The sequence below is a fragment of the Trachemys scripta genome, chromosome 9 (genome assembly GCF_013100865.1).
Source record: "Trachemys scripta elegans isolate TJP31775 chromosome 9, CAS_Tse_1.0, whole genome shotgun sequence".
Lineage (NCBI taxonomy): Eukaryota > Metazoa > Chordata > Testudines > Emydidae > Trachemys > Trachemys scripta.
Window position 1 is genome coordinate 26,267,859 of NC_048306.1, and position 72,089 is coordinate 26,339,947.

The 72,089-nt window shown below is 44.5% G+C and overlaps 1 protein-coding gene across 2 annotated transcripts; it reads right to left on the reverse strand.

Moving 5' to 3' along the window:
* Nucleotides 1–6,954: 6,954 nt before the first annotated feature.
* CYSLTR1 (cysteinyl leukotriene receptor 1) lies at nt 6,955–19,436 on the reverse strand. 2 transcript variants are annotated; one of them, XM_034782353.1, is made up of 2 exons: nt 19,301–19,436; nt 6,955–9,332 (listed from the first exon to the last, which is right to left on the reverse strand). In XM_034782353.1, exon 2 carries the CDS (start codon nt 9,292–9,294, stop codon nt 8,269–8,271), a length of 1,026 nt encoding a protein of 341 aa, XP_034638244.1. In that variant the 5' UTR covers nt 9,295–9,332; nt 19,301–19,436; the 3' UTR covers nt 6,955–8,268. The 2 variants fall into 2 exon arrangements, with proteins under 2 accessions (XP_034638244.1, XP_034638242.1); XM_034782351.1 differs by having other exon boundaries at nt 18,901–19,374.
* Nucleotides 19,437–72,089: the final 52,653 nt, after the last annotated feature.

Genomic DNA, 72,089 nt, shown 5'->3' on the forward strand with positions numbered 1-72,089 from the left:
GGACTGTGGGCTGTAGTCCACGAAAGCTTATGCTCTAATAAATTTGTTAGTCTCTAAGGTGCCACAAGTACTCCTGTTCTTCTTTTTTTGATATTTCTTGTTTGTTTATATCTTAAAACAAACAAAAGTGATACAGTGTATTAAAGATTACTGCCAGTGTCTAATTTCCTCATTTAATCTTTTTCTGTGTTAACTCAAATAATAATATTACTATTAGTTGTAGCTGTGTTGGTCTGAGGATATTAGAGAGACAAGGTGATTGAGGTAATATCTTTTATCTTCTGTTGGTGAGAGGGGCTTTCCTGAAGAACAACTCTGTGTGGTTCGACAGCTTCTCTCTCTAACCAATAGCTGTTGGGCCAATAAGAGATATTACCTCACCCTCCTTGTTTCTTTAATATCCTGTGACTGACACGGCTACAACTACACTGCATACAGTATTACTACTTGTCATACTGGTGAATACAAAGGTCAAGACTCAAGTAAAATGCCAAAATAAGAAAGAGAATATGTATTTTGATGTTCCCTGAGCATCTGTAACAGCACAAAGAGCTCCCAGTTCAAAGCAACTATTTCTGGCTTGTGTGTGCACGCTTTTGAGTTCATCACTCAAGAGCTGATGGACCCTTTAGAGCAGTAATGGTATTTGTGGTAAGGTGCATGCCTCAGGAACATCAAAGAAACCATACACAATCTGAGAATGTCACCTTTCTCCTGGGAGGCCACACATTGGACCATTGAATTACTACCTGCTAAGGAGACTGCGTGAGGAGGTCTTGTGGCTACAAGTAAGTCTGGGTAGTAGGCGACCTGGATTCCATTTGCAGACCAGTAACAGACATCTTGTATGACCTTGGCAAAATCTCTTAGGCCAAAACAATCAAATGTCATCACCTCAAGTTAGATGCCAAAAGGCCTGATTTCAAAGTTGAGGAGTACCCTCAGCTCCCATTGACTTTCATTGGAGGAGTTGACTCAATACCTCTGAAAATCAGGCGACTGGATTTTGGTTTCTAAGTATAAACATTCAGGTCTAATTTTCACAGGTGCTGACTTATAGAGCTGTCAAGTAATGGGGAGCTCACTTACCTCATCTCACATGTCACTGAAGAGCAGCTCAACTTTAGCCACTCAGCTGGGGTATTTTTTCTTTCTTTTCCCAGCAGGCTATATTATAACCAGGATAGTTGGGCCTCACCATGGCCATAGAACAAGCTTCAGTGATTTTTTTTTTGGTTGATACAGCTCAGAGGACCTTGGAATTTAGGCTGCATCAAGCCCTGAGCATACAGGTGGCTCCATTTGTAATGATGTTGTTTATTTTATATTTACATAGCTCTTTTCGTCCATCACACAGCCCCACGTTCCCTATCAGACTCAGATTTCTCTTTTTCTGTGAAATGCACCCACCTCTGGGGGATGTAGAAACAGCAGCAGTTGACAAGAGTTTAGTGAAAAAATACTGTATGCACCTGCAATGACAGGGGCTTTTAGGTAGGCAGAATATAATTATCCACACTGGAATTTGCATAGGAGACCAAGGCTAGCACCCCTCTACTTGTAAAACGTGCCATGGGATCTTGAAAGGTCACAAGCAATCGGCACTTCAGTTTTATATCTCACCTTCGGCAGTGCAATCTTCCAAACACGGCTTGCTAACCATTCAAGGCAACAACGCCACGTAGTAAATCATCATCAGCACTACTTGCAGCGCAGCGCCACCTAGCTTCATGCAGAGGCATTAGTCTACTGTTAAGAGAGAGAGAAGCCACTTCGCAAGTCTCCATCATTACGCTGTGCAATAGCAGCACACTGGGGCATGGTTCCAGACTCACCCAAAGAGAACAGTGACATTTGCTGAATCCCACATCCACACCCGACTCTCCCTTTTAACCTTATTTAGAGGCTACAGATTCCTTCCTCCATATTAATCACATAGGAAATACAGGAAATATTGCATAATGGCAGGTTTCAGCGTAGCAGCCATGTTAGTCTGTACAGGTCTGTCTCATCTTACCCGGGAGTTCTGTTCCACAGTTAGCCCATAAAGCGAAAACCGCCAAATAGCCAAAACCCCATTGAGTTCAATGGTGGGCAAAATTGCCCGCACTACAGGTATAGTATTAAAACTGTTGTTTTTCTCTTTTTTGTTTTTGCCGACCGCGTAAAGTTGAAATCGCACATGTTAAATGCGTGTAAGATGCGACAGACCTGTATCTGCAAAAAGAACAGGAGAACTTATGGCACCTTAGAGATGCTCAAATAAATTTGTTAGTCTCTATGCTGAAATAAAAACCCATTCACAGCTGCCATCATCAGAAAAGGGATAAATGGAAATTACTTCTAGCCTGTTTCATCAGCATTTGAGAAAATTCTGAGGGTGAAATCTTGGTCTCATTGAAGTCAAATGGAAAACTCCCCTTGGCTTCAGTGGAACTAGGATTTCACCCTAAAAGACATGACATTATTACTTTACACTAATCCATTTGTCCAATAATCAGATTTCTATATATGGCCAAATTCTAATTAAATTATCAATAATGAGTGCAATACTGTAGCTACTGGAACTTTTATAGCTTAACAATGAATACACCTTGTACAGCCATTTAGATGCAGGTTATTAATTTTGCAGGTTTATGAGCAGAAAGCCTCTAGCTCACAGCTTTGTGTAGGCTCCTTTACACAGGACCACAGTGAGAGACCTGTGACCTTGGGACTCTTTGCAAATCATGCAAGTGGCTTCTAGATCATCTTTGCTAAACAGTTTTAATTTTATTCTCACATATATTCTGCTTGTTTTGCTGTTTTTATATTCAGCTGTTTGGCTGTTTCTGTGGGTCCCAGCTGTCTGCTTGTCCAGATGTTTCTCTTCATACTGGGACTGCAGATGTGGACAGAATACATTTGTCTTTAATTCCCCTCAGCACTGAACGATACATGCATAGCACAAGTTGTGTAGACATGGGGACCCAGTCTTGGGGTTTGACCAAGCTGCACTTAGCACTGGACCTAAGAGATGAGGCCAAAGGCAGCTGTCATCCACTGTACGTCTTCTTGACAATGTGCTAGTTCAGGCTGCTCTAAGCTGTGCCCAGTTACAACAGCCCCCAAAGGCACCATATCATCTTTTAGTATCACATCTTAATTAAGAAGAATCCTTATGCAGAGTTTTTAAAACTAGAAAATTAGAACACAGAGAACAAGTCTCAAATTATAACTTGCATCATTTTCTTTTAATTGTGTCTGGAATTGTTTTGTAAGTACAAAAACCTTCCCTCTTATATAAAAACAGGCTGATGTACCTTTTCCTTCTATTCGTATTGTGTCATCAAAGACAGAACAATGAAATAAGTAATGTTATACATAAATCTTTACGGTACAATACATTGCATGGAACATTTTTCATTAGATATAGCTATAGTATTTAATACATATTTTGAAACACACTCTTGAAATAGGTCAGTGCAAACACACTTACACAATGACACCACTGACAACACCATATAAATAGCCTGAGACACAGCTGTAACACTTTACATCACACCTAAAGAACACGTTCTTCAGAACACAACAATTTAGACCACTCTTAATTTACAATATTAAAGTAATTTCCTTTATACAGAAAGATGTCAGACTACATTAAGACCACAAAACTCAATGATTTAACTACTTGTTAAACAAGCTTTAACTACTTGTTTTCTAGATAAGATGCTCACTCTTACAAGAGTCTATATGTCTTTCCTAGTATGCCAAGGGCCCTTGGTCCAGTGTCTGCAGCATTCCAGAGAAAGACTGTTTTTTTGTTTCCATGCATCTGAAGAAGTGGGTTTTTTACCCATGAAAGCTTATGCCCAAATAAATCTGTTAGTCTTTAAGGTGCCACTGGACTCCTCGTTGTAACTGTTCAGAGCACTTGGCCTTCCTTCTTGGTTAAAAAACACAAAGGTGCTTTCTTAGATATAGGATGAATGATAAAAATCTGCCCCCAATTTATCTTTTAAGGTAACAATGTGCCTAGCCTTCATCTGTACTGTTCTCTAACAAGACGCCGTCATGTTTTACCTTAAGTATAGTAAACCTTCTTCTGTCTTTTTTCTTCTTTTTCTTTCTTGTGTAATTTTCCTTGAAGATCTTTCCAGAGGTCTTGGGTTTTATCTTTTCCACAGTATGTAAGCAAGATGTGCAGTCAGGAATCACCCCTTTTTGGGGAGCGGGGTGCCATTTTTTTCTTTTTTTAATTAAAAATCACTTTATAGCCTCATACACTGCCCAAAGATAGGTGCTGCTCCTTCAGTGAGCGCTGAGTGTCTGGATCTCTGCCTCAATGCAGAGATCATTGCAGGCTCAGGGCCACGGAGCATTATGTTACTGCAGTTATTTACAGGACTAGTCCCATTGAAATAAAGCCTATAGAGTGAGCCACATTTCAAAGCTTTTTATTATGTGAGCATTTATGACAGGTAGCGCTACCTTAAGTTACGCTTTAACTTCTATTTGCGCTGATACGATTTATAAATCGGTTTGTTTTATTTGGAAAGGTGTAACACTGTAAGTTTATATTCACAATGGCAGCACAAACAGAAGTTAGTATAATCGGAAACAAAAGTTTCCATGGTGAATTAAAAGCAAACAGATTTCTGTAGGCTGGGATATCTGTGTGTATCAGACCTATAAATCAAGCAGAAAACAGACCTGATGTCCTTTAGTTTGGTTCCTCTGGGACTTGTATCCTCTAGTCCTGGAGTGTATTGCCACTTTCCTTGACCCAGCAAAAAAGGAAGTTACACATAAAGCAAGAAAGTGAGGTGAGACTAGTCAGCTATGAAACAGAGAGCAGCTGGGTCCAGTTTTATAAGGGGCTAATTGGGGCGCAGTAACTGCAGTTCAGCTACTGGCTGTTCGGGCTCTCCTTGCTTACAAAGGCCTCCCCAGTGGGAGCACAAAGAGGAACAGCGGTTGTGTCTGGAGAGGCAGTCTCTCCTATAATCTTCTTTTCTGCCTAGTCGAGGAACTTCCTTATAGTACAATGTTTGTCATAGGTTCTCAAGGTACATTCAATGTACTTAATCTGGGATCCAATTCTTAGTCTGGAATAAACATTCCAGCACAGAATGCTTCTAGCTTTGGGACTGCCTAATTCACCAACCTGCAGGCATGCAATGTGCTGACAATATTTTAATAAGCAGCTTTCTCTGGGACTGTGGTAAATATTGTGTACTCGGCTAGTGAGCTTGGAGTGAAGGGTAGGAGGGACTGCAGAATCTATTCATTAGTTTTCCCTTTTAACCAAAAACATTTTCTCATCTCTATGATCCAGAAAGGTGGTAGTATCATTTGGCAAAACGTTTTCTTTTCACGGTTATTGGTGAAATCCTATCCAAGTCACTAGCAAATGTCCCGTTGACTGCAAATTTGCAATAAAACCAGGCTTACACTGTAGCTGTCTGCTGACCTACTTCCAATTCAAAGTAGAATAGATCAAAGCACACTGGGGAACTTTTAGGGCACGGTAGCAGAGTCCACATGGACAGTTAGGGGACTGTAGATTTATACCCCAGCTTACTGCACACTAACTGTTCATCTAGACAAGCCCCGAGGCTCAGGGATAAGTCATTTGTGGGTGGTGATGATTTAAGGTTATTCAGCGAGTGTGTGCATTGCCCCTGAGGCAAGGGAAACACTCCAAGCCTCTCTGGAGTTTGGTGGCAGAATTTTAACATGGCGCCCCTCCAGTGTGTATTTTACTGCTTAAGTCTCGGACAGCAGTAGTCTCTGCATTTCAACTCCTATTGATATTTCTGTTCTATTTTGATTGTGGGTTTTTTTTGGGTAGATTTTGGAAAGCTTCTGTAGCTGACAGGAACCCAAAGAAAGAAAGGAGAGACAGTCTCTCATGCTTCCATGCCTTGAGCAGGCAAAATTCAGCTTGAGACCAACATGTGCTGTGTGGTCAGAATAGAGTGCAGTGGCAGGAGAAAACAGTGCCAACCAAAAATACTACATTACTGGAAACTGCCCATGGTCAGAGGAAGCCAGAAAGTCCTCCTGCTAATCAGCATTCATTTGAAGGCTGGGAAATGTCGTGGATAAGGGAAGACATGGGAGCTGAAAGAGGAAATGTGGAGTTTGGTGCTCATCCTCCCAGCCTCTAATAACTGAGCAAAAATACAATGTGGAAAATGTACCTGATGACTCACTGCTGTTTAATATTACTTCCAGGAATGCTTCCAAAGCTACATAGGCAACTTAGAATAGCCCCGCTCTGTTCAGCCCTCTTTTACAACGCCACTCCACTTCAAAGAGGAGCTGGGGTGGGAAGGTGGGTGGGGTTCAACTCTGTATCTTGAATTTTAAATATACCTTTCCACCTCCCCACCCCCACCCCTACTGCCACCCCCACCCTCCATAAAGCCTGACTGATGCATGGCTTAATTTTCATAGAATCATAGGACTGGAAGGGACCTTGAGAGGTCATCTAGTCCAATCCCTTGCACTCATGACAGGACTAAGTATTATTTAAACACCTGACAGGTGTTTGTCTAATATGTTCTTAAAAATCTCCAGATGGAGATTCAACACCCTCCTTAGGCAATGTATTCCAGTGCTTAACTACTCTGACAGTTAGGAAGTTTTTTCTAATGTCCATCCTAAACCTCCCTTGCTGCAATTTAAGTTCATTGCTTCTTGTCCTATCCTCAGAGGTTAAGAACAATTTCTCTCCCTCCTCCTTGTAACAACCCAATTTTTTCAATCTTCCATCATAGCTCATGTTTTATAGACCTTTAGTCATTTTTATTGCTCTTGTCTGGATTTCCTCCAATTTGTCCACATCTCTCCTGAAATGTGGCACCCAGCACTGGAGACAATACTCCAGCTGAGGCCTAACTCAGCGTGGACTAGAGCGGAAGAATTACTTCTGCATCTTGCTTAGAACACTCCTGCAAATATATCCCAGAATGAGGTTTGCTATTTTTGCAACTACACTGTTGACCCATATTTAGCCTGTGATCCACTATGACCCCTAGATCCCTTTCTGCCATACTCCTTCTTAGGCAGTCTTTTCCCATTTTGTATGTAAGCAGCCACTGACGGCAAGGAGACTACTCATGTTTTTAGGGTTCAATTAGTGCAGGACTGGGGCCAAAGTGTTTGTTTGGGAGGCACATACCAGAACTATATCTCAGGATTTACTTGTAAAATTCAGACAGACAGAAAGCCCTTCAAAGATCTTGTAGCTGTGAACTGAACTAGTGTGTTGCAATATATTTGGAAATGGGAACTCAAATTACAGGAAATGTATGGGGGCGGAGGGAGGGACAAATACAGTTCCTATGTGGGAAGGTATAGGCTCAGATCCTCTAGTGTGGTGTGGCTCTTTGTGCTGCACTGCCAGTGTATAGTGGACATAAAGCTAGCTTTAATGGTCACATGAGGATTACTTCTGTGTACGGTGATCATCTGGTGATGCAGAGCCAGTGTAGTAGCTCCTATGCCATCCCCTTCATGGCTAGGGCTTCCCTAATCCCAGGCTGCAGGATCAGTTCCTTGGGGTGTTTAGTAGCTAGTACAAGTTAGAACAGTCCTTAGTCTGCTCTAAATTACACCAGAAGATGAAAGTTAAAAGCCCAGGCAATAAATAACTGGGAATAGGGAAGATATTTTCCTGTGAAATCAGTGTCTGTTTTGGGATTCAGTGTGTACTCTCCTCCTCTCTTCCCCCTCCCCCTTTGCATAAGCTCCATCAACTTCTATCATGGCAAATATTTACATTTCCCACTGGCTCAGTGACTAATGGCCTTTGTAGAGTTGCCTCATGACCTTATGTAGGATCTGAAGAGTTTGTCTGCATGAATTTACCAGCACGCAAATGTTTTCCTGCTGCTCTGCTGTAACTTCTTAAGTCGGGGGAAGGGGGGGCGGGGGCGGGAACTGTACATGCCTCTGAGCACGTTTTCAGAATAGCCATTCACATTTCAGTCCTTTTTGCTTTGAGTCTCTTGGAATTTAAAATTATCCTCAGAATGCTCCACAGCACGATCAAATAAACCCCTCAATGGCAGGCAGAGGGGTGTCTGGTCAGAAAGGTTTGAGTAGAAGCAGGTCCCTTTGGATTTTTGTCTCTATTTAACTTTGATGAAGATGCATTTGTTTTGTTCAGTTCTCCTGAAACAGTTCTGCAATCACTGGTGTCCCACTGTGAGCTTATTTCTACTGCAGTGCCACATAAAAAGCCTTACAAAGGAAGCGCAGCTACACTGCACATCCAGCTTATTTATGGCTTTCTTGAAATGGCTCGTCGTCTTTCTCCTTTAATGATAACTTTTTCCTGGGTCCCTGTATCACACTGGAGGAGGAAGCCTTTCTAAATGTGGAAAGTCTCCTCCGAAAGTTGCCCCCTGAAAAGAAATACAGGAGTGGGTCAAAGCAGCAGTTTGAAGCTGCCAAGGATAGGGTTATCACTACTAATTTCTGCATGAAAAGGATGTCTTCACAGCTGGAGTCTTTCCTCTTCAGGAAGTGAAGGTGGATTGTGCGCTGAATATGGTAAGGTGTGAAGCTGACCAGGAAGGCAGCTGTTACAATGATTATCATCCAGATGGCCTTCTTACGAGTAGACTGATTCTTCTTCAGTGAATTCTTCAGTAAGGTCTTTATGATCATGGCATAACAGATAGTTATGACACTAAAGGGGATAATGAAGCCTACAAACAGCGAAATATAATGTAGGACCAGCAGGCTGGTCATCTGACTGCTTTTTGGAGGTTCAAAGCACTTTGTCTTGTTACCTTCTTGGTAAGACCCACTCAGTAAAAATGGAGAACTTGTCAGTGTGACAAAAATCCAAATGCTCATACATGCCAGTTTGGACTTTTTCTCAGTTACCAAATTGAGATTCTGGACGGGGAAAACTATGGCTATGCAGCGAGAGAAGCTCATGGCTGTCATGAATAAAATGCTACAGTACAGGTTGACATAGAATGCATAGGAACTAACTCTGCATAAGAAGTCACCAAAGAACCAGTTGCCTCTGTGAACGTAATACACTACTCGAAGAGGCAGGGTGCATACACAGAGGAGGTCTGACACTGCAAGATTCAGCATGTAGATCTGGAAGGCTGTCTTCTGCTGGTACGTTTTTATGAGGACACACAGTACAAAGCCGTTTCCAACAAAGCCCAGAATCGCAATCATGGAGTACAATGTGGAGTACACTTTATTGCGGAAGTCGTCAATGGTCAAAAGGCATGTCAAGTTGCCGCCAGGCAATGCGGTCATATTTCCTGTGGTATCCATAGGCTCTGCCTGAGAGGTGTCACCTTGAAACCTACAATCTAAAGATGAAAAATAAAAGTGAGTTTTATAAAGCAGTACATCAAAATATAACTCAATTATTAAATGGGAAAGACAGAAAGGTAGGTTTTTGTTTGTTTTTTGGGGTGGGGCTAGAAGGGTTCATATTGAGCTAATATTTCAAATATCTGATGGCATAACTATCCTCACAAAAGGCAGGATCAATGTTCTTAAACCCAGATAATTCGTATTATGAACATCAAGGGTGAGATTTTCAAAATTCCTCAGCATTGGCTGGACTCTTCTCCCACTGAAGTCAATTGGAGTTTTGCCTTTGGCCCCCAAGGAAGAAGAATTAGCCCAACACTGAGAACTTCTGAAAATCCCATGCTAATTTCTCATAACCAGGGCCGGCTCCAGGCACCAGCACAGCAAGCAGGTGCCTGGGGCGGCCAACGAAGAGGGGTGGCACGTTCGGCTCTTTGGTGGCAATTCGGCGGTGGGTCCCTCAGTCCCTCTCGGACAGAAGGACCTGCCGCCGAATTGCCGCAGAAGTGCCGCCAATCGCAATTGCGGCTTTCTCCCTACCACCCCCGCCCGCTGTTTGGTGCGGCAAAAACCCTGGAGCTGGCCCTGCTCATAACTCATTCTAAAAGCAAATAAAAGAACAAAACAAAAATCCCCACTGGTGCTACCACTGGTTCCAAACTGGCAGTACAGTAGTACTGGTTGGAGGTGCAATGCAGACAACTTTATTGGCTTCCAAGTTCTAACTTCCATGTTAGTTAAAAGGGGGAGAAGGAAATATCTGACAGCAGTATAATCACTGGTCAGCAAATATAGAACTTTAAAATGTATTCAAAAGGGACACGTTTAGTTACTCGCTCCTGTTTTTAGTGTGCTCACTCTCTAAATGCCTGGCAAATTCCAGCTCCCTCCACACCATTCCGGAGGCCTTCTTGCATGGGGACAGACCTCAGCAGGAGAAAGCCCATATGGCAAGTTTTGTACAAAGAAGCCTTTTCTAGTACACAGAACGATTTAAAAAACTTTAAAAATAATCTTGAAGACAGCTCCAAGGTTGAGGCTGCTCACAGCTAGAATAGATGCTTGTTAGCTGCCAAAATTCTGCACAGGCCTCACTCCACTTAGGAATGATACAAATCTTAACTTGCCAAAATAATATAATGAAATCTCACTCATTTCATAAGAGCCCTACATGTTAGCCTACCAAAATCCAAATGTGGGAGGAGGGCTTACAATGGGAAGTTAACTCCAGAAATATCAAGACTTAGAACAACGCTTCCTTAGCTCTCGTCCCCTAATGCCCCTGCTCTACTTGCGCTACACTGATGACATCTTCATCATCTGGACCCCTGGAAAAGAAGCCCTTGAGGAATTCTACCATGATTTCAATAATTTCCATCCCACCATCAACCTCAGCCTAGATCAATCCACACAAGTGGTCCATTTCCTGGACACTACTGTGCTAATAAGTGATGGTCACATAAGTATCGCCCTATACCAGAAACCTACTGACCACTATACTTACCTACATGCCTCCAGCTTCCATCCAGGACGCACCACACGATCTATTGTCTACAGCCAAGCTCTAAGATAAATACGCATTTGCTCCAATCCCTCAGACAGAGACAAGCACCTACAAGATCTCTATCAAACATTCTTAAAACTACAATACCCACCTGCTGAAGTGAAAAAACAGATCGACAGAGCCAGACAAGTACCCAGAAGTCACCTCCTACAAGACAAGCCCAACAAAGAAAATAACAGAACACCACTAGCTGTCACCTTCAGCCCCCAACTAAAACCTCTCCAGCGCATCATCAAAGATCTACAACCTATCCTGAAAGATGATCCCTCACTCTCACAGATCTTGGGAGACAGACCTGTCCTCGCTTACAGACAACGCCCCAACCTGAAGCAAACACTCACCAGCAACCACACATCACTGAACAAAAACACTGACCCAGGAACCTATCCTTGCAACAAAGCCCGATGCCAATTCTGTCCACATATCTATTCAAGTGACATCATCGTAGGACCTAATCACATCAGCCATGCCATCAGGGGCTAGTTCACCTGCACATCTACCAATGTGATATATGCCATCATGTGCCAGCAATGCCCCTCTGCCATGTACATTGGCCAAACCGGACAGTCTCTGCGCAAAAGAATTAATGGACACAAATCTGACATCAGGAATCATAACATTCAAAAACCAGTAGGAGAACACTTTAACCTGTCTGGTCATTCAATGACAGACCTGCGGGTGGCAATTTTGCAACAGAAAAGCTTCAAAAACAGACTCCAATGAGAAACTGCTGAGCTGGAATTGATATGCAAACTAGATACAATCAATTTAGGCTTGAATAGAGACTGGGAATGGCTGAGCCATTACAAACATTGAATCTATCTCCCCATGTAAGTATTCTCACACTTCTTATCAAACTGTCTGTACTGGGCTAACTTGATTATCACTTCAAAAGTTTTTTTTCTCTTACTTAATTGGCCTCTCAGAGTTGGTAAGACAACTCCCACCTGTTTATGCTCTCTGTATGTGTATATATATCTCCTCAATATATGTTCCACTCTATATGCATCCGAAGAAGTGGGCTGTAGCCCACGAAAGCTTATGCTCAAATAAATCTGTTAGTCTCTAAGGTGCCGCAAGTACTCCTGTTCTTTTTGAGAAATATCAGTGTTTTCCATAATCTCCCTTTGGTGACTCAGCATTTCTTTTGTTGTAAGATGCTAGCCTTACTCACCAGGCTGGGGACTCATCCCATGCTCAAATCAGTTTTTAGCTCTGCCTCCAGTCTCCATTCATTGTGCAAACCTCCAACAAATTCACAAAAGAAAAACAGAACTTCCAGTTGGGACTTTCTATTCAGCCACAACACCTAGGGCTTCCCACCTGGAGTCTCTCTTCCCCAGGAACTACTGCAGGAGATAGGTTTCAGAGTGTTAGCTGTATCAGCAAAAACAAGGAAGAGTCCTTGTGGCACCTTAGAGATTAACAAATACTGATACTCACACCTTCTTGTCAACTGTTTGAAATGGGCCACCTTGATTACATTGGCCTCATTAGCACTACAAAAGGGATTTTCCCTCCCTTGGTATTCACCCCTTCTTGTCAACTGTTGAGAATAGGCCACTTCCACTTTAACTGAATTGGCTCCTTAGCACTGACCCCCCCTCTTGGTAAGGCAACTCCCATCTTTTCACGTGCTGTGTATTTATACCTGCCTACTGCATTTTCCACTCCAGGCAACTGATGAAGTGGGTTTTAGCCCATGAAAGCTTATGCCCAAATAAATTTTTTAGTCTCTAAGGTGCCACAAGGACTCCTCGTTGTTTTTACTGCAGGAGACTGTCCCTTCCTGCAGCATCTTCCTACAGCTCTTTATAGGGAAACACCATGCCCTTCTCAGCTGCATTTGATTAGTGATCAGGGCTGGCTGGTCCCAGATCTCTGGTCCTTAAGTGGGTGAGCCACCCTGTTACATATGCAAATAGTTCAGATGCTAAAAAGATGATTAGGATGAATTCCATCTGGGTCTGTGATGGGGACCATTGAAAGAGGTGCTAATGAAGATAAAGATTTACTCCCCAAATCAAAGAAAAAACACGTGTCTTATGCAGCACCATTTAGAAAGTGCACACTAGTCCGGTGCAAGGGGGCATTTCAGCCTTCTGAAATCATCAAGGGAAGTGCTGAGCTCAAGCATTTAATTACTTTTGGTTTCCTTTAATACTGGACAACTTCTGTATCAAATAAATATTTCTTGGGGGACATAATATTAGAAATGCTCAGCAGCAACCTCTGAAGGACATGCTAGCTATCGTGTGTGTGATTTATAAAGAACCCCTCTGTATGCCTGTAGAGGGGCAGGCGAGATTTAGAAGTGGACAAGCAAATCTGTTATATAATGATTTGTTCAGAGCCACTTCCCAGCAGTGGGTAAGATCACATCCTCTCTGAGTCAGAGCGGAGTAGGCAAATCCTCCATCCTTGCCTAGATTAGCTTCCTTACACAGACTCTGTTCCTCTTTGTGGGTTTCGTTCAGTTCCATTGCTTTACGTAGAGCAATTTAGAACATCAGGCTGCCTGATTTGTTCCATCTTAAATCTGTTAGCAGTAGCATTTTATAATGTTTGAAGCAGATGAATAAAAACAAAGAGATAAGTCCACCACTTAAAAAAGCCTAGTGTCTTCACTCTCAAGCAAGATGTTTGAGATTACGTATGTGAGAAAGAATTAATACATGATGGCATAGTAAGGATTTATCTGCATTAATTTACTTAGACTGTGAGCTCTTTGGGGGCAGGGACTGTCTCAGTTCTGTGTTTGTGCAGTGCCTTCCACAACGGGGTCCTGTTCCATGACCAGGGTTCATATGCACAACAGAAATACAAATACTAAATAATAATAAGAATGATAGGTTTGGGATGGTCAGATTACTCAGGAGTGGGAAGGCATCAGGGGTTATGCAGGTGTTCCCAAACAATATAACATTTATAGCATCCTACCCTAACAAGCCCTCTATATGTGCCAAATATTTTACAGCAAGTCTATTTTTATAAATATTCTGGGAAGTTTTAAAACTTCATTGGGACTATTTTTTGTTTTCCTTCATCTCTGAAACCAGATGCTCTAGTTACCATGAGTTCAACAAAAACTCTAAAAGTGACCTAAAATAGCTTTCCATACATAAAAATATCATGACCTTAAGGTCTGATATCTCAGGATAATCCATGGACAGAAGGAGATAGTCTCCCTACTTAGAGTAGTTCAGCGATGAGTCTGATGGACTTTGGGGAAGAGGTGTGGCTGCAGTGGTGGGAGAGGCTGTGGTTGGAAGGACATTACAACATGCAAACTTAAATAAGCAAGAGCCACGTGGTGATGTTCACAGTTGCATTTGGACGCCAAACCTGTCCTGATTTTGGTTAAATTCAGGATTCTATATGAACACTTTGCACAGCTATGCCCTCAACCTGGGACTAATTAAAACCAATTACCTACTGTAGGAAGGATTTCCCTCTCACTATTAGTTCCCTGAGGACCCAATCTCCCCCAGGGGTTGGTTATTATACATAAATTACTATTTCTCTTATTATCCTTAAGAAGACAAGCAACTAGTCAACAGCTGTTTCTGATCATGCTTTTCTTTTAAAACAGCTGAGCACTGACATTTGTCGGGTTTCTAAATATGATTAAAGATTTCCTTTAAAATCATGAGTAATTTGTAAGCGAAACTAAAAACCACTGATGAAAACGTGCTGCATTCAGACAAGTAGGCTGATTATAACAAATAAAATGTGTGACAATTCTTGTGTGTATCTGTTGAAATAATTTATTTGCTAACTGATGATGATTTAGATTAATTGTGCATCATATGAAATTAGGCACAGGGAAAGTCTAATTTACAAACGTGACCAAATGCCTCTACTGATGTAGTCATAATCAACAGGAATTTTTAACTAAATCAGTTTCTGTCTATACTCGATGGAGTCTTGAACCAAAACCTTGGATCCAAACAAACCTCAGTTGTGGAGGTGTTCCAAATGTCAGTCCAGATCCAGACATAAAATTTTCAAACAATCCCCCTTTTTAAAAAAAAATAGTGGCAGAACCAAAACCCTGGATCCAAACATCCAACCTTGGACAGAAATTGGACGGAATTTTGTGACTTAGACCTACTGCTTGGCCACATACTGAGGGTATAACAGATCCCTCTCTTTTTATGTTCTTTACATAATGACAGTGCATGGAACCATTTATCTACGTACAGCTGCAGCTAACATGGTAGGCATGTAAGCAACCAGAAGGGGGCAGCCATGATTAACCAGAACAAAGTATATGCCAAATTAAAATAACCACCAAACAATTTAGAGACAATTTAGTTTTGTTATTCTTAATAATTCTTCATATACTGTACCCAGGCTTCTAGTGGGTTTTAAATAAATTACACTGGAAAATTGCACTAAAGAATTACATAAACAAGAGACAAACCCAAGTATAAGATGCCACTATGGCTGTTTTTAAAATGAGAGTTAAAGCATAATCAACCCTAGATGTCAATTCTAGTGTTCTTAATGATGTGAGCCAGATTTAATTTTCTCTGAGGAGGAGTATGTGAGCTACCTGCAAACACTGAACTCAGACAGCTGATTTTAAAAATTCCTTATTGTTATATTTTAGCTCAAAGGATAGAGTGAGGGATAGCCAGAACAAACTGAAAACCTTGATGAGTTATATTGCATAGATTTGAGTCAGCTTGCAAGATCAGTGTGGTGACGTGTATATTTTTCTTTCAGTTAGAGCATACATTATATTCCTCTGTATTATGCCTCGTAACAGTTAGACATATACAGATCCCAATGCTGTAAACAAGCATATGCTTAACTTTGCTCGCACAAGTAGTCCCAGTCCCAATGAATCCGGAGAGACTGAGTGGATGTGTTTGCAGGATCGGGCCACAGTGTATCACATGTTTATTTTATAGTCTATTCTTTATAACACAGTCCTTGGATGGATTGTCTAGGTCAGCAGTTCCCAATCTATGGGTCATGAGTCATGACCCCGCCCGGGGTCATGCCAAAATGGTGGCCTCCATGCTGTCTGGGGTTGCGGAAAGCAACAAAGTCTGGAAATGGGATTATGCAGACAAAAAGTTTGGGAACCAGTGATCTAGGACCTGATCCTGCCTCCCTGAGGTCAGGGCCGGCTCCAGGGTTTTGGCCGCCCCAAGCAGCCAAACAAACAAAAAAACCCAAACAAACAACAACAACAAAAAAAGCTGCGATCGCGATCTGCGGCGGCAATTCGGGGGAAGGTCCTTCACTCTGAGCAGGAGTGAGGGGCCGTCGCCGAATTGCCGCACGTGCCGCCCCTCTCCGGAGGGGCCGCCCCAAGCACCTGCTTGGTAAGCTGGTGCCTGGAGCCGGCCCTGCCTGAGGTCCATGGGAGCTTTGCCATTGACAGGGTTACCAACTCCCATGGTCTTATTTCAAGTTTCAACATACTTGGTGTAATTCATGAAACCTCAACTGCTGGAATCAAGAGATTGCATGAGAAACTCATCTTTCATGAAAAAAGCTGGAAATTTCTAGCCCTCACGGGTTGCAGAGAAAAATTTGAAAGTGTGAAACAAGGGTACCCTAAAATCTCAGAAATCAGAAGGCAAAGAAAAAGAACCCCAAAGGTATTATTTTTTAAAATCTCCTGATTTTAAGGCAATAATGATCTTTTGGGAGCTTCAGCTCATGATTTCTCATGATTGCACACGAGCAATTTTGCACACAAATAGACCCATTGAACTCTCCTGGGAAAAGTTATGCATGTGGAAACCTATTTATTAAAAAGCTGTTAAATGACAGCTCTCAGTCATAGCTAATCTGGGGCTGGATTCAAGCCCAGCTACATGAGAAATGCTTCATCTTCTATTACCAATATCATGGATCATCTAGTCTACATGCATCTGCTCTTTCTGTTAGTGTCCAATGTCCATGAAATAGGATTTTCTGTCATATTGATTAGAAACAGTAGATCAGCTGTGTGCTATTTTTAAAAAGTAGGAAAAATTTTATGCTGAAGTATACTTTTGTTATGGTTCTATGCTACTCCTAGGTAAATCTATATGCTATATTTTCCATGGGGATGTTAAATTTTGAGGAGATATGGTTTGAAAAGTTCACCAACGTTCTTCATCGTGTGGGTTTTGTATTTTCCTTGCAAATAAAGATATGTGGAACCATAGAATCATAGAAGCGTAGGATTGAAAGGGACCTCAATAGGTCTCTAGTCCAGTCCCCTGCACTCAAGGCAGGACTACATTACTAGACCATTCTTGACAGGTGTTTGTCTACCCTGTTCTTAAAAACCTCTGCTGACAGAGATTCCACAACCTCCCTAGGCAATTTGTTCCAGTGCTCACCTACTCTGACAGGAAGATTTTCCTAATGTCCAACCTAAACCTCCCTTGCTGCAATTTAAGCCCATTGCTTCTTGTCCTATTCTCAGAGGTTAACAAGAACAATTTTTGAGCAGTCTCTTAAACAAAAGTAATTTTCAGATTCTGAGAGACGTAGGCTATAGGTTTCCCTTTGCTTCCCAGATAATATGAATTATTACCAATAACAACAAAACTTCATTATCAGTCTGATCCTGATGTATCAATATTTTCTTAATAGGTAAACAATTGCTTTTGTATTTGATTAATTCTGACTTGCAATTTGATAGTATGGTATTTGTAGTCAAGTTGAACACTAAAGAAACTCGAAGCCTTAATGTGATACCATTCAAGCTCTCTTGAAGTTCCTATCTACACTGGATATTTTCTTTTAAATTTCCCACTGTTGTTACCACCAGTTCAGCTTCACTAGTGATAACAAAGCTGGGAATGCTAGTATAGACAAGCCACCAGAGCTTTAACCCCTGCCTCTGAACTGGTGTAGATAACACAGTGGTTAAAATACAGATGGCTGGTGTTGACTTATTGCCTATATGTTATACAGGAATTTAAATGGCATCAGATACAGGTTTTTGGTTTCTTTAGTATTTGCTTGGTTACAAATACTGTACTTTCAAACTGCCAGCCTTATTCAAGATTTTTGTTAACACTTGAATACCTTTCAGTAGGTTGTTTGGTACATTGTTGGTCATCGGGCAAATTTTTCAGTCAATACATAGAAGTTCTTGCCAGATCCAAAGATATGAGCTATGTTCACCAATCCTAATACTAATATTTCTATTTTTTTCTGGGAGGAGGTATTAAAATGATCACTGTAGAATAAAGGAGAAATGGTAGGGTTCTTTGGCTGTGGGTAAGTTTAATATTATTATGTAAGCAGAGAGCTTAATGTCCTCCAAAGAGATTTGCCTACTTCTGACCTTCTTTAGACAGTGCTCACATCCTGAGATGGGAAATGTGCAGCCTGTCTGTCAGTCCAGTAGATGCCTCAAGTGAGGTACCTAAATCCATAGTTAGGCATCTGAATACAGGTGGCATGATATTCAGTGGTGTGAATGCCTAACTGGATTTGAGGAACCTCACTTGTAGACACCCAGGTTTGAAAGTTTTCTTCCACGTCTCAAATTCTTCTACAAGTTATCAAAAAGTCTGGCATTACATCTGAGGGAACGGAAAATAACCCTGTCAGTTACTGTAGACAAGGAAACCAGCAAACTGCTGAACTTCGAAAATAAAGTCATGTTTTCTCCTAATTTAATCTGGGGCAGACACATCCTCCCCCACCCCTGGAAACCCCCGAACACCTTCCCCCTCCACACTGTGGAGGAATCCACAGAAAGCCCTAAAATGGTCCTTATTGAAGCTTTGCAAGAGTTCTGCCCCACGCATACTTCTCCCATTATGTCACTGTAGTTGTATGTTACAAGTTAAAACCTGCGATTTTCTAAATAATTTCTGAAAAAAGCCCAACTACAGGTTGCAAAATCAGGCTGAGAGAGGAGATAAGACTGTCTTCCCACTTCTGCAACTCTCACTGTCCCTAGCAATCTGCAGTATTAAAGCCATGGAAAGAATCTTTGCAACCAGCATTTAAACATCAGATCAACTTACTTTTTAAGTCTCCAACTTGACACACCGGATCTGCTCACTGTTTTCACCCTTAGAAGTAAGTGAAAGATTTTGGGGAAGTCTTAAGTTCAGTATTTTCTTCACAGATCTGTCTGGGGCTGGCTTCGGTACCAAGCTGGTTAAACCAGAGCGTATGCTAAGAGCACACAGACTATTTGCATTTTCTTTGGTCGTTTAAGAAACCCTCTGTAACGATCCTCCCTTAAGGCAGCTCGTTGCTGTGAAAGGAGGCAGCATGTGGCTATTGGCTCATGCTCAAAGGGGAAGAAGAAAACAGCCCACAAAAATATCTAAATATTTGTAGTTAAGTGAAAGTCACCTCATGACATTTTTCGGGTGCGGGAGGGGGAACAAAAACAAAAAAGGAGAGAGAGAGGCTTACAAGTGCGTCTGGCTCTTCTAGGCTGCAGACTCCCAGCTGCAGGAACTATATGGAGCTGAGACTTCTTCTGCTTTAAAAGAAGAGCAGCTTGTGTCCCTCCCCAATTCCTGTGGCTGGGGAGTGGCTTAACCCTATCAGCAGTGTAAAAAAATAAATAACTTTCCCGCAACTCATTAATTCAAAGAAACAGATCGTTTAGACAAGCGGATCCCTTTATCTGGAATGTGTGGCAGTGAGTCCAGAACAGATCAGAGGGTGCCTTTGAGTTTGTCTTTTCCAGATACCTTTTCCTGTCCCCTTTCCACACCCACTGTCCTGAGGCTTCCCATTTTTGCTACCTGTTTTAAAAACTAAAAGTGCAAAGAACTGCTGGACAATCTTGTATGACTCCATCAAGGGTCCCTATCTAGGAAATGGAAACTCTGTAGCATGCTCTGAACTGGCCATGGGCTCAATAAGGTAACTCATACAGTGGGCTGGGATTGTCAAAGGAGCCTAAGGAGTCTGATGGCAAAATCCCACATTTCTAAGGGCTTGTCTACATGGGACACTACTGTGTGACAAACCAGGTGTGAGTTTACAGGGCACTAGCTTGCCACGCAGTAAGGGACAGTGTGAATGCTGCTACAGTGCACTAAAAGTCCCAGAGTGCTCTTTGACTTACCATGCTTTAGTAGCACCAAAGAACACTCTGGGACTTTCAGTGCAGCTGGGTCCAGTGCTTAATTTGTAATAAAAGAGGTGCCGGGGCTATGAACTGCCAAGCCTAGAGGTGCCGGGGCTATGAACAGCCAAGCCTAGAGGTGCCGGGGCTATGAACTGCCAAGCCTAGAGGTGCCGGGGCTATGAACAGCCAAGCCTAGAGGTGCCGGGGCTATGAACTGCCAAGCCTAGAGGTGCCGGGGCTCAGCCTTGGCAAGCCCCGACACAAATTAAGCGCTGGCTGTGTCCAAATGGGATGTTACTGTGAAGCAAACTGACACATCGCCGATTCACACTGGCTTGCTAGGCAGGAATGGCAGACAAGCCTTAACACCCTATGGTGCCTCTAAAAATCTAGCCCACATAAATACGCATGGATAACGATTTGGACCCTCATATATAAATCACATAGGTTTTGAGACAAGGCAGGAAATTCAAAGTTAAGGCTTAGATTCTGTCCTGCAAAGGGGAATAATAGATTTGTGCCCAATTTTGCTGCTTTACGATGGATAAAGAAGACCTGAAAGGACTTTTTAGAGTATTTTTATCCAACCTTATCCTCCTCATTTTTGCAGGAGCTCTCCCTTGTGCATCCAGAGGCGTGGATCAGGAGCTGTCTCAGCCCTTAATTGAACAGGACTGTCGAATCATTAGCAAGGAGATCTTTTCTTCCTGCCCAGAGGGTGTTTGACTTAAATAGATATTAACAAAAATAAGCAGGGCTCAGGAATCTGAGTAAAAAGCACGCTCCCTCTCAATTGCACAGTTTTCACTCCTTGGTGCCTGTGTGGCTCTAATCCTGTTTCTTTCCCAGCCATCCCGAGAGCTTACCTGGAAAAACAGAGTAGATGAGACTGCAGTTTCTGATTTAAAAATCAGAGCTTGTGCATGTATAATTTAAAATCTCAGACTGTCATCTAGTTTATGAAGCAAAGAGGGTCCAACCTCAATTTGTTTCTTTGTATGTGACTAAGACATACTAGAAAGCAAGGGGAACTGGAAGCACAATGGAGTCATTCCATTTCCTTCTCACTTGCAGCAGAGCAATCATCCCCTTTGGACAGTGTGACCGTGGGAAGGCCTCCAAGGCGACATCTTCAGTGCAAGCTAATCATGAGTTAAGCAGTTCCAGGTTAGCCTATCACACTACAGCATGACCACACTGTCCTTATCGGCACACTGCTCTCACTCCCTGCATCCGCACTGGTGCTGTAACTCAGTGATAAGCAAGCCGCTATCTAGGCGTGTGTAAGCCAAGATTCATTGTGCCACACCTCACTGCATCTCTCTGCACTCGCATTCGCAAGGTGCTGTAGGGCAACTCGTCCACTCACTCAGGGCATTGTGGGAGGAAATCATCTAGATCTGGGAAATTCAATTCTTGGCAGGCCCCAGGCTGGTGTGGTGGTATGCTGTGTCATGCTTAAAGTATGAATCATGCTCCTGTTAATAACTAGTGCTTTTATAACTAGTGCTTTTTTGTGCATCTGCAGAAGCTGTTGCCAAGAGACACTGATGGGTGTTTCAGAGGCTGCTCTTGACCTGAAGAAGGTGAAGGCAGAGGCTTACAAGCAGAAGGGGACCAGGTGAAGATGGAGGTGTGGACACGCTGATGCTGTTTTTTTCAGCAGATTCCCTCCTCTGCATATCCTCACTTCCGGATCAAGACCGCAAGCATACACTGGCAGGACCACATTGTAGTGAAAACATGGGATGACCAGCAATAAACCCAGAAATTTTACACAAGGAGAGCCAGATTCCTGGAGCTGGGTAAGGAGCTTGCCCCAGCCCTTGAGTAGCAAAGCACCGTGGTAAGAGAGTCAATAATGCTCCAGAAGCATGCTTCTATCACCTTGTGAAAGCTGGCAACCCCAGATGGCTACAGATCTGCTGGTAATCAGTTCAGGTAGGTAAAACCACAGCTAGCAAAGTGGTCATGGAGGTTTTGCAAGGCAGTTAATGCTGTGCAGGCCTCTATGGTTATAAGGCTTGGAAAAATCCCTGAAATAATGGCAGGGCTTGAACAGCTCAGCTGTGCAAGTGCAATCAAAGGCATGTATGTACCCATCCTATGCCTGCCATTTCAAGCAAATACATACATTTACAGGAAAGGAATGGGGATACTACTCCAGATACACTGACAGGCAGGGTGCATGATGCCACAGTGTTCAAGAGGGCTGGCCTTTTTCAGCATGGGCAATGGGCAAACAGTATATGTTTCCCCCTTATTACAGTCATCAAGCTGCTATCTGTGACCCAGCATACTTTCTGCTGCCTTTGTTGATGATGGCTTATCCTGATATGCACCAGCCAGGCCAGAGGCTGTTTAACTACATGCTGAGCCAATGCAGGATGTGGTGGAATGTGCCTTTGGCTGTCCGAAAGCAGGATTGTGCTGCTCATTTACTAAAGCCAGTGGCAGGTTGCATCACAGCTTCTGTTTAAAGGTTGACCTGTGTAAGTCCTCTCAAACTGACATATCAAATGTAGTCAGAGGACTCCTTTGAAATCTGGTGTGCCTCAGGCCAGCGCAGAGTAGGGTTGCTTACAAACTTTTTGAAAAAAGCTGTGGGTTTTGTGGTTTCTTCCCATCCCCTGCAGAGCTAGAGATCAAACAATTGATGTGATGGGGGTCAAAATGGCCTCTAGCTGTCAAGTTTTACCCAAGGTAGGGCCTGGCACCCCTTAAATCTTTGGGGGATCTAAATTGAGACTGGTATTTAAGAAAAAGTACAGCGTTTACAATGCAATGAGCCAATACAGAAAAACATCTAGAGGGTTTCCATTCCCACCAATGTATATGTTTTACAGCTTAAAGAACAGGACTACTTGTGGCATCTTAGAGACTAACAAATTTATTTGAGCATAAGCTTTCATAAACACTCTAACATTTGAATGGCTATTTGGATTGCTTTGAAATTCTGTATGCCTCATGGAGGTGTGTAATAGCATGAGTGACCTAAATTTCAGGTCATTTGTCCAAGGGGCTCCTGGGTTACAGCCCTCCAAATAGAGTTTCCTTCTGTTGCCAAGAACCTTCTGCTTCCTTCTTCAGTTTTCTTCTGCTGCCGAGAGGTACTAAGGACTGCATGAATCACAGACCTTGTTGAGATTGATGGCTGTGAACTCACCCTTCAGTTAACATAACTATGGATACCTTAATCCCAAGTCCCCACCTAAGCCAAAACAAGTTTTGGACTGAATAGTTGGAGGTTGCTACAATTTGTGAGTCGTGGGTGGCAATTTTATTTTGAGGGGAATGTAGTCAAAGTATTTAGGGGAAAATACTGTTTCCCGGGAAGGGAAGGACATTAGTGGCAGAGGAGAAGAGGGGTTTGGGGCTGGAGCAAGTGAAGTTTTACCTAAGGTAATACATGACACCCACTAACAATTTGGGGAACCCAAATGTGAACAGTATTTAAGAACATACTCACTTTTGTGCTTGTGTAAATATGCAGTTTGAAGGATTACAGTGTACACATTCCAACACAAAAGGGAGAGGGTTTTTATGCAGCCACTTTGTGTGTGCTTGGGTAGTTTGAGGGAATACTCCACCACTGATGCTTCTAGTCCAAACCTTTGTACACCCATGCAATGAAGATTTAATAGTTCATGTTGCTTGCTACAAGTTGTCTGTTATAATATTGTGTGTTTTTATTTTTTGGGGAGGCTTCCTGTGAGCATAGCAGAAGAGTCAGCAGCCAGTCTAACCACAATTTGTGTTATATCAAGTGGGAAGGAGCCAGAGAACTCTGTGGAGGGTGGGGGAGGGTGGGGAGGAGGGGGACAGGGACAAGGAGAAGACTTGCAGCTGTAGAGGGGGCAGGACATGAGGGAAGGTGGTTAAAAAATCTTGGATTATTTATTTGAGAAAATCTGTATTTTATTAATCCCTGGAGGGGGTTAGGACAGGGTGAAGTGGTTACTTCCTGATCTCGGGGCTGCTTAATATGATGTTTCCAGAAACACACAGCGTGGAGATTTAGAACTGACAGCTCAGACATCTTGACCACCCAGGGTGGTCAACATGTGGATTCTGGGTGATTCCTGGCAGGGCCGGCTCTAGGATTTTTGCCGCCCCAAGCGAAAACAATTTTGGCCGCCCCCCCCCATTTTTTTTCTTACCCCACCCCCGGCCCCGCCTCAACTCCCCTTTCCCAAATCCCCAGCCCTGCCTCCTCCCCCCAGGCTCTCAAGTCTAGGAGGGAGGGAGGGAGAGGGAGAAGCAGCACGTGTGCCACAGCCACTCAGGGTCTCCCCCTCCCTCCCAGGCTCTCAAACCCGGGAGGGAGGGGGAGATCCCGAGCGGCCGCGGCGCGCGAATCAGCTGTTTAGCGCACCGTAGCCGCTCGCGCGCTGCTGCTCGCCCTCCCTCCCAGGCTCTCAAACCTGGGAGGGAGGGGGAGATCCCGAGCGGCCGCAGCGCGCGAAACAGCTGTTTCGCGCGCCGCTGCTCCCCCTCCCTCCCAGACTTGAGACCCTGGGAGGGAGGGGGAGAAGCGGCGCCCGCGCCGCGGCCACTCGGAGTCTTCCCCTCCCTCCCAGGCTCTCAAAGCGGGAGGGGGGGAGACTCCGAGTGGCTGCGGCGCGGCGCTGCTTTTCCCCCTCCCTCCCTCCTAGGCTTGAGAGCCTGGGGGGAGGGGAGAGAGGGAGAAGCAGTGCGTGTGCCGCAGCAGCTCGGGGTCTCCCCCTCCCTCCCAGGCTCTCAAACCCGGGAGGGAGGGGGAGATCCCGAGCGGCCGCGGCGCGCGAATCAGCTGTTTAGCGCACCGTAGCCGCTCGGGGTCTCCCCCTCCCTCCCAGGTTTGAGAGCCTGGGAGGGAGGGCGAGCAGCAGCGCGCGAGCGGCTACGGTGCGCTAAACAGCTGATTCGCGCGCCGCGGCCGCTTGGGATCTCCCCCTCCCTCCCGGGTTTGAGAGCCTGGGAGGCAGGGCGAGCAGCGGCGCGCGAGCGGCAGCAGCGGAGGTGAGTTACGGCGGCCAGGGCACATTTTTAGGGGTGGCATGGCCCGCGCCAGAATGCCACCCCTAAAAATGTGCCGTCCCAAGCACCAGCTTGTTTTGCTGGTGCCTAGAGCCGGCCCTGATTCCTGGATCATGAAGGTGTAGAAGTTGGCAGGAGAGCAAGGCGTACACACCATGATGTAGGGATTGATGACTACACACTGATATGGGTGGACACAGGTGGACTGCGTTGTCGTCATGTTTTTCCCACTATGCCACATCCGACTTGTGACTTAGGGAGTTGTGATCTACTGGACATTGTGTGCTTCACTCTTATAGAAGTGAACTGGGCCTTTTCCGGGATGTATACCTCATACAATACATGAGAGCAGATTTGAACCGCATCAGAGACTTGTGTCGAGGAGCTGTGATAGTTTTCTCTGCGGTGACTGAGCACCTAAATACACCTCTACCCCGATAGAACGCTATCCTCGGGAGCAAAAAATCTTACCGCGTTATAGGTGAAACCGTGTTATATCGAACTTGCTTTGCTCCACCGGAGTGCGCAGCCCCCCCCCCCCCCCCCCCCGAGCACTGCTTTACCGCGTTATATGCGAATTCGTGTTCTATCAGATGGCGTTATATCGAGGTAGCAGTGTAATTGCTACAGTGATAGTAGAAGGCTATTAAATCTTGGAAGAACATTAATTGGGAAATTGGAGGGTTCATGACTGACCAGAAAATGTATACAGTATGGCATAGAGACATTACAAGTTCTAACACCCCACTGTTGCTTGGAGATGGGGTACATCTATTCAGTGGTGCAAGTAGAAATCATTTCTTGCCAGTACTGCACTCATGGAAAGGACACAAGGGAGGGCACGTGACCTCCCCATGTGACCCTCCATGTGACTCCTCCCCCCACCCCCTGCCCAGGGCCCCTACATTCTCCCCATCTCCTCTGACACCCCCCTTACCTGTCTAAAATTGTACAACTGCATCTGTGAAATGATGCTTTGGGCCCCTGGTGCCACCTGTACTTCCAGGTGTCCTTGAGGATCCAGCAGCACCCCAAATTGAAAACTTCTTAAATGAAAGAAGGATAGGAAGGACAATCACCCCCCTGTCCCCTAACACACTGTCAGTGCCTCCCTTATGTCCAAACTAAGCCCTGGTCTACACTACAAGTTTAGGTCGACTTTAGCAGGGTTAAATCGAATTAAGCCTGGACACGTCCACACGACGAAGCCCTTTCTTTTGATTTAAAGGGTCCTTTAAACCGGTTTCTTTACTCCACCTCCGACGAGGGGATTAGCGCTAAAATCAGCCTTTGCGGGTCGGATTTGGGGTAGTGTGGACGGAATTCGACATTATTGGCCTCCGGGAGCTATCCCACAGTGCTTCATTGTGACCGCTCTGGACAGCGCTCTCAACTCAGATGCACTGACCAGGTAGACAGGAAAAGCCCCGCGAATTTTTGAATTTCATTTCCTGTTTGCTCAGCAGGGAGAGCACAGGTGACCACGCAGAGCTCATCAGCACAGGTAACCATGATGGAGTCCCAGGGTCGCAAAAGAGCTCCAGCATGGACAGAACGGGAGGTACGGGATCTGCTCGCCATATGGGGAGATGAATCAGTGCTAGCTGAACTCCGTAGCAGTAAACGAAATGGCAAAATATTAGAAAAGTTCTCAAAGGCCATGAAGGACAGAGGCCATAACAGGGACGCACAGCAGTGCCGCGTAAAAATTAAGGAGCTAAGGCAAGCCTACCACAAAGTCAGAGAGGCAAACGGAAGATCTGGGGCAGAGCGGCAAACATGCCGCTTCTACGCGGAGCTGCATGCCATTCTAGGAGGTGCAGCCACCACTACCCCAACCGTGTGCTTTGACTCCGTCAATGGAGAAACACGCAACAGGGAAGCGGGTTCGGGGTATGCGGAAGATGATGATGATGATGATGATGAAGACAATGAAGATAGCTCACAGCAAGGAAGCGGAGAAACCGGTTTCCCCAACAGCCAGGATATGTTTACCACCCTGGACCTGGAACCAGTAACCCCCGAACTCACCCAAGGCATGCTCCCAGACCCTGAGGGCACACAAGGGACCTCTGATGAGTGTACCTTTGTAAATATTACACATAGTTTAAAAGCAAGCGTGTTTAATGATTAATTTGCCCTGGCAATTGCGGCCAGTACAGCTACTGGAAAAGTCTGTTAACGTGTATGGGGATGGAGTGGAAATCCTCCAGGGACATCTCCAGAAAGCTCTCCTTCATGTACTCCCAAAGCCTTTGCAAAAGGTTTCTGGGGAGGGCTGCCTTATCCCGTCCGCCATGGTAGGACACTTTACCACGCCAGGCCAGTAGCACGTAGTCTGGAATCACTGCATAACAAAGCATGGCAGCATATGGTCCCGGTGTTTGCTGGCATGCAGACAACATCCATTCCTTATCTCTCTCTGTTATCCTCAAGAGAGTGATATCATTCACGGTCACCTGGTTGAAATGGGTGATTTTATTAAGGGGGCATTCAGAGGTGCCCGTTCCTGCTCAGGTGAACAGAAATGTTCCCCGCTGTTAGCCACGCGTTGGGGGGTGGTGGTGAAGGGATCATCCCAGAGAATTGTGTGTGTGTGTGTGTGTGGGGGGGGGGGGGTAGTTGGGTTTGTGCTGCATGTTAACCCGGAAACCCCAGCCTCTCTTTTTACATTGCAAACCCATTTTAAATGGCCAACCCAACGGGTCCTTGGTATGGGAAATGAGTGTGCTACTGTTTGAAACCATTCCCACATGTTATGAGGGTTAAAAAAGCCAAAAGACTGTGGCTTACCATGGCTGCCTGCAAGCCAAATTCTGTTGCCTGGCACCGCAAATCTCTCACATCAAACTGGCAGGCCCTCAATATAAGAGGAAAAATGCAACCTTGTAACGAAAGCACATGTGCTGTGTAATGTGAACAGCAAAATTTAACGTGAAAGAGTGTACCCATTGTTCTCTAAAATGTGTCTTTTTTAACCACCTCTCCCTTGTCCTCCACCAACTGCAAATGTTTCTCCTTCGCAGAGGCTAGCAAAGATTAGAAGGAGAAAACGGCGGACTCGGGATGATATGTTCATGGAGCTCCAGGTGTCCTCCCACGCTGAAAGAGCACAGCAGAATGCGTGGAGGTAGTCAATGTCAGACTACAGAAAAGCACAGTCTGAACGAGAGGAGAGGTGGTGGGCTGAATCGCGGGAAGAACTGAGCAAGAGGCGGGCTGAAGATGATAGGTGGCGTCAGCTTGCAGACAGAAGGCAAGAGTCGATGCTCCGGCTGCTGGAGCATCCAACTGATATGCTCCAGCGTATGGTTGAGTTGCAGGAAAGGCAGCAGGAGCAGAGACCGCCGCTACAGCCCCTGTGTAACCAACAGCCCTCCTCCCCAAGTCCCATTGCCTCCTCACCCAGACACCCAAGAACATGGTGGGGGGGCCTCCGGCCACCCAGTCACTCCACCCCAGATGATTGCCCGAGCATTGGAAGGCTGGTCTTCAATAAGTGTTAAAGTTTTAAAGTTTTAAACTGCAGTGTGTCCTTTTCCTTCCCTCCTCCACCACCCCTCTTGGGCTACCTTGGCAATCATCCCCCTAGTTGTGTGATGAATTAATAAAGAATGCATGAATGTGAAGAAACAATGACTTTATTGCCTCTGCAAGCGGTGCTCGAAGGGGGGAGGGAAGGGTGGGTGGTTGGTTTACAGGGAAGTAGAGTGAACCGAGTGGGGGGGGCGGAGGGTTCATCAAGGAGAAACAAACAGAAGTTTCACACCGTAGCCTGGCCAGTCACAAAACTCATTTTCAAAGCTTCTCTGATGCGCATCGCGCCCTGCTGTACTCTTCTAACCTCCCTGGTGTCTGGCTGTGCGTAATCAGTGGCCAGATGATTTGCCTCAACCTCCCACCCCGCCATAAATGTCTCCCCCTTACTCTCACAGATATTGTGGAGCGCACAGCAAGCAGCAATAACAATGGGGATATTCTTTTCGCTGAGGTCTGAGCGAGTCAGTAAGCTGCGCCAGTACACTTTTAAACATCCAAATGCACATTCCACCACCATTTGGCACTTGCTCAGCCTGTAGTTGAACAGGTCCTGACTACTGTCCAGGCTGCCTGTGTACGGCTTCATGAGCCATGGTATTAAGGGGTAGGCTGGGTCCACAAGGATCACGATAGACATTTTAACATTCCCAACGGTTATTTTCTGGTCCGGGAAGAAAGTCCCTTCCTCCAGCTTTTGAAATAGACCAGAGTGCCTGAAGACGCGAGCATCATGTACCTTTCCCGGCCATCCCACGCTGATGTTGGTGAAACGTCCCTTGTGATCCACCAGGGCTTGCAGCAGCATTGAAAAGTACCCCTTGCAGTTTATGTACTCGGTGGCTTGGTGCTCCGGTATAGGGATATGGGTTCCGTCTATCGCCCCACCACAGTTTGGGAATCCCATTGCAGCAAAGCCATCCACTATGGCCTGCACGTTTCCCAGAGTCACTACCCTTGATATCACCAGGTCTTTCATTGCCCTGGCAACTTGGATCACAGCAGCCCCCACAGTAGATTTGCCGACTCCAAATTGATTCCCGACTGACCGGTAGCTGTCTGGCGTTGCAAGCTTCCACAGGGCTATCGCCACTCGCTTCTCAACTGTGAGGGCTGCTCTCATCCTGGTATTCTGGCACTTCAGGGCAGGGGAAAGCAAGTCACAAAGTTCCATGAAAGTGCCCTTACGCATGCGAAAGTTTCGCAGCCACTGGGAAGCCTCCCAGACCTGCAACAGGATGCGGTCCCACCAGTCTGTGCTTGTTTCCCGGGCCCAGAATCGGCATTCCATGGCATGAACCTGCCCCACTAACACCATGATTTGCACATTGCTGGGGCCCGAACTTGTGTGAGGGCTGTGTCCATGTCAATTTCCTCATCACACTCGTCACCGCGCTGCAATCGCCTCCTCGGCTGGTCCTGGTTTTGCTTTGGCATGTCCTGGCACGCATATACTCCAGGACAATGCGCGTGGTGTTCATAGTTCTCATAATTGCCGCGGTGATCTGAGCGGGCTCCATGATCCCAGTGCTATGGCGTCTGGTCTGAAAATAGGCGCGAAACTGATGGAGGGAGGGAGGGACGACTGACGACATGGCATACAGGTACAGGGAATTAAAATCAACAAAGGTGGCTGTGCATCAGGGAGAAACACAAAGAACTGTCACACAGAATGGCCCCCCCAAAGATTGAACTCAAAACCCTGGGTTTAGCAGGCCGTTGATTTCACGGAGGGAGGGGGAAGCAAATGAATACATCTATTTTTTACATCTTAAGCTGGCAGCAGACGGTGCAGCATGACTGATAGCTCTCGGCATCTTCTGGGTGCTTGGCAGAAGATACTGTACTACGACTGCTAGCCATCATTGTAAAGATGGTTCAATCGGACTGCCGGCAGGACTGAGTCTCCAGGAGACAAAGCATGTCTGCCCAGGTGCCTATGATTGAACTGGAATACGACGACAACGGATACCAGTCATAATACACCATCTACTGCCAAAAGGCAAGGGGCTGCTGCTGTGTAGCAATGCAGCCCCACGTCTACCAGCACCCAGATAGCCGATGAAGGCTACCAGTCATACTGCACTGTCTACTGCCAAAAGGCAATTAGCAGCTGCTGTGTAGCAATGCAGCCCCACGTCTGCCAGCACCCAGATGACATATGGTGACGGTGAGCTGAGCTGAGCGGGCTCCATGCTTGGCGTGGTATGTTGTCTGCACAGGTAACCCAGGTAAAAAGGCACGAATCGATTGTCTGCCGTTGTTCTGATGGAGGGGGAGGGGCCTGATGGCATGTACCCAGAACCCGCCCTGGCACTGTTTTGCATCATCAGGCATTGGGATCTCAACCCAGAATTCCAATGGGCAGCGGAGACTGCGGGAACTGTGGGATAGCTACCCACAGTGCAACGCTCCGGAAGTCAACGCTAGCCTCAGTACTGTGGATGTGGTCCGCCGGCTTCATGCACTTAGAGCATTTTATGTGGGGACACACACAATCGACTGTATAAAACCGATTTCTATAAAACCGGCTTCTATAAATTCGACCTAATTTCATAGTGTAGACATACCCTAAGCTTCTGCCAGCTCCTGCCTTTAGCTAAGTAGTGCTCTCCGCCAGGCACTAGGAAAGCAAAGCTGTTGCACTATCTGGGTTTGATGGGAAAGAGGCATAGAATTGTGTGTGCCATGTGCATCTTGATAGAACTACAGCCCAAATTGTTTTATTATTTTCCTCCACATGACATACAGGAGGGGCAATTAAAATCAGCCTGGCAGAACGTGCATGAGAACTGTCTGTAGACAGATAAGCAATTGATCAAAATCACATTCTCTGATTTCTTGGAGCCAAATCCTGTTCCCGTTGAAAAAAAAGGAGTTTTGCTATTGAGAAAATTTGGAAATTTGGAGAGGAAAGCACAAAACCACTCAAGCAAGGGCTATGTTGCTTATACCACAGGTATCAAAGGCTGCTGGCTCATATGAGAAATTCAGCAGACATCTGATCTTTGTCCATTGCAAGGGAGAAATCAGCAATTAATGAGGCTAGAACACTCTCTATACCATATCCAACTCATAAGTCTATCTGCAAAGGATCAAGGAAATATGAAGGCTCCAGATTACCTTAAATCCTCAGTCCCTTGGTCAGAATGCTCCCATTAATATATGGTCATAGCCCAGAGGCTGGAGCAGGAAAGAGGCAAAATGGAGATGTTTCCAGGCCAGGGCCTTTTAGCTTCTGCCAAGTGCCAAATAAAGGGAAATCTGTTCTTACTGTGAAAGATGGTGTTTGGAGTCACATGGGCGAGTTACATGTCCATCATCCTCACCCATATTCTAGTTAAAATATTCACAAAAAGTGCATTAAGTGTAAACAGGTGTTTTCTAGGGTCCATTGTGAGCTAAGTGTTCCTTATTGGGCCATTCAACTTGACTTGTCCCTTCATGTGCTGGCTAAATACCTTCTGGGTGTTACCAGGGGAGCAAACATATAGTAAACCTAGCTAATATTCATAACTTCAGATACCAAGATGAATATACATGCATAGAAATAGCATAATCATAAGTACCAGCTATTTCACCTACATGACTATTCCCAAAAGAGATTCTGAAAAATCACACCACATACCTGAGACCCTATGTGCCAGCACCATGCCCCACTGGAGTTTTGTTCTCTGTTATGGAACAACAGAGATGGAGCCAGTGACATGACTCCGTTTAGGTTAATTTGTAGCTGTTCAGGTGTGACTGCACCTTTAGTCAGGCCTTGGCTACACTGGCACTGTACAGCACTGCAACTTGCTGCGCTCAGGGGTATGAAAACACCCCCCCCCCCCGAGCGCAGCGAATGCAGTGCTGTAAAGCGCCAGTGTAATCAGCGCCTGCAGCGCTGCACGCTCGCTCGCAGCACTGCACGCTATTCCCCTCGGAGAATAGCTTGCAGTGCTGCGAGCTCTCTCGCAGCGCTGGCGGCGCGACTACACTCGTGTATCCCCAAGTGTAGCGAAGGCCTCAGTGAGGGCATAGTGGCTGGCACACACTCAGGTTAATGGGCTTCAGTGTTCCTTTACAGTTAACTTTTTAATGTTCATAAACCTGGTATGTGCTGAGGTGGTTTAAAGCATAACACAGGTTTTTAGGTTTGCAAATCTGTGAACCTCGGCCTTTTTAAGATTTTATTAGTATTATTATTTTTTTTTTGCTGGTCATAATGTGGGTGGGTATCCGCTCTGCCCTCTGCTCATGAGGTTATGTATGTGTCTTGTAGCCCTCTTCTTAACACTAATTGAAAATGGTTCTCTAACAAATGAGAGCACCCATACAGATAGTCATCTACTGTTGATGGAGGAGAATCAGAAAACTGGCCAAATACACAGACCAGGATACTGAGCCTGAATGAAGTGGTGGGACAGATATTTATCCTCATACGCATCAAATACTTAGCATTGATATAGCACTTTTCAGGTTCAAAGCCTTATGCAGACATTAATCCTAATAACCAACTCTAGGAGGTAGTATTATTCCCATTTTACAGATGGGAAAAAGGAGAGAGATAGGCAGCGCAACCTGCCCAACGTCATAGGAGTCCACTGCAGAGCTCCAGTTAGCATTCCATCACAAGCCTCACCGCTTTCTGCTAAGCACAAAGCCCATTCTTGGACCTTGCCTTCTCTAATACACACATAGCAACAGGTATACTTACATTAAAAAAAAAAAAAAACTAACAAAACCAGTCAGTCCACTGCCAGCGCTTCTCTCTCTGTATTTTCCAGTACAGTGATGAAATGGGTGTTTGTATATACAAACATCAACATGCTTAACTACCCACTTTCCCCCAAAATATGTAGTATTTCAGTCTGTTTATATGGAAGTTATGGGAGTTGGGTGAGGAGCTATTTCAGCATATGTATGATTTATTAAAAGACAAATTTTAAGTAGAACTGTATCTTAAACTGCATTATGGTATTGTACCCAAACAGAGAGCTGATAGGTAAGGTCCCATGGGAATCAAGACTGAGGGGAAAAACAACTGAGGAGAGTTGGCAGTTTTTCAAAGGGACACTATTAAGGGCCCAAAAGCAAGCTATTCTGCTGGTTAGGAAAGATAGAAAATGTGGCAAAAGACCACCTTGGCTTAACCACGAGATCTTGCATGATCTAAAAAATAAAAAGGAGTCATATAAAAAATGGAAACTAGGACAGATTACAAAGGATGAATATAGGCAAACAACACAGGAATGCAGGGGCAAGATTAGAAAGGCAAAGGCACAAAATGAGCTCAAACTAGCTACAGGAATAAAGGGAAACAAGAAGACTTTTTATCAATACATTAGAAGCAAGAGGAAGACCAAAGACAGGGTAGGCCCACTGCTTAGTGAAGAGGGAGAAACAGTAACAGGAAACTTGGAAATGGCAGAGATGCTTAATGACTTCTTTGTTTCGGTCTTCACCGAGAAGTCTGAAGGAATGCCTAACATAGTGAATGCTAATGGGAAGGGGGTAGGTTTAGCAGATAAAATAAAAAAAGAACAAGTTAAAAATCACTTAGAAAAGTTAGATGCCTGCAAGTCACCAGGGCCTGATGAAATGCATCCTAGAATACTCAAGGAGCTAATAGAGGAGGTATCTGAGCCTCTAGCTATTATCTTTGGAAAATCATGGGAGACGGGAGAGATTCCAGAAGACTGGAAAAGGGCAAATATAGTGCCCATCTATAAAAAGGGAAATAAAAACAACCCAGGAAACTACAGACCAGTTAGTTTAACTTCTGTGCCAGGGAAGATAATGGAGCAAGTAATTAAGGAAATCATCTGCAAACACTTGGAAGGTGGTAAGGTGATAGGGAACAGCCAGCATGGATTTGTGAAGAACAAATCATGTCAAACCAATCTGATAGCTTTCTTTGATAGGATAACGAGCCTTATGGATAAGGGTGAAGCTGTGGATGTGGTATACCTAGACTTTAGTAAGGCATTTGATACAGTCTCGCATGATATTCTTATCGATAAACTAGGCAAATACAATTTAGATGGAGCTACTATAAGATGGGTGCATAACTGGCTGGATAACCGTACTCAGAGAGTTGTTATTAATGGTTCCCAATCCTGCTGGAAAGGCATAACGAGTGGGGTACCGCAGGGGTCTGTTTTGGGACCGGCTCTGTTCAATATCTTCATCAACGACTTAGATATTGGCATAGAAAGTACGCTTATTAAGTTTGCGGATGATACCAAACTGGGAGGGATTGCAACTGCTTTGGAGGACAGGGTCATAATTCAAAATGATCTGGACAAATTGGAGAAATGGTCTGAGTTAAACAGGATGAAGTTTAACAAAGACAAATGCAAAGTGCTCCACTTAGGAAGAAAAAATCAGTTTCACACATACAAAATGGGAAGAGACTGTCTAGGAAGGAGTACGGCAGAAAGGGATCTCGGGGTTATAGTGGACCACAAGCTAAATATGAGTCAATAGTGTGATGCTGTTGCAAAAAAAGCAAACATGATTCTGGGATGTATTAACAGGTGTGTTGTGAGCAAAACAAGAGAAGTCATTCTTCTGCTCTACTCTGCTCTGGTTAGGCCTCAGCTGGAGTATTGTGTCTAGTTCTGGGCACCGCATTTCAAAAAAGATGTGGAGAAATTGGAAAGTTTCCAGAGAAGAGCAACAAGAATGGTTAAAGGTCTTGAGAACATGACCTATGAAGGAAGGCTGAAAGAATTGGGTTTGTTTAGTTTGGAAAAGAGAAGACTGAGAGGGGACATGATAGCAGTTTTCAGGTATTTAAAAGGTTGTCATAAGCAGGAGGGAGAAAACTTGTTCACCTTAGCCTCTAAGGATAGAACAAGAAGCAATGGGTTTAAACTGCAGCAAGGGAGGTCTAGGTTGGACATTAGGAAAAAGTTCCTAACTGTCAGGGTGGTTAAACACTGGAATAAATTGCCTACGGAGGTTGTGGAATCTCCATCTCTGGAGATATTTAAGAGTAGGTTAGATAAATGTCTATCAGGGATGGTCTAGACAGTATTTGGTCCTGCCATGCGGGCAGGGGACTGGACTCGATGACCTCTCGAGGTCCCTTCCAGTCCTAGAATCTATGAATCTATGAATTGCATTTCAATGGGAGATTCAACTTCCTTTATAGGAACAGAACAGACTCCTGAAACTCTTACCACAAAAGTGGTCCACAGACATGCAAATAGTCCCATTGTCTTCAATGGGATTGATCAAATGATTAAGGGTTTTCAGGATTTGGTTCCAAGTTTGGACATTGTTCTGGATGAAACCTACAATGCCTCAGCTGTCAGATCAGAAGGCGCTTCATTCAAATAAAAGTGGGCAGATATGTGATAAGTCCTGGCTCCATTGCTAAGATGAGGAACATATTTTCAGCACAGTTCTTGGCAGATTCCTGAGGCAGCTGGTTTAAGGCCGTCAGTGTCTGTCATTATTATCTTTACTTATAGTTATCTCACCCACAAAGCTGGAAAATGAGGCATTTGTTTTCTATGTTTTGTTGCTCCAGTTCCAGTTATCAAAATGACTAGTTTGGCTGCAAAGAATAATTCTATGTACACTGGGGAGAACACCTGATTCATGCAAGGCTGCAGAACTGGGCTGACATCAGAATCCAAACATCCTTTGGCCAGTGCAAGCAGAGGCATTCCTCTAATGATTTGTACTTGATATGATGCAGTATGAATGTCATGGATAATTCATACCAAATGGGAGAAATAGAATAAAAAACACTGTTTAAACACCTTCCATCCCTTCGCCTCCCCTCTTGAGGACTCCTGACCAATTTAACAGCACAATGCATATGCTAACAAACTTAAACAAAGCCTTTGTTTAAGTTTATTAGCATATGCATTGTGCTGTTAAAGCCATATAAAGAATGAATGCCCACCCTAGCTGTGTTCTACTCCTTTAAGGCTAGCCCCAAGTCTTTCTGGGTACCCTGTACCTGCTAAAAATCTCTTGCCAGTACTGGGTACTGGAGAGTACCGCCCTACTTGCACTACTGCATATGTTGAACAGGGGTCAGAGGATCTTTACTGACATAAAATTGTCGGTATTTGGAAATAGAAATCTTGTCTGTGATCTCAGTCGCCGGCACTGCCACAAACTCCACCCTCCACTCATTCTGAAATATGACCGGGGTATCATTCTACTGTAACATACTTGCCCTCACTCTAGGCACTGCATGTGAGTTAGGTTATGTGGAGCATGGGGGAAGTAACATCAGGAGAAATGTATCAGGAGGTAGCCGTGTTAGTCTGTATCTACAAAAACATCTGAAGAAGTGAGGTTTTTACCCACGAAAGCTTATGCCCAAATAAATCTGTTAGTCATCAGGAGAAATGTTTCTATACCAGAAGTGATGACTTCAAAGACATATGTTCCCTGCTTGTTGTGGGATGGCCTGGGTACAGTAATGTGTGTGTGTGTGTGGGGGGGCAGGTTTGAAGGGTGCAATCCTGGGAATAGGTCAGGGGCATGGCTAGGGATGTGTGTTGAAGCAGGGCCAGTGGAGCCCAGCTGATGTGTGTGGGTGTGTGGGATGGGTGGGAGAGTGCTGGCTGGCTTGATATGCAAATGGCAAGACATAATATGCACAATTGCCTAAATGACTACTGCCTATCAACAACATACCTTATTCCCATTCAAAACATTAGGAAATTAAATGGCAAAAACTACATTAATGCAGAGTTAAAGTTGCTTGGTGGTTTATTGACCCCTTGCAGGGCACTTAGCTGAGCAAAACTTAAACGTCTGAAAACCAGGCAATGCACAGCTAAGGTTACCCGTGGTTAAGTCATTGCCATTGCTCTGTCTGTTTGATCTCAAATTCGGAAGCCTTTTGATCACACTGACTGAGCCTCCAAGTTGCCTTCCATTCTCTGGATGACCCTAATACTGTCTCACTTGGTCCTGACAAAAAGAAGAAAAAAAGTTTGAATAATATGACTCCTTATAATTTCGTACTCACAGTATGCAGCTGCAACTAAGTAGTAACAACTTTCATCAAAAGGATACTGTTCTTGTTGCTGATTCTTTCAGCCAGCACATTTCTGCCTGCTGTGAGGTGCTCTTTTTGGGAAAGAGAGCTGAAGATGGGGGTGTGGTTCAGGTGCTGGGAGGTAGAGAATAGCAATGGTGATTATATTAATCCCATTTCCGATTGGTGCAGCCTTACATGTCATGCAGCTTCAGGTTCCAGAATAGAAGGACCACTTATTTCAGGCCTTGGGGAGGAGACCTTTCGTGTGTTCATGGGAAATCTTTCTCCTTGTGGCAGATGAAAAGATAAGTGACTGGAGAAGGATTGCAAGTTACAAGCGTGGGAAGCTTGCCCTACCAAGCAATCTCAGAGACCACCTGGAATATTTACAGAATGAAAAATAAACCCAGATAAGATCAGCAATAAATCAGCTTTTGCCTAGTGGGAGATATTTGGAAAGTAGTGCCTTTAAGGATTGAGTTACGGTAAATTACATTTTGCCTGGGCTTTTTCCTTTTGTATTAAGTGCTTTTCCAGTAAAAAATTGCTTCTGCATTCAGCCACTCTAAGATGCCAGTTTGTAGGTCTTTTTCTTGTCCCCCATTTTAAGTAGCATTGTTGGGAAGTAAGGAAGCTGGGGATGGAGAGGTGTGGACAAGCATAATGGCACAATGTCTACCCACAACTGAAGCAGCTGCTGGGATTATAGGGTAAAACCTGCCCAAATATTTTGCAATATCCTTCATAATAATAACCATATTACCTGGTTGAGATGCAGATTCCTCCCTGGATTCTACTATTTGGGTCCCCTCCACCTGGCTGTGCTCTTCCTGGTCCGGATCAAGGAAGAGCTCTCTCTGAGGCTGATGTTCCCCCAAGCTCTGGATGGCTGTTTGGTGAGATGGAAAGCACCTGCTTTGCTGACATCCAAGTTCTGAATGCACACCTGTCCCAGCTCCACAGGTGTGTCCATGCTGAAACGGGTCTCTGTGCTCAGGGCGCTGCTCAGAACATGATCCATTTAATCATGAGATGGACAGGACATCATGGCAGCACCAGATTTCTTATAGTTATCCACAGCTTTCCAGTACCTCACCTTGAGCCCCTTTATCTTCTCCCTGCACTGCTGCTGTCCGATCCACTTGATCCCATGATCAGCCAGCAGCTGCTGAGATAGTCTATCATACATTTTGGGGGACCTCTCAGAGGAGTTAAAGTCATGCTTTTTGTTTCTTCTGCCCCAGGCAGCATCAAGAATCTGGTTTCAGTCTCTGGCCAGGTGGCTGCCTGCTGATACATGGGCTCAGTACTGGCCATTATTCTGCTGGATAAAACACTGGAGATGGGTGAAGGTGGAACAGCTGCAAGCAGTGTGGGACTGCGAAGTCTCAGCAGAGGCATATGAAAGGAGACCACTTCTGGTTTGAGGTTAGAGCACAAGTAGATGGCAAGTCAGTACACAAGGAATGGTTGCCTAGGGGGCTTGAAGAAAGGGATTGGAGGACCATCATGTATTGATTCAGGTGACTGGCTGTGGCTGCCCATTTTCACTGCAGTTATGTTGGGTTAGCAATACTTAGAATAAGCTGTTTTAGGTCCATCCTATACCTCAGGGCATGCTGGCTGCCTGGCCATATGGCACAGATCAAGGCATTTGGATGTCTGAATGTGGAGCTTCTTAAGGGGAAAACCCACAGCTGAACCAGTGTTAAGTCTGCCCTGAAAACGAAGCCTAAGACTGCAGAGCAATATATTCTCTGAAGCCAGAGCACAAGACCCCCTTGTGGAAAGGGGAGTAGCGTACCTTGGTCTCCCAGAAGCATTTGATCTTCAGCCCTCTGTAGAGACAGCAACAAACTCTGAAAAGCCCAAACAAGATGCTAAGAGAAGTGACATCAGGCAGAATATATGATGCTTCAGATAACATTGCAGGCACTGTAACTGCAGTACAGAATTTACAGTGCATAACAGGTAATACTACTGTCTACCTAGGGACCTGCATCTGAAGAAGTGAGGTTCTTACCCACGAAAGCTTATGCTCCCAATACTTCTGTTAGTCTTAAAGGTGCCACAGGATCCTCTGTTGCTTTTTACCTCGGGATCATTTCCTTTAAATATAATCATTACTAATTATCTGCATTACCGTAGCACATGGAGGTCCCAATGGGACCCCTCTGGGTATTTGTACAAAGAGAAAAAGATGGTACCTTCTTGGAACAGCTTAAAATCTAATTAAACAACATGCAACAAAAGGGTGTAACAAGCACTTGGAAGGACTAGGGGATGGAGAATGAGGAAAACAGTAGTAAGAACATGAATTTACATAGGCCGATATATGCACAACCAGATGGAGCAGCATAGACCCTGAAAGATGCACATGGGACAGGGGAGAAGGACTTACCAAAAGAGACACTGAAAGAATGAGCAGAGTTAGGAGGAGAACCATGGGAGGACAGGATGGTGAAACCCAAGGAAGGTATGAACAAAGATGTTAAATGCAGCTGAAAAGGATGAAAATGGAGTACAGATTTAGCCATGAAGAGACTGTTAGAGACCATGCTGAGAGCAGGTGTAGTGGCGTGGAGAGGATGGAAGCCCGTTCTGAGGAGGTCAGGATGAAGTTGGATATGGGGAACTCAAGCCAACCGTTGTAGACAGTGTATCCAATGGGTTTGGAGGTGAAAGCAGCTGAGGTAATTAGTTAAGAGATGCCACTGGGGGCAAGGGCTGGTTTTAATTAGAATAGGGCATACCAGACATTGCTTGTATTGTGAGAGGAGGGAAACTGATGAGAAGTGAGAGAGAAAGTAGTAAAGAGAAGGAGTGGTAGAAGGGTGTGGACAAGCAGAGAAATGAGCTGCAAAAGGATGGGGTTAGGTCAGGAGGTGAGAAACCATCAGTGTGAGCATGAAGAACGGAGAGGAGCATGATAGAGAAGGGGTAGTCACATCAGTGTTTGCTGTTCTTCCCTTTGAAAAAGTCTAAAATCCTGCACAGAGAGGGAGGAGGATGTTGGGGTGGGGAGGGGAAGATGGAGGTGCAAAAGGGATTCCCAAGTAGTTGACTAGGTGGCTGGGATTGTGGGTGTGGGAATTCAGTGATGGTGGAGAAGTATTGCTGGTCAGTTAGGAAGACTGAAGAACTGAAAGCTGTTACCAAGCCATGATTTAATTTCTGAAAAAGATGTAAACAGATTCTTTAGTTTTCATAAAATGTGATAACAATTTGGCATAATGAAGTGAGTGCTTGAACATTGGATACATAGTACTTTCTTAGCATTAAATCAGTAGCCTTGACAAGAACAAAGGAGAACCAGCAATGTTTTGGAAATAAGTCATTTGGATAAATGAAAAATGATCTCTTAACCCAAAACAAAAATCAGTCCAAAGCACTGTTGTGTGGTAACCCAGAATGTGACTTGAGAGATGAAAAGAAGATCTTCAGGCAGCTTCAGACATGAGCTGTTGTCAGGGCCGGCTCCAGCTTTTTTGCTGCCCCAAGCGGCGAAGAAAAACAGAAAAGAAAAGCCCGATTGAGCGGAGTGACTGAGCTGCCGCCGAAGTGCCGCTAAAGAGGAAGCAAGGCACTGAAGGACCCGCCGCCGAATTGCCGCCGCAGACCTGGACATGCCGCCCCAACAACGGACGGAGTGCCGCCCCTTTCTATTGGCTGCCCCAGGCACCTGCTTCCTTCGTTGGTGCCTGGAGCCGGCCCTGGCTGTTGTCAGGAGAGATGGAGCTCACAAAATACCAAACAATGCAAGCAGTGAGAAAGAATCCCTGATTTGCACACTTGCTTCTGTCTGCATTATTACTATTCTTGGGGGGTTGTGTTTGTGGTGCAGTCTAACATTATGATCAGAAATTATGTAACACTCCACTTCCCACATTTTAAATAGATCATATAATTTCAACTGATATAATGTAGCATACCAATCTGCTCAGGTAAACGACGTATGTAAAGATAATGGCTGTCACACTTCTATATGGAGGGAACGATCATGTGGGTGCAACATTTTCAGTCAATGTGTTCCAGTTTAATGTCTTGATTTGTATTAATATATGTGCTACAATTTCTGACAATTATTTTAAAGATACTGCCGACCAGAGAACTGCACAGCTAACAAGAGTCGCAGTGCCACCCTCAGATATACTGGTATAGCTCCTGTGAAACTCAGGGGGAGTTCCGCATGCCTATTAAGGGCCCAAGAACTGAGAAAGTGTTTGTGTGACGAGAAGGAAATGACCTATTCAGACGTGGTTGTTGATGATCTTGCTGTGGGAAGGGTTTATGCTGTTTTAAAAGAAATGTCTTCCCAGAAATGTTCACAGTCATCTTGATGTAGTTGATTGCTCATTTTTGCTTTTTGTTTTAGCAAATCTCTATGCAAGCCGCATACTTTTGCTGGCGATGCGTCTCCACATCTGAGACGGTGGCTGTGCTGCAGTTAGCCCACCCAAATAATGGAATACCTTCACACTGGCCTTCAGTGACATAAGCATTATTATTCATCGTTTATATTACAGTAGCAACTAGAAGCCACATCTGAGACTGGGGCTCTCTTGTGTTAGGTGCTGAAGGACATAAATCCACACCGTGTAGAGGTCAAGCAAAGGAGTTTATTACACACAGCGCTGGCGGAATGTCACCTGGCTTATAAGGCTCAATGACACTGTCAATCAATTGATTACAATAGAATATATAGATTTTCCATGGGCGGGGGAAAGTGACGGGGTAGGCAGTTCCACACCCCGGGATAGGTTTTGCAGCAAGACAAGATAGCATATTAGCCAAAGGTTAAAAGGTTACATAATGTCTCCGCCCATGGTCTCAAGTTAGCAAGTTAACATTTAATTAATACTTTGATAAAAATGTTATTAGTATAACATATATATGTTGAATTCTGATTTGGGGTCCATAGGAATGGAGCAACTCCTTTGATTGTCCAACAGGTACATTTCTAGGGGTTAAAGCAAAGAAACAGTGAAAGGATATGATAATACAGATTGTCTCCTTTATGTCTTAAGGCAGGGCATTGGTCCCTGGGAAGGGAGGTGGAAGGATGCCATATCATTATACTGACATGTGTCAATTTTAGTAAACTCAAGGTTGTATCTGTGGGAAGAACGTTCCTTACAGAAGAGACTGACACAATAGGAACAATTTGTTCAATCTGAAACATTGGATGAAACATCATTATTCAGTTATTCTTCAACATCTGGCATTTCTACTGACCAAGCATATCTTAGCAAAGGCAATGTTATCTTGTTTATTCTGCTTTTCTCTTATTTCTGGACTTTGGATCTGAAAAAGAGCTGGCACAATCCATGTACCAGGTTGTTATAAAAAATGCACATGGATTTTAACCCTTCAGGTGCACAGAGCAAGAGACAATCCCTGGCCCAGAGAGCTTACATTGGAAATAGACTGTATCATCCACATTTGTGGGGCAGTGGGCTAACAATGGTTTAGAGCTCGACTGGGTGACATATGCATGAGGTATGCAGGCTTTGGAAACCCCTTTGTGATGCGTGGAAATATCTGGAGAAGCCACATTGCTGCTTTACAGTTATCTACCACATCTGCCAATTAGCACAGATTCCCCTCCATGGATGTCATGCGAGGCATTGGCTTCCAGGGCCTGATTCTCCCAGGTGCTGAATGCCTTCAGTTCCATTCATTCATCAGCCTCTTTCCCAGCTCATCCATCCTTTTAACAGGCATCTTACTAATCCAGTGCTCCAGCTGCTGGTTTCCTGCTGGAGTTTCAGCCAATTGTTATAGCTTATACAAAGTCTGAATAGAGTGGGGCCTGATTGAGAAGGCGGCCTTTCAATACTGGAGCACAGGGGCCCCCACAGGATTCAGGGGGCCTGGGGCAAAGCAATTTCGGGGGGAGGCCCTTCTATTAAAAAAAAGTTGCAATACTATAGAATACTATATTCTCGTGGGGGCCCCTGTGGGGCCTGGGGCAAATTGCCCCACTTGCCCACCGACCCTGGCGGCCCTGCTGGAGCACGCTTCCCTCCCCCTTTAGGGGTTTTAAGGATGAATGGTCTGAGGAATATAGGGTCTGAAACAAGGAGGGGCTTTGGGCATTATAGGTGAGTAATTACTAGTTGTGTTTTGATGGGTAGTCTGTTACATATGCTTTTTTTTTACACTGTGTGTTTCCAATCACAGTGAAAGCACCCAGGGCAGTGTATGACTGTATTTACTAACAAAAATCAGTAAATTAATATAGGGTTGCCAACCTTCCAGGATTGTCCTGGAGTCTCCAGCAATGAAAGATTATGTCATGTGATGAAACTTCCAGAAATACATCCAAACAAAATTGGCAACCCTAATTATTACTACATATTCTTGACTGGAGTACAGATGCTCCCCACCCTTGAGCAGCTCAGAAGAGAATAAAAGAGAGTGAAAGGGGATCAGAAAGGCCCAGAAACTAGCAGAAGAAGGGAATGGAGCTCTGTGGCATGTTTGCCTTGAACCTATGGAAGTCTGCTGTGAAAATCCTGCACAACTGGAGCACTGCAGGTTTGGGCTGTGCTTCCCTGAGGTGCGGCTGGCGGTGGAGAGTTGCTGCGGTGTGTAGGATGATGCCCTAGCAACTTGGTGAAAATACCACTACAAAACAATCAGAAGTTAATGGTAACATTTCTTTCTAGCAATGAGTGCGGAGCAGACACACCTGGGAGCCAATGGCCTCAGGAAAAGAGCATGAGCCCTGGGAAGCAGAGCAGAGTGGCTGGCATGCTCTGAGGCTGCCATTCATTCTACAAGCTTGGAGCTTGGTTTCTTCTCTGATTTTCAGGCTACACAGGGCTCAAAGGCCATATCACATGCTTGGCTCTAGTCACATGACTACAGACCAGCCTTGCTGAGGACAGTGGTAAATGCACATGGTGAACCTTATGGAGTTCTATGACAGCACCTTACTCTCCGATGGGATATTTTCCACAGAAAAGAATGACTTAGACCTCGCTATGAACGTGTCCATGACATGCCCCACTGTTTTCTTTCAATATGCAACTACATGAATCCACACCCAGAGAATCTTTCACCATCTCCCTTCCATTGAAATTAATGGGAATCATGTTGTTAAATTTCCTGGATAGTACTAAAAAATTAGGGGTGTATGTGATTGTTCAGAGTACCAGTAAAGCACTAATTTAAGAGCTCTAACACTTCAGAGTAGCAGCTTCCGATCTGGCATTTCCATGCTGACCATGGAATTTTGGAGGGTTTTCTTCAGAATTTGGGTTGCTTTTGTTCCCATGGGAACAGCTAACCAGTTTAGCAGGGTCAAATAGATAGAAATGCACTAGAAGCCCCTCAGGCCAGGCTGGGTAGGCACTCCCTTTTTATCAGATTCAGTATGTTTTTTACCTGCTGCTTGTTTCCTCTACCTGTATTCAGACATATGGGTCTAATGCTACCCTTTCACTGAGTGGAGTTATATTTGTGTTTTCTTTGGCCTGTGTAAAAGAAGCTAATGGAAAAAGAAACAGCTGATGCATCTGGCCCTTCTGTCTCTTCTTCCTTATAGCTCGTAAATAGTTTTTCTCTTTCATCAACAAGTAATAGCACAGCCTCCCGATTGCTTTTCACGGGAAAGCATTCTGCTTCTTCACACAGGCTTTTTCTTCTTTGCTGGGAAATTTTTATTTTTAGGATTCTGAAGTATGCTGTTTCCCTTCGGCTTTTGACTGAGAGCAACAATGAGTTCAAATACAGGGGAATGTTACTGTAAATTGTTTAGAGCAATCCAGGCTACGTGACACTGCAGATGGAAGCACAGGGGCAATTTCATATGCTGGAATTAAAATTTAAATCCATGTGGAATCATTTACTATATAATGGTAACTAAGGAGCTTTTGAAACTGCCAAACTAAAATGCTATAAATTGGCTTTTAATGGGGCTTTTAAAATTGCTTAAAAAACAATCCTAGCAGAATCCATTTTAGCACAATATTGTACTCGATATATAGAAGAGATACTATCAATTTAAACTGCATAAAGATTTACACACTGCACCGATCTTATTGTAATCTGGGTGTGTAGAACCGGGCATGAGATACAGGAATCATCACAAACAAATTCACCCTCCTGCAAACACTTTCTGGCAGATTTTCAGACACTGGTTTCCATTTCTACGAGTAACAATAATTGGGGGTGAAATTCTGCCCCCACAATTTAGGCATTGAAGTAACCTAAATACTTGTGATGCCAGATAACGGTTTATCTACAGAGGGAACAAACTACTCAGCAACAGCTATTCTGGAAGAGCTCCCTGTGTGGACTCTCTATTCCAGAATTAAAGTAATTTCATTCTAGAATTACTCAGTGTTAGGCCTTGTCTACACTACGAGTTTAGGTCGAATTTAGCAGCGTTAAATTGAATTAAGCCTGGACACGTTCACACAGCTAAGTCCCTTTTTTCGACTTAAAGGGCCCTTTAAACCGGTTTCTTTACTCCACCTTCGACGAGGGGATTAGCGATAAAATCGGCCTTCGTGGGTCGGAATTGGGGTAGTGTGAATGGAATTCGATGTTATTGGCCTCCGGGAGCTATCCTACAGTGCTTCATTGTGACTGCTCTGGACAGCACTCTCAACTCAGATGCACTGACCAGGTAGACAGGAAAAGCCCCGTGAACGTTTGAATTTCATTTCCTGTTTGCCCAGTGTGGAGAACACAGGTGACCACGCAGAGCTCATCAGCACAGGTAACCGTGATGGAGTCCCAGGATCGCAAAAGAGCTCCATCATGGACCGAACGGGAGGTACGGGATCTGCTTGCCATATGGGGAGATGAATCAGTGCTAGCTGAACTCCATAGCAGTAAACGAAATGGCAAAATATTAGAAAAGGTCTCCAAGGCCATGAAGGACAGAGGCCATAACAGGGACGCACAGCAGTGCCGTGTGAAAATTAAGGAGCTAAGGCAAGCCAACCACAAAGCCAGAGAGGCAAACGGAAGGTCCGGGGCAGAGCCGCAAACATGCCACTTCTACGCGGAGCTGCATGCGATGCTAGGGGGTGCAGCCACCACTACCCCAACCGTGTGCTTTGACTCCTTCAATGGAGAAACACACAGGGAAGTGGGTTCGGGGTACGAGGAAGATGAGGATGAAGATAATGTAGATAGCTCACAGCAGCAAGGAAGCAGAGAAACCGGTTTCCCCAACAGCCAGGATATGTGTATCACCCTAGACCTGGAACCAGTAACCCCCGAACTCACCCAAGGCGTGCTCCCAGGCCCTGAGGGCACACAGGGGACCTCTGGTGAGTGTACCTTTGTAAATATTACACATGGTTTAAAAGTAAGTGTGTTTAATGATTAATGATTAATTTGCCCTGGCAATCACGGCCAGTACAGTTACTGGAAAAGTCTGTTAACGTGTATGGGAATGGGGCGGAAATCCTCCAGGGACATCTCCAGAAAGCTCTCCTTCATGTACTCCCAAAGCCTTTGCAAAAGGTTTCTGGGGAGGGCTGCCTTATCCCGTCCGCCATGGTAGGACACTTTACCACGCCAGGCCAGTAGCACGTAGTTTGGAATCATTGCATAACAAAGCATGGCAGCATATGGTCCCGGTGTTTGCATCCATTCCTTATCTCTCTTTGTTATCCTCAGGAGAGTGTGATATCATTCATGGTCACCTGGTTGAAATGGGGCGATTTTATTAAGGGGACATTCAGAGGTGCCCCTTCCTGCTCGGGTGAACAGAAATGTTCCCCGCTGTTAGCCACACGGTGGGGGGAGGGGTGAAGTGATCATCCCCGAGAATTGGGTGTGTGTGGGGGTGTTAGTTGGGTTTGTGCTGCATGTTAACCTGGAAACCGCAGCCCCTCCTTTTACATTGCAAACCCATTTTAAATGGTCAACCCAATGGGTGCTTGGTATGGGAAATGAGGGCGCTACTGTTTGAAACCATTCCCACATGTTAAGAAGGTTAAAAAAGCCAAAAGACTGTGGCTTACCATGGCTGCCTGCAAGCCGAAATCTGTTGCCTGGCACTGCGTGAATGATCTCTCACACCAAACCGGCAGGCCCTCAATATAAGAGGAAAAATGCGACCTTGTAACGAAAGCACATGTGCTGTGTAATGTGAACAGCAAAATTTAACGTGAACGAGTGTACCCATTGTTCTCTAAAATGTGTCTTTTTTAACCACCTCTCCCTTCTCCTCCACCAGCTTTCTTCTTCACAGAGGCTAGCAAAGATTAGAAGGAGAAAACGGCGGACCAGGGATGATATGTTCCAGATGTCCTCCCACACTGACAGAGCACAGCAGAATGCGTGGAGGCAGTCAATGTCAGACTACAGAAAAGCACAATATGAACAAGAGGAGAGGTGACGGACTGAATCGCGGGATGAACAGAGCAAGTGGCGGGCTGAAGATGATAGGTGGCGTTAGTTTGCAGACAGAAGGCAAGAGTTGATGCTCCGGCTGCTGGAGCATCAAACTGAAATGCTCCAACATATGGTTGAGTTTCAGGAAAGGCACCAGGAGCAGAGACTGCCGCTACAGCCCCTGTGTAACCAACAGCCCTCCTCCCCAAGTTCCATAGCCTCCTCACCCAGACGCCCAAGAACACGGTGGGCGCGCTTTTAAACGTCCAAATGCACATTCCACCACCATTCGGCACTTGCTCAGCCTGTAGTTGAACAGGTCCTGACTACTGTCCAGGCTGTCTGTGTACGGCTTCATGAGCCATGGCATTAAGGGGTAGGCTGGGTCCACAAGGATCACGATAGGCATTTCAACATCCCCAACGGTTAGTTTCTGGTCTGGGAAGAAACTGGTCTGGTCTTCCTCCAGCTTTCGAAACAGACCAGAGTGCCTGAAGATGCGAGCATCATGTACCTTTCCCGGCCATCCCACGCTGATGTTGGTGAAACATCCCTTGTGATCCACCAGGGCTTGCAGCAGCATTGAAAAGTACCCCTTGCGGTTTATGTACTCGGTGGCTTGGTGCTCCAGTGACAAGATAGGGATATGGATTCCGTTTATCGCCCCATCACAGTTTGGGAATCCTATTGCGGCAAAGCCATCCACTATGGCCTGCACGTTTCCCAGAGTCACTACCCTTGATATCAGCAGGTCTTTGATTGCCCTGGCAACTTGGATCACAGCAGCCCCTACAGTAGATTTGCCCACTCCAAATTGATTCCCGACTGACCGGTAGCTGTCTGGCGTTGCAAGCTTCCACAGGGCTATCGCCACTCGCTTCTCAACTGTGAGGGCTGCTCTCATCCTGGTATTCTGGCACATCAGGGCAGGGGAAAGCAAGTCACAACGTTCCATGAAAGTGCCCTTACGCATGTGAAAGTTTCGCAGCTACTGGGAATCGTCCCACACCTGCAACACGATGCGGTCCCACCAGTCTGTGCTTGTTTCGCGGGCCCAGAATCGGCGTTCCACGGCATGAACCTGCCCCAGTAACACCATGATTTGCACATTGCTGGGGCCTGTGCCTTGTGAGAGGTCTATGTACATGTCAATTTCCTCATCGCGCTCGTCGCCGCGCTGCAATTGCCTCCTCAGCTGGTCCTGGTTTTGCTTTGGCATGTCCTGGCTCTGCATATACTCCAGGACAATGTGCGTGGTGTTCACAGTGCTCATAATTGCTGCGGTGATCTGAGCGGGCTCCATGATCCCAGTGCTATGGCGTCTGGTCTGAAAAAAGGCGCAAAACTAGTATCTGATGGACGGAGGGAGGGAGGGAAGGAGGGGTGAGTGACGACATGCTACAGGAAATTACAATCAACAAAGGTGGCTGTGCATCTGGGAGAAACACAAACAACTGTCACACAGAATGGCCCCCGCAAAGATTGAACTCAAAACCCTGGGTTTAGCAGGCCATTGATTTCATGGAGGGAGGGGGAAGCAAATGAATACAGAACAAATCTATTTTTTACATCTTAAGCTGGCAGACGACGGTGCAGCATGACTGATAGCCCTCGGCATCTTCTGGGTGCTTGGCAGAAAATACTGGGCACTTGGCAGAAAATAGTGTACTACAACTGATAGCCATCATCGTCATTGGGAAGGCAGCGACTGGGGACATATGGAGTTTCAGCCACTGCAGTACGACAACAATGGATACCAGTCATAATGCACCATCTTCTGCCAAAAGGCAAGGGGCTGCTGCTGTGTAGCTATGCAGCCCCACGTCTGCCAGCACCCAGATCGCTGATGAAGGCTACCAGTCATACTGCACTGTCTAGTGCCAAAAGGCAATTAGCTGCTGCTATGTAGCAATGCAGTACCACGTCTGCTGGCACCCAGATAACATATGGTGACGGTGAGCTGAGATGAGCTGAGCGGGCTCCATGCTTGGCGTGGTATGTTGTCTGCACAGGTAACTCAGGTAAAAAGGCGCGAATCGATTGTCTGCCGTTGGTCTGATGGAGGGGGAGGGGCCTGATAACATGTACCCAGAACCCCCCGCGACACTGTTTTGCATCATTCAGGCATTGGGATCTCAACCCAGAATTCCAATGGGCGGCGGAGACTTCGGGAACTGTGGGATAGCTACCCATAGTGCAATGCTCCGGAAGTTGACGCTAGCCTCGGTACTGTGGACGCGGTCCGCCGACTTAATGCACTTAGAGCATTTTATGTGGGGACACACACAATCGGCTGTATACAACTGATTTCTATAAAACCGGCTTCTATAAATTCGACCTAATTTCGTAGTGTAGACATACCCTTAGAAGCGCACTAATTAGCTGAACAAAGCGAGGTCCTACCATCAAACATTTGCCTGTCTGTTTCAATTTATTACAATAACTTTTGAATGCCAGAAGTGATGAATTCCAAAACGACCATGAACTTTCTTGGTGTCAACAGGCAGACCCTTACAGATTTTGGTGAAAATCAGAAACCTGGAAGGGAGAATTGGGGGACACATGGGGAGCCTCTGACATATGGTTACCAGACACAGCAACTTCAATTTTCTCTTCTATAGATCAAAGAACCAGTTGATGGCAGAAATTAACACACTTCAGCATAACAATACCTCCCATCTCAACTCTGCCCATCCTCCCAATAAAATTTAACAGGTTGACTCGCTGAATGCCTTATTTCCCAACAGGAAAAAAAAAGTGTGGGGTGGGGGGGGGGGAGAAAAGAAGGAAAGGATGGATAGGTGGGCAGAGTCCCTGGCATGGAGGGGGACAAAAGGGGACCTAGGTAAGCGGGGAGGGGAGAATGTGAGGGACACAAAAATCCCTGGTAGGAGGAGAACGGAGGATCCTGATATGGGGGTGAAAAGGGGAAATGGGGGAGGGGGCACAAAGAGCCCCTGGCATGGGGACAGCAAGTCATGGGGAACACACAGAACCCCTAGCATAGTGGGGAGGATGGGGAGACAATGATATGGAGAAGGGGACACACAGAGCCCCTGGTATAGGGGGAGGATAGAATGGGGTACAAGGACATGTGGGGAACACAGAGCCTTTGGTGTGTGTCAGAGGGGAAAATGGGGAGGACACAGAGCCTTTGGCATGAGGGTGGGGGTGAGGGGCTGTAGGGAGTCCCTGAAATAGAGGGGAAAGGAGGATTGCAAGGAGCCTCTGGTGTGTGCAATGAACTTGACCTACACCAACTATGAATCACAGAATCATAGAAATGTAGGACTGAAAGGGACCTCAATAGGTCATCTAGTCCAGTCCCTTGCACTGAGGCAGGACTAAGTATTACCTGGACCATCCCTGATAGGTGGTTTTGTCTAACCTGTTCTTAAAAACCTCCAGTAATGGAGAGTCCACAACCTCCCAAGGCAATTTGTCCCTGACAGGAAATTTTTCCTAACATCTAACCTAAATCTCCCATGCTGCAATTTAAGCCCATTACTTCTTGACCCATCCTCAGTGGTTAAGGAGATCAATTTATCACCCGCCTCTTTGTAACAATGAAACAATCCTTTATGTACTTGAAGACATAAGTACCCCCTCAGTGGCCTCTTCTACAGAGTAAACAAACCCAGTTTTTTCAATCTTTCCTTGTAGGTCATGTTTTCTAGACCTCAAATAATTTTTGTTGCTCTCCTCTGGACTTTGTCTAATTTGTCCACATCTTTCCCAAAGTGTGGTGTCCAGAACTGGACACAATACTCCAGCTGAGGTCTTATCAGTGCTGAGTAGAGTGGAAGAATGACTTCTTGTGTCTTGCTTAAAACACTCTTGCTAATACGTCCAGAATGATGTTCGCTTTTTTGCAACAGTGTTACATTGTTGACTCATAATTAGTTTGTGATCCACTATGCCCCCTGTAATGATGCTGCTTCTGGCAGGACACAACTAAGAGTATTAATTCAGGACAAATTGCTTAGAGCAGGGCAGTCACAGCCCCAGGCTGGTGGTTCTCCACCTCTAAGGAACACCAAACCAGCCAAACAGAGAGGACTTTGGTCTCACCCCACTGGCTAACCATAAGTCATACAGAAGCTCCCCGACGTACGCAAGCATTCTGTTCCAGAACGCCTTGCGTAAGTTGAGTTATGCATAAGTTGGGAATGTATCTCCGACAATTACGCAAAAACAAAAAACAAAAAAAAAAGGTTGAGGAATTTATGTAACTTTTTCCGTAAGTCCGGATTTCTATAAGTTGGGTTTGTGAACCCGGGGAGTGTCTGTACAAGCAATTCCCTAAGACACTCCAGTTTCCCAGTATCACCACCAGTGCCACTCGTTATGGTTATGAAAACCAATGCCCCAGTAAAAGAAAAAAGGATCTCCCGATCCCAAAGGACCAAGCCCCAGATCCATATCAATATACAAGTCAGATCTTACCCACAAATCACGCTGTTGCCAATCCTTTAGAATCTAAAATCTAAAAGTTTATTCATAAAAGGAAAAAATATAGATGACAGCTAAAATTGGTTAAATGGAATCAATTACATACAGTAATGGCAAAGTTCTTGGTTCAGGCTTGTAGCAGTGATGGAATAAACTGCAGGCTTAAATCAAGTCTCTGGAGTACATTCACAGCTTGGATGGGTCATTCAGTCCTTTGTTCAGAGCTTCAGTTTGTAGGAAAGTTCCTCCAGAGGTATGAAGCAGGATTGAAGACAAAGTGGAGGGGTTCCCAGGGCCTTTTATATTCTCTGCCATGTGAAAGGACACCCCTTTGTTCTTACTGTGGAAAATCACAGCAGCAAGATGGAGTTTGGAGTCACATGGGCAAGTCACATGTCTATGCATGACTCAGTTATTTACAGGGAGAGCAGCCATTGCTCACATGCTACCTTGAACATTCCCAGGAAGACTTCTCATGTGGATTGGAGTCTCCCAAGGTCCATTGTCAGTTAAGTGTTTCTTGATTGGGCACTTAATCTGGAAATTTCTTTCTCAAGAAGCTGACCAAATGCTTCTTCACTAATGCCACTTAGAATCAAACACATTGAGATACAAGTACATAGCCAATAATAATAATTTCATCTACAAAATTGATAAATGCATACAGATAGCATAATCATAACCATCAGATCATAACCTTTCCATAGACACCTTACTGGACCTCCTTTGTACAAGATTTGGTGCAAATATATAACAGTGGTTGCAACTGTTACCTGGAGTTCTTTCAACCCAAAGCTCTTGGTAACTTTTACTCTGTGCGAGGTGGTGTCAGGAAATAAATCAGGGGAGACATGGCCATCCAACCAATAGATGACTGGCACAAACAGGACAACACGAGAGTGCTTTCACTTAAAGCTAAACCTTACTTAGTCTCAAGCACTTACACACGTCTGCAACAAGTTAGTAAAACACCCCCAACCCTTGATAATTACCAAAGCTGAGTGTGGCTCTCGAGTGGCACAACGGCAGCCCATGTGCTGGTGGGGAACACAAGATGCATCCAGAGGGAGAGTCCAGTCCTGAAGAATCCCACTACCTCAAACTTTCCCCCCTTATTTATACATTAGTAATAGAATGCCATGTCCCTTAAAGAAAACTTGTCAATCAAGAGGCTTCCTTCTGATTATTGATTAACCAGGTGTGGGGTTTTCTCAGAGTTTGCAGCCTTGAGGCCCCAATAGACATTCCTGCTCTTCTAAAATGCACGTATCAGCAACTTCAACACAATTCTTATCAGGAAGGACGCGGGGTCAAGCTGCCCTTTCTGTGGCACCCAAAACTCCCTCCCCTCCTGCCTTGGTCAAGCTGAGTTTGCTACATGGCCACTTTATGGCCTGCTGACTTGGCTGCTTTTAGCAATGAGCCATAATGGTTTCAGGCACTTTACTGGTTTGCCAGAATCTCCCCCTACACAACAACGATCTGTATGGTTACAGTTCATGTCAATAACATCACCGCCCCCCCTCCTTTTCTGCAGTACACCTTCCTAGGCAGTCATTTCCCATTTTGTGCTTCTGCAATTGATTATTCCTTGCTAAGTGTAGTACCTTGCATTTGTCTTTACTGAATTTCATCCTATTTATTTCAGACCATTTCTTCAGTGTGTCAAGATTATTTTGAATTCTATTCCTGTCCTCCAAAGCACTTGCAACCCTTCCCAACTGGGCATCGTCTGCAAACTTTATAAGTGTACTCGCTATGCCATTATCCAAATAATTTATGAAGCTACTGAATAGAACCGGACCCAGAACAGATCCCTCAGGGACCCCTCTCACTATATACTTCCAACTTGATTTTGAACCATTGATAACTACTCTCTGAGTAGAGTTTTTCAACAAGTTGTGCACCCACCTTATGGGAGGTTTGTCTAGGCTATATTTCTTTGTTTGCTTATGAGATGGTCATGACAGACAGTATCAAAAGCCTTACTGAAGTTGAGATACATCACATCTGCTAAAGCACGTGACACCTCTCCCCGCCATATTATTCTGGGATAAAGTGTCTTATTTCAGAAAAGTGTACATATGGGGAGCTATTCTGCAGTAGCTGTTCTGATTGATTTCCCATAGAGACAGCAAACCCTAAGCTTATCTCAGCTTTATCTGAGCTGATGCTGGTTGGCTGGGGGGAAACCGCCCTATGAAATGCTGGAGATTATATCAGCACCTTTAGCTGAGTGGGTGTGCACAAATCTTGTTCACGATTGCTACTTTGGTATCTTGGTGAGCCCCCCAGCTGCCTGTGGTGGTGGCTATTAATATACATATTTTTTTATCACTATCTTGACAGAAGTTTGTAATAATTTTCTCTCTGCGATTTTTGCTACAGTAGTTCATATTGCTATCAGCTGCAGAGTGGATTGCTATGTTCGACATGGAGCCACCTACTAGTATCACTCAAACTGCAGAATGTGGCTGCTCATTTGTTTCCCAGCACATCCTGAAGAGAGCACATTATTTATATCAGTGCTCCAGGGTCAGCGTTGTCTTCCAGTTTGTTTCTGGATACAATTCAAGCTGTTGTTGGTTTCAACGCATGAGGCTCTCACTGTAGCTGATGAAATTAGCTGAGAGGCTAACAATCCCCGTGCTTTGATTCAAAGGAGAGTGGAGGAATCTTCAGTAACAAGCATTCTGGTCCCCATTGGTCTGCCAGAGGCTAGAGTGGTGGATATTCAGGTCACAATGCATAGCCTACCTTTTCTCCCCAGCTTTTCCTGGGAAAGAGAGCTGACCTAGTGAGAAAGTTTGGGTTGAAAGGATTTCATATTCTGAGGGCTGGTTCTAATTCATGGTTTATTGTCTGTTATATCTCCCCAAGCTTCACATGGGCACACTTTAAGATGAATGGAAGCAGATAAATAAATTTCAGCAGGAAATGATTGCAATTGTAGAGTTTTGACTGAAAAATTGATTAAGGCCAGTCTGAACATTTGGACCTAAATGTATTACTTCATATCTATCTATCTATCAATCAGTCAACCATAAAGATGAATATGGATGGCTGATATCTGGGGATAACTGAGTAGAGAGAGAAATGATGAAGACAACAGCTAAGTAAAAATGAGGTTTTTTTTTTACAGCTGCAAATAAAAATAGGGTTGACAAAGAGGGTTTGTGTGAGATGAGCACAATATGCAAATCAGTGGTGAGATTTTGGGCTGCACCTCTAAGAAGCACAGCATAGAATGCCTAGCTCATGAAGCAGAGCGGAAAGGTACCTATAAGTTGGCTGGAGACACCTCTGGCACAACTTAGTCCTGGGGCAACCTCTAGGGCTGTACTATGGGCTGCAGTGCTGCCTGGAATCTCAGCAGTTGCGTGTGCTGTGGCATCGTCCCTGAAATGCCCCTCTAATTTCCCCCAAGCCTCACCCCGGCACACCCCCAAAGGATAGGTCTTTGCAAGACAGACAGCTTTCACAGTGCTGTGCGGGGGGAACCTCCCCCACATGGAACTGGGGGTTTTAGGGACCCTTTACGCTGCGCTGCTCTAGGCCTTTTGACTGGTGTAAAGAGGCAGGATCAGGAGACAGGATCTCAGCTCAAAACTCTGGAGTGTTGACCCTAATTGCAGAGAAAATGTCTGCATGGACCCTTGCAGAATGGAACCCTGGGTTTCACTAGCTGTAGTTATAGCATTGATCCTGTAAGGTGGCGAGCATCCTCAAGTCTTGCTATCTTTAAGGGCAGTTGATGGTGCTCTCTACCAGTTGCATGACAGAGCCCTGGAACATTTGTTTGATTCACCACCCTATACAAAAACCCAGAATGCCTACACATATTCACAAAGTACTAAATTTCCATTAGTAATAAATATAACACCTATATTTTAAAGAGATTCTGTACTGATATGGCCAATATCCTCTTCCTGTTATGTATAAGTGTCAAGCCAGTGTTCTAACAGATAGTTATGATACAGCATTCTGTATATTTGTTGCCCTGTAAACTAACTGTTTCACAATTCATTCTGCACACATATTAGTCAAAAAAGAACAAAGGACCCTGGCCATTTTGATGACAATTTGTTTTCACTATTAGACAGACCCAGCAGCATCTTTTTTGGTTTCCTTTGTTTTAATTTGAAATCCATCTGCATTGCTATTTGCATAATTCACTTGAAATTACCTCTCTTTCATTTCTAAATGTATAAGGGGATCCATCACACAATCTCTGAGGAGTGAGTAATTTTGAAAAAATAACACACTTAGGTCTAAACTGGAACATTACAGTCCATCCTGAGAAGAGGATAGCATGTAGTTGTGTTACCTTAAGGGCGAATCACAGAGAAAACTGAGACTAGTATCTTTTTCCTCCCCAGTGGTGTGTCATAAGGGCAGGTCACAATCTCCCTCATAATACCACGGTCACTTTACCACACTTAGCCCCACATTCCTCAAGCGAAAACGTGAGAGATGATATAAGCCTTTACACCATGCTCTGAAAGTCATCAGGCTCTAACACACTGGCGGGAGGGAGTTCCGGACCTGAGGATCCTCAACTAAAAATGCCCCATCACCAGCTTCTGGGTATTTCAGTCAGTGTAGGGACTGTTAGCTCAACAGACCTACATAAGAACGGCCATACTGGGTCAGACCAAAGGTCCATCTAGCCCAGTATCCTGTCTTCTGACAGTGGTCAATGTCAGGTGCTTCAAAGGGAATGAACAGAACAGGTAATCATGATGTGATCTATCCCCTGTTGCCATTCCCATCTTCTGGCAAAAAGAATCTAGGGATACCATCCCTGCCGATCCTGGCTAATAGCCATTGATGGACCTATCCTCCATTAACTTATCTAGTTCTTTCTTCAACCTAGATAATCTCTGCTCCTGTGGTAGCACATGTAGTTAGAGGGGATTTCTCAGATTGCCATGACCAAACCAGGCAGAACTATAGATGATATATATAGACATAAATTTGCATAAGGAATGAAGAAGCCAGTTCAATGTTTAGAAAACAGATCTAACAAGCTCTATGGGGAGCATACTACCAAACTCGTAGGTAGCGACCTCCAGCTCTGCTGTTACTTTCCTAGTGGTCAACAAGATTAACCTCTTGCAGTGTGCATTACAGTAATCTATTCTGTAACCCAATTTGTAATAAACCTTCAGTTTCATAATCTTAGTTTGGGTCTCTTCTTCTAGAGCAGATGTGGGCAAACTACGGCCTGCGGTCCACATCTGGCCCACGGGACCATTCTTCCCGGCCCCTGAGCTCCCAGCCAGGGAGCCTAGTCCCCGGCCTCTCCCCTGCTATCCCTCCTCCCCCGCAGCCATGCAGCCACGTGGGCCACACTATGGCCCACCGCTCCCGCTGGGCAGCTGGGGGACCGCAGCTGGCTCTGGCTGGGTGTCGCGGCTGCGAGCTCCTGCTGCTGGTAAGGGGGCGGGGAGCGGGGGGTTCTGGGGAGCAGTCAGGGAGGAGGGGGCGGTTGGATGGGGCAGAGGTTCTGGGGGGGCGGTCAGGGGATGGGGAACAGGGAGAGTTGGGAGTGGGAGTCCTGGGGGGCCCGTCAGGGGGCAGGGATGCGGATAGGGGTCGGGAGGGCAGTCAGGGGACAGTGAGCAGAGGGCGGTTGGATAGGGGGTGGGAGTCCCTGAGGGGCTGTCAGGGGGTAGGGGTGTGGAGAGGGGTCGGGGCAGTCAGGGGACAGGGAGCAGGGGGGTTGGCTAGGGAGCGGGGGTCCTGGAAGGGGCAGTCAGGGTACAAGGAGCAGGGGGGGTTGGATGGGTTGGGGGCTCTGAGGGGGGCAGTCAGAGGGAAAGAAGTGGGAGGGAGTGGATGGGGGTGGGGGCCAGGCTGTTTGGGGAGGCACAGCCTTCCCTAACCGGCCCTCCATATAGTTGCACAACCCCGATGTGGCCCTTGGGCCAAAAAGTTTGCCCACCCCTGTTCTAGAGACATCTACCTTTGGCTGCTTTCCTTACAGCTCAAAAGGAGAAACCCTGCTGAAATCAAATGCAACTTCCAATGGTCCCCAAGCATCACTGCTTTCTCAGGTTATCGATAAAAAGGTCTACCAAATCAGCAGTTTAATGTGTCAGAGATTTTCACAACCAAGATTCCCAATAGCTGGCACAATTCTTTTCTCGGAAAGCAGGGTTGCCAGGTCACAAGCTGTGAGACTTCTGGGACAGTTACAATAATTGGTATGTTTCTTAAAACCCCAGTTCCTGGATTCTCATGAATACACAAATCTCAGCTTTTTCTTTCCTTCTTTTAATTTTTAATGGAAATTTCTAGTTCTCAACGTTGTGGAGAAGAGCTTGAAAATATGACCAGAGTTTACCCTAAAGTTACCCAGAAGGCACATAAAAAGAACCCAACATTTATATACATTTTACAATCTCATGATTGTAAAGCCAATCCTGGGGCTTTAGGGGGCATCACTCATGACTTCTGAATGCTTGGGGTTGGCAATACTGTGAAAAGAGTCAATTTAGTTACAGAAATGGGGAGGGGTCCTTGCTGCCCAGGCAAGAAGTACAACATTTGGTGTGGCATTCTGCCAGACATGGCCTGGCGCCAGCTGAAATACTGGTTTGCAAAAGGAAAAAAAATCATTTCCTTACCATAATGTGCTCTTCTCTTAGCATGTACCTGCTGTCCCAGGTACTGTCCCCGCATGGATGTACTGCTTTCAGTCCCATGTCTCAGGTAGAGATTCCAATCTCTCTTTCTTATTCTGCCAGCAGGCGCTCCCTGCTTGTGGGTGTGACATACTGCAGCCAAACACAGACAGACCTGTTTGTAAAAAATAAATAAATATTGAAACTGGGTTAGGATCTCGGAAATAATCAAATGAAAGCAAGGTTTATTCATAGGGCAACTGAGGTCCTAGACAGCAAAATAAAAATAACTCCTCCTTCCTCACAGGAGTTAAACTCTACAAGAACACAAAATGCCTTCTAGCTCTACATTTCTATGGTTCTATGATTGGTAATAAAATGCCTCTGTGCCGTGCAGAAAAATAATGGCATTTGATAGCATCCACGCTAGGTGCAGACAGAGAAGAACAATGTAGGTGAAAAACCTGTCCAATTGCTTGGTCTGACCTACCAAGATCACATCAGCTTGAAAAGAAGATGATCTCTCACCTGGCATAGAAGAGTTAATAGGTGAAGGAGTATGAAAGGACAAAATGGATCTGTTTCTTGAATAAACAGTGGGACCTCTATTTCTGAGCAAGCTCATTTAAGTGACTATTACAAATTACAGTTTACTGGCTCCAGTAAGTAATCTGTTATATATTATTAATGACTTCTTGGGATTACTTTCAACAAGCTATTTGAACGACTGAAAATGAAGTCAAAACTAAACTAGATATCAACTCAAGTCAAGATTTAAACTTTTTTTCCATCAGTATGACAATTAGTAGCAGGCACTGGATGATTCCTTCTGGGTGTATTATTTGTTTAATTATAAATTAACTAGCACAAAGAATATTAAGCAGCAGGGAGCAGAAAACTCTTCCATGTCTATCAGGAACACTTTCTTATATGTCATCTGCAGCACATCCACCCCCGCAGAGAAAGGATCATGTGTTGAGCACTGCTCTGTAGGAACTCCCAGACTAGACTCCAGAAGAACAAGATGGCTGGAAGGATTGTCTCTTTGATTAGGATCATGTCTGTACTTGTCGTACAAGTGAATTTCCTCTTATTAAATAACCGCACCAAACCATTGCAGGTCATCACCTGAATGAAATCCTGAGTGCTTCCCTCTAGGGGTATTACAAAATCCTGGAGCCATTATCTAAAGCAGCGGTTCTCAAACTATGGGGTGGGCTTCCCAAGGGAGGCACGGAAATGTGTCAAGGGAGGCCCGAGCTGTGTGCTTTAAAAAAAAAAGAGCTCTGGCTGTCAGCCCGGGTGGCTGGGGCTTGTGCAGAAGGGCCATGCACACCCGGGAGGCAGGGATAAAGGGGACAGCCATGGGCTCGGGTTCTCCTCCCTCCACTTAATCCCTCACTGGGAAGCAGGCTGGACTCAGGCTCTCCTTCATCCTGCCCCCATATCCCGCACCTGGAGGTGGTGGGGTTCCAGCTGTCAGCCCCAGGGTGGCAGAAGCAGTGAAGAAGTAAGGATGGCAATGGGGCCTTAAGTCTACGGTGAAAAGTGATATTGACAAATCTCACTTTTCACATTGCCACCCTTACTCCTGTGCTGCTGCTGACATGTGCTGCCTTCAGAGCTGGTCACCCGGCCAGCAGCTGCTGCTCTCTGCTCTGCTCAGAGCTGATCGTGGTATATGTACTTGTGGAAGCGGGAGGGGGCATAACACCTACAGATACAAATAAGCTTGAGAACCACTGTGCTAAAGACATAAGACACCTAGTTCTGCATACTAGATTCTTTTGGGACAGACACTTGCCCAAGTTCCAAGTGGAGAAAGAACTTTTCTCCTTCTGTAAATAAATCAAAAATCATTCTGTATACTAACAACTATTCAATTCTTTTTTTTTTCATGCCTGGTTATTTGAGAGGCAGAGAATATATTTCACATATTCCTTCCACTCCTGTTTAAGTGTCCATGCTATATAGAATCCTCTTTCCTAAAGGATGGCCACTGGACTAGTATATTTTTCCTTTAGAAACAATTCTCAGACTCCAAATGTGGGAGGCATGAGGAATTTGGAAGAAATGCTACCTGACCTGCCCAAAGGTTGAAAGGAAGTTATAAATCACCCAAGTCCCCCTCTCTCCTCCACACACTTCTTAAAAATGTGTTTTGTTGAAGCCTTGAATTGTCAACACTAGGAAAGGTGGAAGGCCTTCTGCTGATGACCCAGTATCAATGATCCCCTTGATGGCAATAAGGAATGTTTGCTGTGTCATGGGAGATCAGAGATGCTGCCTACAGGCATTAGTGGTTTGGGACTGGTCTCTTGTTCTGCAGGTCACAGTACATACACAGGCCCAGCAGCTACGAGTGCATGTCTCACACTGAGAAAGACATTTCTTCCTCAGTGCTCCTGGATTACTGTCATTTGAATTGTCCCCTGCCATTGGCAGGCTGATAGTAAGAGCTGCTAGACCAAACCAGCTGCCATGATTTGAGGAGAACTATTGACAAGCTCAATAAAGGGGCATTTTAGGCTAGGCTGTTCTGCACAGAGAGTAAGCTGGGGGTAGACATATTCCAGGTTACCTTTTCCAACAGATCTAGCTATTTGAGTGGCCTGCTGGTTCAAGCAACCTGGAGATATGGGCTAGATCCATCTGCTGCCTTACTGAGGAAAGCCAGTTGGCAATGTGGTAAGAAGGCTGGAAAGCTAAACCACACTGACTGTGTAGTCGTGGAGAGCTGTTTGAAATATTGACTCCTTAGCACTAGCACATGGAGAGGTGAAATGGCATCCTAAGCACATCCATGCTGACAACATGCAAATGTGGAGGGAACCAGAAGAACAGACTCAGCATATGGGGTCATCAGGCTGTCTCCAATAATGGAGAACCAAAACTTGCAAAGGATTGTCTGAGTATTTGAACTCTGCTATATAACAGAACAGCTCTATGGCAGGGTGGTAATAGGGATTTGAAGCTACAGGCTTCCTATCTCGTCTCTTATATTAGATTACAGGGAGTTGGAGACAGCAGGAGGAACCACTTTGGAGGGTCCTGCAACCGTTTTGTAAAGTCAGGGACAAATCACTGGGTTCAAGCCACGTGCCACTTAAATCCTGAGGGAAGCAGTCCAAATATAAGGATAGCAAGCATGAAAAGGCTGTGACTGGGACCGAGTGCTAGGGCTCTCCCAGGATGCTTAGGGAGTTCATTTTTTGCTCTTTCCTGACTGATGTACATTTATTTGGATTTAAATAATAAAGAGTATCCATTTCAAAAACTCAAAGCATCCTCACGGTTAATTAAATTTATAGCTGAAAATGGTCACCACTCAGCATCAAAAATATATAAGGTATAACTAGATTATATATTATGTGGACAAGGGTTGGCAGAAACAGAGCATGGCTTTCAACAATGCCAGGAATGCCAGGACCAGAAGAAAATGTAACTGTTGAGAACTGAAAGTGAGTTATCTTCACCTAGTAAGTGGGCAAGAAATGTTCAGTTACACTTTCAACTATTCCTTTAATGGGTCTCCACCCAGGCATAGGGAAGTCTATATTGGCAGATAACTTTGCAGAACTGGCAAGTCAAGTAAAACAGAAAACTAAAGTAATGACTCCAAGAAAGATATTTAATTAAATAACTCAATTAGCATCACAATACAAGTAACAGAAATAAAAATGAAAACACTCACAACAGCCTTAGCTCTGACCCACAATCAAACCATGAGTTTACATTTCATGCAACAGTTGCAGCAAGGACTATTAAAAAAGTTCTAAAATTAAACATACACATAAAAATGTCATATGTCAATACAATTTGCCAAATATAAAAACTCTCTCATTTTTACATAAGACACCACACACACTGTTTATAATGCAGTGAAAACTACAGATTAATGCTAACAAAGTAATTGGATGAGCCAGGGTAATCTTTTCCAGAAAAAAATATACCAATAATATCACAATACATATTAGACAAATTTAAAATGTAAATATTCTGAAAAACACTAGCTGTCATACTGGTCAATTTAGGTTTCAGAATAATTTTTGCAGAATGTTGATTTCAGAATGGTTTAATTTCTATAAGAATGCACACTGGTATGAGTGTCTATGTTGGTGAACCCCTTTATAAGAGGGGAGTCTTTGGTTTTAGAGTCTGTATTGGTGGAACTATTATCTATATAGTGCTTATGTGAGCTTACTTCAAATGAGATTTTTTTTAAAGAAATTTCCTTGCTTTTAAAAAATATTTTAATACTGGAGAAAAAGATTCATACACAATATTTTCATTTTATCACTTGTTTAAAATTATTTTATAACATATTTAACATTTATGCATTATGATTTTTCTAAAAAGAAATGATCAAAACTCCATATGATTTTTTTCTACCAACTTCACAGTGGTATTTTATTCTTATGATGTTCATTTTTTAGACTAAAATTTTCTGATAATGTAATTGTACATCATTTTTATTTTTCTGAGAGATGGAAAACAAATTGGTTAATGTAAAAACTTGTGTGTGCATGAGAACTTTTTATTCTCATGACATTTCTCTTTGATCACCTTCAAGAATTAAAAAATCCCAGAAGTAATTAATTTAAATTGGTTTTCAGAAAGAAAATGGTAGAAGTATCACAAAAATAAGTACCTTTTTGACAACAAAATGGTTTTGACATGTATATTTCCTGGAATAATTTCATGAGCCTTGTAAGATGGTGCCGTTGAACTGAAAAATAAATATATGTGCTTGTTAGATCTTAAAACTGATAATGCAGAAGTGACTTGATTCGTATTGAATTCTGGTGTACCATTTAGTTCTTATTACTATATTTGGTGAGGGCCAAAGACTTATCTGCCACAAACTACATGTCTAAGTTAAACTGCCTAAAAATTAGAAGAGTCCATTATAATAATTATATTCATACTGTGAGGGAGATCAATTCATCTTTTTCACCGACTTTGAGTTCAGCTGACCTAAGCAGGAAATCAAGTCACTGATATACATAAAATGTGTTTATGTGTAACAGTTCTTCCACAACAGCTATAACTGTGTGTGTTTGGAAATTAGCTATATGTTTTCTTAGTGTATATTGTTTAATTTACTAGGCTTTGTTCAAGTGACCTATTTTAGCATGACATTTAAAATTTCACAGTCCATGTTCTCCTATTTTAGAAACATTTATGGATGATAACTAACATCTTGAACAGCATCCAGGAGCAAATAGGTAGTCAGTATGGAGCCCAGAGCACTGGTGTTATGTGCACACAATGGCTTTCATCACTCAAGAAATGGTGCATTCTTTGCTTGCTAAAGCTTCCAGGTGTTTTTCAAAGATGTTCCCAAAGAGTGCACTGCAGTACTCTAGACTTGAAACCAGAGCCATATAATTATAACTATGTGCTGAGGTTTACACCAGGCAGGAGTAGCCCCTAGGCAAACCGATAGTGCAAATGGCACTATTTGCCACAGCTGTTACCTTGTTCAGGAGCAGTAATAGATCGACCCAAGACTGCATACTTAACTGGCAAAGGTTAGACACACAGTACTATTCCAATGGAAAGGGCACTCACACCCCTGCTTATTCCAATCCTGCTTTTCCTGCCTGTTAACATCATTTCATCTTATTCAGGTTGAGCCTACACTAGTTTATTTCCATCTATAGCCCTACACTTGTTAGACATTGGGAAAGCAGAGACATGGAAGTATCCAGGTTTGTTTAAAAGAATACATGAAGAGGAGGTGTGATGGGGTATACTGGCTGTTCTGGGTTTGGGGGAGAACCCATTTGGGGCTGGAAAGCATCCTGCCCCAAGCAGTTCTTAGAAAGAAAACGTGGTTTCTGTATGCACTACAGCACATTCTCTAGGACTAACCAAGGTAAATGTTCAGGTGCCTTTGACAGGTGTAGTGAATACAATACCAGGCTGCCTTGTAGAGGTCTCTGGGACTGCGGACCAGGTGCATGAGCAGCACTGAGAAGGTCATACTAGAGACCAGGGTGCCAGCAGCAAAAAGTAGAGGTGTAAACATTGAGGATGGCTGGCCAGAGAAGAGAGAGGCCTAGGGAAAGAATGTAGGGCAAGCAGCAGGTTGTTCAGACTGGGAAGGAGGAAAATCAAGAGTCTGTCTAGACCACGTGTGTGTAATTCTATGACTGTGCATTGATGGTGAGATTAACAGGGTTGTCTATATCAAAATACTTCAGGAGGGCACTTGTGGCAACCAATGTTTTAATTCCTGGAAACTTTGCACTTGGACTAAACCCAGTACCAAGTGACTCCCAAGAAGCAGTGGGAGTGGAGCACTTGTCTTTGACAAGTTTGGGTGAATTTACACATATATGTGTGTGTATGTATGTGTATATACATATATATATATATATATAAAATGGTGGCATTTAGAAATAATAGAGTATTGATGAATAAGCATTCAATCTCTCCACAGAACTAAATAGGAAAGTAAGTTAAGACAATGATGTGGTTATGAATTAAAACAGGGCTGGGCAAACTACGGTCTGCCAGCTATTTTAATCAACCCTTGAGCTGCCGCTGGGGAGCAGGGTCTGGGGCTTGCCCCGCTTAGGCGCTCTAGCTGGGGAGCAGGGTCGGGGGCTGCTCCCAGGGCCGGCTCCAGGCACCAGCTTACCAACCAGGTGCTTGGTGCGGCCACTTCGGAGAGGGGTGGCACGTCCAGCTGTTCGGCGGCAATTCGGCGGACGGTCCTTCACTCCTGCTTGGAGCGAAGGACCTCCTGCCGAATTACTGCTGCAGATCGCGATCACGGCTTTTTTGTTTTTGGTTTTTTTTGTTTGGCTGCTTGGGGCGGCCAAAACCCTGGAGCCGGCCCTGGCTGCTCCACATGGCTCCTGGAAGCAGCGTCAGGCTCCACTCTGGCTCCTATGGGTAGGGACAGCCAGGGGCCGTTGGGAACCGCAGCCATGTTGGGAACTGTGGACGGGGCAGTGTGCAGAGCCGCTTGGCTGCGCCTCCGCATAGGAGCTGGAGAAGGGAAATGCCGCTGCTTCTGGGAGCTGCTTGAGGTAAGCACTGCCCTGAGTCTGCACCCTTGAGCCTCTCCCCGCGCCCCAACCCCCTGCCCCAGCCCTGATCCCCCTCCCACCCTCTGAACCACTCAGTCCCAGCCCTCCTACACCCCAAACTCTTCATCCTCAGCCCCACCCCAAAGCCCGCACCCCCAGCCAGAGCCCTCAATCCCCCCGCACCCCACTCCCCTGCTCCAGCCTGGAGCCCCCTCCTGCATCATGAACTCATTTCTGGCTCCACCCCGGAGCCCGCATCCCCTCCTGCATCCCAACCCAATTTTGTGAGCATTCATGGCCCGCAATACAATTTCTATTCTCAGATGTGGCCCTCGGGCCAAAAAGTTTGCCCACCCCTGAATCAAAATGTGCAAACGTCAGGGCATTCAAAGTTATAGTTTTATAATCTAGCTCTGTGATAAAAACAAATATATAAAATGGGTGGGTTATAAACATTGTGGGAATGATAACTTTGAATTTCTTATGTTTTGTGCATTTAATTCAGTCTCAATCTTAATAGTTCATTAGTTTAATTTTTATTTTTTCCTTTCAAAGGTAAAAATAAATTAAAAAGAAAAAGAAAACACGGTGACCAATAACACCTCTAAGTATGCTGTTTATTTAAATGTGAGATTCAAATATGCTGACTTCCAGTATCAGTTTTATACTGAAGGTGCTTTCTTAGCTACCGGTATCCACCTTGTATCTCTGCCTCAAGCTAAGATCTTTGATTAACAGGAGCGGAAGGATGTTGCAGGGTGGTTTTACAAATAAGTGGAGGGTTTGCACGCTTCAGCCCTAGCCCTAACTAGTCTTATAGCTTTAATTCATCAGAATATCAACAGGCCCTCAGTGATTAATGTATTGAAACACCTACATGTGAATCCAATAGAACATATTGCTTGTAAAGCAATGGAGACCTTTCTTTGTTTCTTTCTTTCTCTCTCTCTCTCTTTGCCTTCAGCGTGTGATTGTCTGCTTCAGAGCATTATGTCCTCTCCTATCATCTATACAGCTTGTACAATTTGACTTAGAAAATGAATCTGAAATGCAGTTCTCATGAAGAGCCTATGCCAAAGCCTAATAAAGCTTTTCTGCTGATTTCAGTGGGCTTTCAACCAGGCGCAGAATGAAGATATCCTTGGGATTTGGGTCAGGCCTTTTAATGGTAAAATCGGCTGCGCTTTAGCCTGTGACTGCTGCTCTCTGATGCCCTGAAAAGTTTTGAAAAAGCTGCTAATACTTAGGATGTGGTTATTGTTTTTTCTGACTTAGAGTCTTTATATTGTGCAACTACTTACACATGATGAATTTTTGTAGGATTTGAAGAATTGGAAGTTGATTATATCGCATGTTCTTTTTACAGCTTCAAAACAGGAAATATTGAACATTACAACACAATTGCTTCAAATTGAAGGATTTTTCCTTACACAGGAACTTGCACCAGGCCCACCTGAACACAATATGGAGCATAATAGTCTTTCATAATAAAAAACAAAGGCCTGCTGCTGCATGTCCCCAGCTGTGCTGAATCAGAGTATGTAGAAATAGCATTTTCTTCTGGAGTGCTTGATGCACTTCTGTATTGGAAAGGTGGTCTTTCTGGGTGCATGTATAACAGTTTAAAAGGCAATCCCTTAGGTGTATCTATGGGAGGTGGTCTGCTCAGCTTCCCTTGGAGAAACAAGGAGTTAAAACAGCTAGGGGATAGGATGGCTCAAAGGACAGAGAGCAGGTAGAGAACTCTTCACCACTAGGTCACCAGTTGAAAGCCAGGTGTTGTCTACACAAAACTGGCAAAGCACACTAGATGGGTGTGATTTGTAAAGTGCACTAATGTGCCCTGTGTAGACCCTGCTGGCACATTCTAAGGGTATGTCTCCACTGCGATAAAAAACCTAATGGCACTGAGTCTCAGATCCTGGGTCAGCTGACTTGGGTTTGCAGCATTTGGGCTACAGGACTAAAAATAGCAGTGCAGATGCTCGGGTTGAGGCTGAAGCCTGGACTCTGAGACCCTCCCTCCATAGGTGCTGGAAGTAGGAGTGCTGGGGGTGCTTCCCCACCCCCTGGCTTGAAGCGGTTTCCATCATATACAGCGTTTACAGTTTGGTTCAATGGCTCTCAGCACCCCCACTATACAAATTGTTCCAGCCCCCCTGCCTCCCTCCACCCAGGTCTCAGATTCCAGGCTCCCGCCCAAATGTCTACATTGCAATTTATAGCCCTGCAGCCTAAGCCCCACGAGGCTGAAGCAGATGACGGGTGTCAGCCAGAGCTGTGCCATGGATCTGCTATTGCAGTGCAGACATCCTCTAAAACAGTGACACTCAGCCCTCAGTGGTTCAGGAGCCAAATTAGTAATCAACATTACTCCCAAGTGCCACCGAAGTGTGAATTCATTATTTCATTTACTATATTTATATTTACATATTGTACATTTCATTTACATATTTAAACAGTATGATGGGGAAATATTTAGTTTATATATATTATGTTATTCTCACAACAAATAAGTTAATAACTTGAGCAAGTTCATAATTTAATTGTTTAATTAAATAATAAATGCATCCCGATTGATTAATAACTTAGATTGGTCAATAATTAAATCACACTGTGTTTCAATATCCTGTGCTGCAAAGAGCCGCAGGAGACACATTAAAAAGCCACTTGTGGCCTGCAAGCCATAGTCTGAGTATCACTGCTCTAAAAGGTACCTTGCCCATGTTAACGTTGTGTGCAACAGTGCAACATGTTAGAGTGCTTTACAAATCGCACCACTCTCGCACACTTTGCCCTGCAGACAAGATCAGGTCAGTGGTGACTGATAGTTGCTACTACCTGATGGCTGTTCAGCAGCCTATGTGAAATGAACAGGCGATGTCAATGCAACTGAAAGTGGACAGGTATCCATAACAACAAACCTTCATCATAAATGGCACCCTTGTTGGCAGAGAAACCAGAAGGAAGAAAATGAGCTTCCTTCTCATCTCCAGGTCAGGGTTGAAGCACAAACGGAGAGAGCAGATTGGGGAAGCTTGGACTCCTCCAGTCTGTGATGTCTCTCTTCTGTGGACAGAAGGCTTCAGTCTCCAGAAGCAGCAATACAGGACCTTGTCACAGAAAAAAAAAGTGTATAAACAGGAGCAAAATTGTAAGTATTGCACAGCATTTTAGCCACAAGGCTTCCATTGACTGTAATAGGAGGCTGTTGGCTACAATCTGTGATGTCATGACATGACAAGTGTGCATTAGTGCCCTTGGTTGGAGAGAATAGAGGATCTGCTCAAGTACGTGTGATCATATCACATTCTAGGCACTGGCCTACTGACAGTGTAAGCTATAATAAGATGAACACAGGTTAACTAACCACTCTCTTTTAGCTCAATTGCTGAAAGTCCTTCTGAGTCCTATCACTGCTGTTGCATGTATGGTCTACATGATTGCCAACCACAAAGTCTCTGTGACCACAGAGTGAAGTCCTTACAAACCCCATGCAACTTTGGCAACATACACCAATCATTACATTTTCATTGAGCAATTCTTTCACTAATCACTGTATTTAAGCTAGATTGGATCCATTGCAAAAGGATAGATAATCAGAGACTTCTGTAGTTTTATATAACTTACAATTTCTCATTTGCTGTGATTAGGGTGACCAGACAGCAAGTGTGAAAAATAGGGACGGGGATGGGGGGGTAATAGGAGCCTATATAAGAAAAAGATCAAAAAATCAGGACTGTCCCTATAAAATCGGGACATCTGGTCACCTTCGCTGTGATGTTGTAGCTGTGTTGGTCCTGGAGAATTAGAGAGACAAGGTGGGTGAGGTGATATCTTTTATTGGACCAACTTCTGTTGGTGAGAGAGACAAGCTTTGAAGCTTACAGATTTGAAGAAGAGCTCTGTGTAAGCTCAAAAGCTTGTCTCTTTCACCAACAGAAGTTGGTCCAATAAAAGATATTACCTCACTCACCTTGTCTCTTTACAATTTCTTGTCAACCCAGAATTCATAGGCTGTCCATCCTAGGAATTGCTGTTCCTATCTCCTTAATTATATTTTACCACTTAACACTCCACTTTTGAAGTTTAACATACAGTGGACATTCTTTTCCCATGACAGTACATAACAACCTGTTTGCTGATAAGTGTTTTCTCTGGTGCTTTTATAATTCAAAAGAATGCAAAAGTATTCTTAGGCAGATAACAGATATAGGACAAAGGGTGGATGAGAAACAAGCCATCATGGTTAAAAAGGAGGAAATGCACTGAACTAGGAATGGGTATTAGCTAACTTTCTTTTGTGATTCTCAGTCCTGTGATGGCTCCTTGTGCACCACCATGCAGGAGGTAAGTGGGGGCCAGGCAAAAGCAGGTTGGATCTGGAGAATTTGCTGTTATGTAGGTCCACCTATTCTTTCACAGAGGAGAAATATGAGGGTGGAGGTGGTTTCTGCAGCATAATGGCTGAAGCAGCACCTGCAGAATGACTCAACCACTGCTCCATGGCCTCAGGGGAAGTATCCCTCTGTGTGTCTCTAGTGCCCAGCCCACTTCCTCAGGCCAGATGCAAATATAGACCTAAATGAGCAGTGTCAGCTTATTAGCAATGTGCCAAACCACAGGCAGTACAGGACTTTGCAAGACTAATTTTTGTTTAGGTCTAGAAGGCTAAATACATTGCCAATTGCAGCCTGTCAATACAGCATAATGATAAAGAGATTTATGGGGACAATTGCTCTGGTTCTGGAGAGCAAAATGTTAAAATTGGAAGCATTGGCAAAATTGAGACTTTGGGATGTTTACTAAGGTTGCATCTGCTGCCATCAAAACAGTCAACAGCCCTTCTAGAGACCCTATAAACCAAGGATATTCCATTGAAATATATCCACACATAGGTCCGCTACTTACCGTGGGAAACTATTCCACTGCCTGAAATATCTTGCTGTTGGGAAGTTCTTCCTGGTGTTCAGCCTCAATTGTCCTTTTCTTAATGTCATTCCATTACCACTAGTTCTAACTTCATGTATCAAATGAATTGAATTACTCTCCATTGCCGGTGTTAACAACCTCCAATTATTTGTTGCCTGTTATTTTCCCTTCCCTCTATAGGCATTTCTTAGTCAAGTTCCATTTATGTGGCTCTTGTTGCCTGAATCAGCAAAGCAACTAAACATGTTTAACCGTAACCTAAGTGTTTGTTAGATGGGGATTGACTTTTGCATGTATTTATAACTAAGGAAATGCTTAAAGGTTCTGCGGAACTGGGGCCATAATACTTCCTTCTAATTACATCACTCCAGCCCTCTGATATTTTTGTTATTCTTCACTTGAACTCCCTACAATTTGTCAATATCTTTCAGGGGACCAGTCAGTGGGAATAGGGAAGTGATTTTACCTCTTTGTAGGGCATCAGTGAGATATTAGAATATTGAGTACAGTTCTGATATCCATATTTATAAAGGATGTTGAAAAGTTGGACAGGGTGCAGAGAGAAGCCCCCAAAATGATTTGAGGGCTGGAAAAAATGCCTCATCGTGAGACACTTCAAGAGCTCAGTCTGTTTAGCTTATCAGAAAGGTAGTTGAGAGGTGACTTGGTCACAGTGTATAAGTACCCTGAAGAGGAGAAAATACAGGGTACTAAAGGGATCTTTAATCTAGCAGAGAAAGGCAGAACAAGAACCAATGGCTGGAAGCCAAAGCCACACAAATACAAATTAGAAATCAAGCACAGTAAGGGTGATTACCCATTGGAACAAAGTACCAAAGGAAGTGGCAGAATTTTCCAGCTCTTGAGGTCTTCAAATCATGACTGGCTGCCTTTCTGGAAGATATGCTTTAGCCAAGCATAAGTTAGTGGGCTCAATACAGGAGTCATTAGGAGATATGTTAAGGTCTATGATATACAGGTGGTCAGATTAGGTGATCTAATGGTTCCTTTTGGCCTTAAACTCTGTGAAACGATGGTAATGTTGTATCCAGAATTTAATACAACATTCTAGGTGTTTTTGCCCAAGAAACGTATAGAATGGGACTATTACTTCCCTGTTTGCTGATGCCTCCGTGTATGTAATCTA

Excerpts from the sequence above, each read along its gene's own strand:
- CYSLTR1 (XM_034782353.1), bottom strand. The coding sequence starts at position 9,294 with ATGGATACCACAGGAAATATGACCGCATTGCCTGGCGGCAACTTGACA.